Below are 60,948 nucleotides of genomic sequence, written 5' to 3' on the forward strand. Positions count from 1 at the left end.
CCTGGCCACACCCTTTATGACCTCATGAATTGCCATACCACCTTGGAATGACAACTCATGCCTCCATACCATTGCAATCATTTGCCTATTTCTTTGTATCATGCCCCATGATATCATGTATTAACCTCATTCAGGACTGCAACATAGGATGGGAAGTGGGAAGATAAAATCTGTATGGCATCACAAAAGCATGAGGTTGCTCGGGAAACTTCATGATGTCATAAGAAAATGTCTACATTAAAAGGGTCATAAAAGTTAGAGAAGGATGTGTAAATACTGTGATTTAGATCTCTTTAGAGTGAGTAAAAAGTATAAACTCAGTTTTCCAAGTATTTCAGGCAAACATCTATCATAGTGAAGTTTTATAGGAGATCTCTAAAGAGATTCTGCTTTCTGGATATACTGTCTATTCCTTAGGGGGAGTGAGAGGTTATCTTTTTTTTAACTTCATAAAATGAAAATCTAGTGATTGGGAATAAGATTTATATAACTACAGTCATTGCACATTATAAGGTTTTTTGCTGAACAGAAACAAAAATTATGAATATAGCACACAATATTTATTTGATAATATTCCTTACTGCAGCATGACTGAATTTTTTTCTCACTAAATTCTTGTAATCTATGGAACAAATACTTCATTCTACTTTGTTTCTAGTTTCTTCTTCTTTTTTTTTTTTAGGATTGCTAAGTGGGAGTAAAATTATCATTCTTAGGATGCTATAAAACTTTTTGGGTAGAGATAGTCTAATTTTTAAAGTATGGGACTCTTTAAATTATTGTCATTGTAACATGGATCTAGATATTGTTTTTACTGTCTATTGATTTACTCTTATTAATATTTGTCTCCTATGCAATGATCACTAATATCAGCAGGCAGAGGACACAATTTCCATTCTCCTTCTAAAGGAAAAAAAGATAAAAACAAGATTCAAATCCCTTTGTCAAAATACTGAGAAAAAACATCCCCAACAACATGAATACCTAAGATAATTAGGTGATTGTCCTTTCATTCACTCATTCATTCAACAAATATGTATTGATTGTCTACTATATGTATCAGACACTGTGCTAGGCTCTGGGTAAATGGTGAAAAACAAATCAAATATGGTCTATACTCTCATGGATCTTCTGGTCTAGTGAAAGAGACAGACAAAAAACAATTAAGGAAAGAAGTGCATATATATGTATACCTATATATGTAAATGAATTTCACATATATGTACATGTATATATACATATTATTATGGAGAATAATGGGAAGGAGGAGAGGAAAATTACTTTAGGTTGAGTAGTCAGAGTGGGTTTTTCTGAGGCAATGGCAAGCTGAGTGCAAGTGAAGAAGGATCCAGCCATGTAAAATGTAGGGGAAATAGTGGTCTACTGAAGGGGGTATACTTGAGCAAAGGCCTTAGCTGGGAATGGTTTCTAAGAACAACAACAATAAAAAATCAACACGGCTAGAGCAGAAGCAAAAAGAACTACAAGTCTGCAACCTGTGGAACGAAAACCACATCCACAGAAAGACAGACAAAATGAAAAGGCAGAGGACTATGTACCAGATGAAGGAAAAAGATAAAACCCCAGGAAAACAATTAAATGAAGTGGAGATAGGCAACCACCCAGAAAAAGAATTCAGAATAATGATAGTGAAGATGATCCAGGTCCTTGGAAAAAGAATGGAGGCAAAGATTGAGAAAATGCAAGGAATGTTTAACAAAGACCTAGAAGAATTAAAGAACAAACACCTAGAAGAATTAAAGAACAAACAGATGAACAATACAATAACTGAAATGAAAACTACACTAGAAGGAATCAATAGTAGAATAACTGAGGCAGAAGAACGGATAAGTGACCTGGAAGACAGAATGGTGGAATTCACTGCTGCGGAACAGACTAAAGAAAAAAGAATGAAAAGAAATGAAGACAGCCTAAGAGACCTCTAGGACAACATTAAATGCAACAACATTCGCATTATAGGGGTCCCAGAAGGAGAAGAGAGAGAGAAAGGACCAGAGAAAATATTTGAAGAGATTATAGTCGAAAACTTCCCTAACATGGGAAAGGAAATAGCCACCCAAGTTCAGGAAGTGCAGAGAGTCCCAGGCAGGATAAACCCAAGGAGAAACACGCCAAGACACATAGTAATCAAATTGACAAAAATTAAGGACAAAGAAAATTATTGAAAGCAACAAGGGAAAAACGACAAATAACATACAAGGGAACTTCCATAAGGTTAACAGCTGATTTCTCAGCAGAAGCTCTACAAGCCAGAAGGGACTGGCATGAAATACTTAAAGTGATGAAAGGGAAGAACCTACAACCAAGATTACTCTACCTGACAAGGATCTAATTCAGATTTGATGGAGAAATCAAAAGCTTTACAGACAAGCAAAAGCTAAGAGAATTCAGCACCACCAAACCAGCTCTACAACAAATGCTAAAGGAACTTCTCTAAGTGGGAAACACAAGAGAAGAAAAGGACCTACAAAAACAAAAACAAAACAATTAAGAAAATGGTAATAGGAATATACATATCGATAATCAACTTAAATGTGAATGGATTAAATGCTCCAACCAAAAGACACAGGCTCACTGAATGGATACAAAAACAAGACCCATATATGTGCTGTCTACAAGAGACCCACTTCAGAACCAGGGACACATACAGACTGAAAGTGAGGGGATGGAAAATGATATTCCATGCACATGGAAATCAAAAAGAAAGCTGGAGTAGCAATACTCATATCAGATAAAATAGACTTTAAAATAAAGACTATTACAAGAGAAAAAGAAGGACACTACATAATGATCAAAGGATCAATCCAAGAAGAAGATATAACAATTATAAATATATATGCACCCAACATAGGAGCACCTCAATACATAAGGCAAATGCTAACAGTTATAAAAGAGGAAATAGACAGTAACACAATAACAGTGGGGAAGTTTAACACCTCACTTATACCAATGGACATATCATCCAGACTGAAAATTAATAAGGAAAAGCAAGCTTTAAATGACACAATAGATTTAATTGATATTTATAGGACATTCCATCCAAAAACAGCAGATTACACTTTCTTCACAAGTGCACATGGAACATTCTCCAGGATAAATCACATCTTGGGTCACAAATAAAGCCTCGGTAAATTTAAGAAAATTGAAATCATAACAAGCATCTTTTCTGACCACAGCACTATGAGATTAGAAATAAATTACAGGGAAAACAACGTAAAAAACACAAACACATGGAGGCTAAAAAATACGTTACTAAATAACCAAGAGATCACTGAAGAAATCAAAGAGGAAATCAAACAACACCTAGAGACAAATGACAGCAAAAACACGATGATCCAAAACCTATGGGATGCAGCAAAAGCAGTTCTAAGAGGGAAGTTTATAGCAATACAATCCTACTTCAAGAAATAAGAAAAATCTCAAATAAACAATCTAACCTTACACCTATAGGAACTAGAGAAAGAAGAACAAACAAAACCCCAAGTTAGTAGAAGGAAAGAAATCATAAAGATCAGAGCAGAAATAAATGAAGTAGAAACAAAGAAAACAATAGCAAAGATCAATAAAACTAAAAGCTGGTTCTTTGAGAAGATAAACAAAACCCTTTAGCCAGACTCATCAAGAAAAAGAGGGAGAGGATTCAAATTAGTAAGATTAGAAATGAAAAAGAAGTTACAATGGACACCACAGAAATACAAAGCATCCTAAGAGACTACTACAAGCAACTCTATGCCAATAAAATGGACAACCTGGAAGAAATGGACAAATTCTTAGAAATGTATAACCTTCCAAGACTGAACCAGGAAGAAATAGGAAATATGAACAGACCAATCACAAGGAATGAAATTGAAACTGTGATTAAAAATCTTCCAACAAACAAAAGTCCAGGACCAGGTGGCTTCACAGGTGAATTCTACCAAACATTTAGAGAGGAGCTAACACCCATCCTTCTCAAACTCTTCCAAAAAATTGCAGAGGAAGGAACACATCCAAACTCATTCTACGAGGCCACCATCACCCTAATACCAAAATCAGACAAAGATACTACAAAAAAAGAAAATTACAGATCAATATCGCTGATGGAATATAGATGCAAAAATCCTCAGCAAAATACTAGCAAACAGAATCCAACAACACATTAAGAGGATCATACACCATGATCAAGTGGGATTTATCCCAGGAATGCAAGGATTCTTCAATATATGCAAATCAATCAATGTGATAAACCACATTAGCATATTGAAGAATAAAAACCATATGATCATCTCAATAGATGCAGAAAAAGCTTTTGACAAAATTCAACACCCATTTATGATAAAAACTCTCCAGAAAGTGGGCATTGAAGGAACCTACCTCAACATAATAAAGGCCATATATGACAAACCCACAGCAAACATCATTCTCAATGGTGAAAATCTGAGAGCATTTCCTCTAAGATCAGGAACAAGACAAGGATGTCCACTCTCACCACTATTATTCAACATAGTTTTGGAAGTCCTAGTCACGGCAATCAGAGAAGAAAAAGAAATAAAAAGAATACAAATTGGAAAAGAAGAAGTAAAACTGTCATTGTTTGCAGATGACATGATACTATACACAGAAAATCCTAAAGATGGCACCAGAAAACTACTAGAGCTAATCAATGAACTTGGTAAAGTTGCATGATACAAAATTAATGCACAGAAATCTCTTGCATTCCTATACACTAAGAACGAAAGATCAGAAAAAGAAATTAAGGAAACAATTCCATTCACCATTGCAACAAAAAGAATAAAATACCTAGGAATAAACCTACCTAAGGAGGTAAAAGACCTGTACTCAGAAAACTATAAGACACTGATGAAAGAAATCAAAGATGACCCAAACAGATGGAGAGATATACCATGTTCTTGGATTGGAAGAATCAATATTGTGAAAATGACTATACTACCCAAAGCAATCTACAGATTCAGTGCAATCCATATCAAATTACCAATGGCAATTTTTACAGAAGTAGAACAAAAAATCTTAAAATTTGTATGGAGACACAAAAGACCCCTAATAGCCAAAGCAACCTTTAGGGAAAAAAACGGAGCTGGAGGAGTCAGGCTCCCTGACTTCAGACTATACTACAAAGTTACAGTAATCAAGACAATATGGTACTGGCACAAAGACAGAAATATAGATGAATGGAACAAGATAGAAAGCCCAGAGATAAACCCACGCACCTATGGTCAACTAATCTATGACACAGGAGGCAAGGATATACAATGGAGAAAAGTCAGTCTCTTAATAAGTGGTGCTGGGAAAACTGGATAGCTACATGTAAAAGAATGAAATTAGAACATTCCCTAACACCATACACAAAAATAAACTCAAAATGGATTAAAGACCTAAATGTAAGACCGGACACTATAAAACTCTTAAAGGAAAGCATAGGAAGAACACTCTTTGACATAAATCGCAGCAAGATCTTTTTTGACCCACCTTCTAGTAATGGAAATAAAAACAAAAATAAACAAATGGGACATAATGAAACTTAAAAGCTTTTTCACAGCAAAGGAAACTATAAACAAGACGAAAAGACAACCCTCAGAATGGGAGAAAATATTTGCAAACGAATTGACAGACAAAGGATTCATCTCCAAAATATATAAACAGCTCATTTAGCTCAATATTAAAAAAACAAACAACCCAGTCCAAAAATGGGCAGAAGACCTAAATAGACATTTCTCCAAAGAAGACATACAGATGGCCAAGAAGCACATGAAAAGCTGCTCAACATCACTAATTATTAGAGAAATGCAAATCAAAACCACAATGAGGTATCACCTCACACCAGTTAGAATGGGCATTATCAGAAAATCTACAAACAACAAATGCTGGAGAGGGTGTGGAGAAAAGGGAACCCTCTTGTACTGTTGGTGGGAATGTAAACTGATACAGCCACTATGGAGAACAGTACGGAGGTTCCTTAAAAAACTAAAAATAGAATGATGGTATGACCCAGCAATCCCACTACTGGGCATATACCCAGAGAAAACCATAACTCAAAAAGACACATGCACCACAATGTTCGCTGCAGCACTATTTACAATAGCCAGGTCATGGAAGCAACTTAAATGCCCATTGACAGACAAATGGATAAACAAGATGTAGTACATATATGCAATGGAATATTACTCAGCCATAAAAAGGAACGAAATTGGGTCATTTGTAGAGACGTGGATGGACCTAGAGACTGTCATACAGAGTGAAGTAAGTCAGAAAGAAAAACAATTATCATATATTAACGCATATATGTGGAATCTAGAAAAATGGTGCAGATGAACCAGTTTGCAAGGCAGAAATAATAGACACAGATGTAGAGAACAAACATATGGACACCAAGGAGGGAAAGTGGGGCTGGGGGGTGGTGGTGGGATTAATTGGGAGATTGGGATTGACATATATATACTAATATGTATAAAATAGATAAGTAAAAGGAACCTGCTGTATAAAAAATAAATAAAATTCAAAAAACAAAAAAATCAACATGGCTAGAGTATAGCGATTGAGAAGAATGGTAGTGAGAAATAAGGTTGAATGGAGAGCTAGGAGACCTCATGAAGAGGCTTGATAGGTACAGCAAGGAGTTTGGATTAGAAGCCATTGTTTTCAAGAAGAGCAGTGCTATGTTTTAAAGATCACCCCAACTGCTGTGTGGAGAATGGAATATAGGGGATCAGAGTGGGTGTAGGACACTACTTTAGAGGCTATCTGCAGTATTCCAGTGAGAAATGATGACTTGGACTGGGTTGGTAGCAGGAGAGAGAGAAGTAGATTATGTATTTCGGAGTAGAGTCAACAGAACTTGCTGATGAATTAGATATGTAATGTGAAGGAACATTAAGACTCAGGAATGACTCATAGGGTTTGGCTTGAACAACAGGTGCATTCCATTTACTGAAATGAAAAAGAGAGAGAGTGCTAATAGGTTCTCTGGGAAGCAGATGCTGACACAGAGTTAGGTGTGCAAAGTTTCTCAGCGAATAACACTTGTAAAAGGAAAAGAGGCAGAAGCATAGTTGTATACAGAGAGGTTGCAAGCATGATGCAAACCTGACAAAGTCTCTGCCAGCCCAGTGGGGAGTACCAGAGCAAAGACTGCTAGTTAGTAGAGTTCTGTGTTGGACTAGGTCCTTGTACTACCACCTTGCTCATTCATTGGCTGGGAGCCTCCCCAAGAACAGTATGCCATTAGTTATACCCCAAGAAGAGTGTAACTTTGGCTCTAACGGTGAGGTGGACCCTGAAACAGGTAAGAGCTGGAAGCTGTCAGTTAACCACATTCCTCACAGCTGGGCAGGGAGTCCTTCCTTGAAGGGGGATGTAAGTAAGCACATCTCCATGTCCACCACAGGGAACAACAGGTAGGAAATGATCAAGAATTTAGTTTTCGATAGGAGCGGGGCTAAGACAGTTAATTAGATCATTCATTCATCAAATATTTATTGACCTTCTATAATAGACCATTCAAATGGAAATGTCAGGCACATAGTTGGAGGTAGTAGCGAGTTCACAAGAGATGTTTGGGCCAGAGATATTTGAGAATTAGCATATATATGATATTTAAGGTCACAGATTGGTTGGCATCACCTACTAAGAGACAAAATGGTTTTTACCCTGAGAAATATCACTTCTCTAGGGACTGTTTGGAGGCAATTTGGGTCGTCACACTGACTAAGGGGACAAGGGGGACACTACTGGCATTTAGTGGGTAGGGTCTAGGAGTGTAAAACATCCTGAAATACATGGGAAATTCTACTCAATGAAGAAGTGTCCAACATAAAATGCCAATAGTGCCTGTGTGGAAAAATTGGCTGTAGACAGAGAAATGGTCCCAGAACCAACCCTTGGGACATTCCAACCCTTAGAAGTTGGGTAATGGAGAAGAAGCTGGCAAAGGAGACCAAAAAAGGAGTACCTAGAAAGGTAGAAAGAAAACTAGAAGTGAGTGGTGTCAGATGCCAAGAGTGCAGAGTGTTTCAAGGAGAGAGGCAGGTCAGCAGCAAAGAATGTTGCTGAGCAGTTGAATATGATGAGGACAGAAAAGTGTCCACTCAAAGGAGAGCTTAATACTGTAAGAGCCATCTCAGAGGAGTGGTGGAGATGGAAGCCAGATGGGCACAAGCTGAGAGTAAAGGGAGGGGAGCAAGTAGAGAAAGGAACTTTTTAAAGGAATTTGAATAAACAATAAGCAGAGAAACAAGTTGGAGGATGATTTGGGGTCAAGGGAAGGATTTTATTTCAAATATTTTATTATCAAAGTTTTAAACATGCAGGAAGTTGAAAGAATATTGCAGTAAATCTCACTAAGTTCTATCATTAACATTTTACTATGCTTGCTTTATCATATCTTTTTTTTTTTATGTGGACTATTTTTAAAGTCTTTATTGAATGTGTTGCAATATTGCTTCTGTTTTATGTTTTGGTGTTTTGGCCATGAGGCATACGGGATCTTAGCTCCCTGACCAGGGATCGAACCCACATTGCCTGCGTTGGAAGGCGAGGTCTTAACCACTGGACTGCCAGGGACGTCCCTATCATATCTTTTTACTATTCATAAGGAAGGAATTTCTAAAGATGAAAAACACTCCTAGAGCATGTTTGTATGCCTACAGTGTGATTCAACAGGTAGGGAAGATTAATGAAAAAAGAAAGAAAGGGGATAACCAAGTGAGAAATGAAGCCCTTGAGAACTGAGGGAGGGGAACAGGATTCAGAGTACAGGTAAAGGAATTGCCTTTTGTTGTTACAGAGGGAAAAAAGAGCAAATGGTTACAGAATCATGTAGGTTTGTGGATTTAACTCAAAATGGATTAAAGACATGAACATAAGACCTGAAACCATAAAACTCCTAGAAGAACTTCAACATAGGTGGTAAGTTCCTGAACATCAATCTTGTTGATGATTTTTTGGATTTGACACCAAAAGCAAAGGTAATAAAAGCAAAAATAAACAAGTGGAACTATATCAAATTAAAAAGCTTTTGCACTGCAAAGGAAAACATCAACAAAATGAAAAGGCAACCTATGGAATGGGAGAAAACATTTGCCAATCCTATATCTGATAAGGGGTTAATATCCAAATATATAAAGAACTCATACAACCCAATAACAAAAAACCAAATAATCCAGTTTAAAAATGGGCAAAGGACCAGAATAAACATTTTTCCAAAGAAGATATTCAAATGGCCAACAGGTACATGAAAAGGTGCCCAACATCACTAATCTTCAGGGAAATGCAAATCAAAACCATAATGAGATATCACCTCACACCTGTTAGAATGGCTGTTATCAAAAAGACAAGAAATAAGTGTTGGTTCAGTATCCTATGATAAACCATAATGGAAAAGGATATATATATACATAAAAGAATGTATATGTATGGGTAACTGAATCACTTTGCTGTACAGCAGAAATTAATGCAATATTGTAAATCAACTGTACTTCAATAAAAAATAAAAAAGAAATGTGTTGATATGGATGTGGAAAAAATGGAACCCTAGTGCACTGTTGGTGGGAATGTAAGTTCATACAGCCACTATGGAAAACGGTATGGAGTTTCCTCAAAAAATTAAAAATAGAATTACCATATGATCCAGCAATTCCACTTCTGGATATTTATCCAAAGGAAATGAAAATCCTAACTTGAAAAGATACCTGCATCCCTGTGTTCACTGCAGCATTATTTACAATAACCATGACATAGAAGCAACCTAAGTGTCCATCAGTGAATGAATGGATAATGAAAATGTGATATATATCTATATATCTATGAATCTATATCACATTTTCATAATATATATATAATTATGATATATATAATATATATGATATATTATATCATATATGTTATATCACATTTGCATTATATATGTGTGTGTGTGTGTATATATATATATATGCAAGATGGAAGCTATCTGGCTTCCGTCTCCACCACTCCTCTGAGATGGCTCTTACGGTATTAAGCTCTCCTTTGAGTGGACACTTTTCTGTCCTCATCTTATTCAACTGCTCAGCAGCATTCTTTGCTGCTGACCTGTCTCTCTCCTTGAAAGACTTTGCACTCTTGGCATATATATATATATGAATATTACTTAGCCATTAGAAAAAGAAGAAAATCCTGCCATTTGTGACAACATGGATGAACGCTGATGGCATTATGCTAAGTGAAATAAGTCAGAGAAAGACAAATACCATGTGATCTCACTATATATGGAATCTAAAAAACAAAAATAAAAACATGAACTCATAGATACAGAGAACAGATTGGTGGTTGCCAGAGGCAGTGGGTGGACAGTGGGTGAAATGGGTGAAGGTGGTCAAAAGGTACAAACTTCCAATTATAAAATAAATAAGTCCTAGGGATGTAAAGTACAGTATGGTGACTATATGGTCTATTATATTTTAATTTAATTAAAAAATTTTTTAAATTGTGGTATAGTTGATTTACAATGTTGTGTTAGTTTCAGGTGTACAGCAAAGTAAATCTGTTATACATATACATATATCCAGTCTTTTTTAGATTTTTTCCCATGTAGGCCATTACAGAGTATTGAGTAAAGTTCCCTGTGCTATACAGTAGGTTCTTATTAGTTATCTATTTTATATATAGTAGTGTGTATATGTCAATCCCACTCTTCCAATTTATCCCTTCCCCCCCTTACCCCCTGGTAACCGTAAGTTTATTTTCTACATCTGTAACTCTATTTCTGTTTTGTAGATAAGTGCATTTTTCCCCTTTCTTAGATTCCACATATAAGTGATATCATATGATGTTTGTCTTTCTCCATCTGACTTACTTCACTTAGTATGACAATCTCTAGGTCCATCCATGTTGCTGCAAGTGGCATTATTTCGTTCTTTTTTATGGCTGAGTAATATTCCATTGTATATATGTACCACATCTTCTTTATCCATTTCTCTGTTGATGGACATTTAGGTTGCTTCCATGTCCTGGCTATTGTAAATAGTGCTGCAGTGAACACTGGGGTGCATGTATCTTTTCGAATTATGGTTTTCTCTGGATCTATGCCCAGGAGTGGGATTGCTGGATCATATGGTAGCTCTACTTTTAGTTTTTTAAGGAACCTCCATACTATTCTCCATAGTGGCTGTACTGGTTTACATTCCCACCAGCACTGTAGGAGGGTTCCCTTTTCTCCACACCCTCTCCAGCATTTATCGTTTGTAGATTTTTTTGATGGTGGCCATTCTGACCGGTGTGAGTGATACCTCATTGTAGTTCTGATTTGCATTTCTCTAATAACTTGTGATGTTGAAGCATCTTTTCATGTGCTTTTTAACCATTTGCATGTTTTCTTTGGAGAAACGTCTATTTAGATCTTTTGCCCATTTTTTTGATTGGGTTGTTTGATTTTTTGATATTGAGCTGCATGTGATGTTTGTATATTTTGTAGATTCATCCCTTGTCGGTTGTTTTGTTTGCAAATATTTTCTCCTATTCTAATGGTTGTCTTCTCGTTTTGTTTATGGTTTCCTTTGCTGTGCAAAAGCTTTTAAGTTTAATTAGGTTTTTTTTAAAAAATTTTTATTGGAGTATAGTTGATTTACAACGTTGTGTTAGTTTTAGGTGTACAGCAAAGTGAATCAGTTATACATATATCCATTTTTTTTAGATTCTTTTCCCATATAGGTCATTACAGAGTATTGAGTAGAGTTTCCTTTGCTATACAGTTGGTCCTTTATGTAGTTTGAAATACTGTATTTCACATTTGAAAGTTGCTAAAGAGAGTAAATCTTAAGTCTCAGCACAAGAAAAAAAAATTGTATCTATGTGTGGTGATGGACATTAACTAGACATATTGTGTTGATCATTTTGCAATATATACATATTGAATATGTAATATTGAGACATTATGTTGTATACTTGAAACTAATATAATGATATGTCAATTATATCTCAATAAAATAAATTTAAAGAAAAGGCTGATGGGATGAAGTTTGATCTAGGGACTAGCAATACTGGTATCACCCTAGTGTTTGTTAGAAATGCAGAACCTCAGGCCTCATTGTAGATCTACTGAATCAGAATCTGCATTTTAATAAGACCCCCAGGTAATTTGTATGCACATTAAAGTTTGAGAAGCAATGGATTAGGGGATTTGACGAAGGTGAACATTTTTGCAGTGGGGATATTGACAAAAGATTCTGGGTGAATTATCAAGATCAAAGGTTAGCAATTTTTTTTCTGTAAAGAGTCAGGTAGTAAATATATTTGGCTTTGAGGGCCATAGATTCTCCATTACAACCACTCAACCTTGCCCTTGTAATTCAAAAGCAATCAGAGACAATACATAGGCAAATGAGTGTGGCTGTTGAGAATGGCTGTGTTCCAATAAAACTATTTACAAAAACAGGCAGTTGGGTGATTTGGCCCAAGGGCCTGGTTTGCTGACCACTGACCTAGATCGTAATAAAACTGTTAAGTCTTGGTGCCCATGTACAGTGTACTGTTGTTTTCCTCTTTCTGATTACTTACTGTCTCTTGTAAAGTGCTCCTGCCTCCCTCTCCCCCATTCTGAACACAATGAAGAACTTGGCCAGGTGATGTCCTGTGGGATCCTAGAAGTGAGAAGGGGAAAATTGAAGTGTTAAAAAGCTAGAATCTCCCTGACACCTTTTTTTTTTTTTTTCCTGGAAGACCAAGGTATGGGGCAGGCATCACATCAGCTGGTTCTCTGGAGTTGTTTCCCTTTTATTTTCTCCTGGCCTCCAGTAAACTCATTTTGAGCTTTTCATCTGAACCAAGAAAAATCAAGCAAAGATATTTTATCCTTGCTTAGACCAGGTTGAGCAATAGCCCCTTGATGGCAGTGGCAGTGTTAATCAGAAAGGAGTTCAGAGGTAACAGGCTGGGGGCTTGCAGGGGTGGAGGGAGCAGAGAAATAATATTTATTGAGCATCTCTTCTCTAACAGTTTACATACATCCTTTGAACCCTTACAGTAAGTTCAATATTATGCTCCCAGGTTACAGATGGAGAAACTGAGACCAATATTGTATCAGACATTAATATAGCACTTACTATGTGCCAGGCACTGCTCTGCTTTACAAATATAAACACATTTAATCCTCACAAGTCTATGAGGTGGGAACTATTATTGCCTCCATGCTATAGGTGAGGAAGCTATGCTATGGAGAGAGGTTAAGTAACTTGCCAGAAGACACTCTACTAATAAAGATAGAACTGAGTTTTTAATCCAGGCAGGGCTGGGACCCAGGTCTGACTCCAAAGTCTTGTTTTTTCCCTCTCCAAGTTTGGGGTTTTACCTATTAAGTAATAACATTTCCTTATAAGTCCCTCACATGAGCTCATAGTTCCAGGGCTCACTGTCAACATTCCTATTTTTCTCTACCACAAAATAGTCTTTACTAGTATAAGAGATGCTGTTGCCTGCTTTACAGGCACACGACATTCTTAAATACTTTCCTCAGTGATCTCTCCTAATCCTGAGTCTTGCTGTTTCATCTTTGTTTTCCTGTCTTTCTTGTTTTCTTCTTCTTTCACCCCAGAATATTGCTGAGAATATTGCCAGCATCTCAGTCACCAAGCTAGTGTTATCTTTTTCTTTTCATTTTGTTGTTGGACTAATCCAATTTCTCATTTTCCATTCTTATTCTCCATTGGATTACTAGATAATAGTAATAAATAATATTTATCTAGATAAATAATCTAGATAGATTATTACAAGATCTTTCAGGGTCTTCCCTTAAAGGGTTTATCCCAATTTTTAGGGCCTAGATCAGGCACAGTGTGCTTGGCCCTTTGGTAGATAATGGGTAATAAAAATGTGGAAGATAGCTTCTGCCTTTGATGTATTTACAGTTTAGTGTTTTCCACAGTGATGGGATGTGGTATTGTCTCCTGACCTAACACTAACATTGCTTAATAATGGTACATAACCAATACCCCCGTATTAGTATTTCTCATGTTTTTCAAATAGAAATTTAGTCCTCCTATACCATAACCTCTTGAATATCCTTTCTTTCTCTAGTGTTTTCACTTTTCAATCTCTCCATCAGAACCGAATATGATTACTTTCCTCACATTTGTCTCTGCTATGAAACCCTCAGTGAAGGCAGAGTCATAACATTCTAGGACTTTCACGATGATAAGAGAGATAGTTTGAGATTTTAAGAAAATGGACAAGTGTTTCCTCCTGAACCTTCAAAAAAGCTTAACCTCCAGGCACTGTTGTAAGTATACAGATGAGAGGTGTCTAAGAGTAAAGATTGCTGGTCTTGGAATCTAGAGACCTGAATTATAGTCGTAGCTCAGCCACTAAAGTGAGAAGGGCTAACATTTACTGAGCACTTACTATGTGCCTGTCACTTTTCTATTAACTTATGCTGTAAGGAGGAGGGTACTATTATTCTCATTTTACAGACAAGGAAAGTGAGGCACAGAGCACTTAAGTAACTTGCTGCGAGTCAAGGAATTGGTTTGACATAGGCAGTCTGGCTCCAAATTTGTGACTTAGCTACTATTCTCTATTACTTCCTGATAAAAAGAAGCTACCATTACTAACATATATGCAACAGGTTCTATACTGGTTTTCGGGAATCTTATCTAATCGTCACTAACAACTCTGAGGTATATACTATTTTTCACAAGGGAGAAAACTAAGGCTCGGAGAAAGATGCCATTATTTGGCAGACTTAAGTTTCGAAACCAAAAGCTTCTCTAACCCTCGCCACTAATATCTTTGAAGCTGAGTTTTCCTATCTTTAAAATGAGGGTTGTGGAGTAGATGTCTCAGTTCTATGAGAAGGGTGTGAAGAAAAGACAGATGTCCGCAGATGGGTGTGAGACAAGGTGAAATAAAAGCAATGAAGCCATAGTGGCCCAGGGCCCAGCAAAACGGGGGTGGGTGAGGTTACAAATATGAGTAAGATTCCCGCCATGGAGGAGGCCCGGGGTGTTAGACCCAAGCGAGGCCTGTGGGTGAAAACGAGCCTAACAGCCTGTCTCTGACCAGTCCGAGAGCTGCCGGCGCGGACCACGGACCGAAGGGGAGGAGATACCTGGGTTTTTGTCCGCGTCCCGGGTAAGAACCTCACCCACCCAAATCCTGCTCCACAAGACTCTCCATGAAAGCCAGAGAAGGAAGGGGCGCGGCTTCTCAGCCCGCGCCGCAGAGCGCCACGTCCCTCTTGGCTCACCCTCCCCGGGGCTCCTACGCTTTAGCTCTCCACACCGCCCGCCTCCAAGCCCTCCGGCGCGGCCTGGTCTCCGCCCTTGCCAATCGGCGCCTTCCACTCTCCGGGTAGGACCAATTAGCGGCTGCTGGGGCCCGGGGCGGTCGCCATGGCAGCAAGGAGGCGGGAGCGCGCGGTGGGTAGAAGTACAGAGCAGAGCCGCCGGCTAGGGGCTGGAGAGGCAGGTCTGTGCGCTGCAAGCGTTCAGCAGGCGGAGCTTCGCGTGTGGAGACGCGGCTTCGTAAGGCCGGCGATCTCGAGGTGGGTGAGGCTCTGCACCGCGGGAGGCTGGGGTGGGTCCTGAGATAAAGCTTAGGTCTTCGCCTACCCTGCCCCGGCAGTAAGGATGGTGGGAGCTCCACGGTTGGGCGGGCACGGTGGAGAGTGGCTTCCAGCTCGAGCTTGAGACGCGGGGTCTCTTTCTCCGTTCCACTCGCTGCCGGGCACCCATGCTTTCTTTGCGGTCGATGAAAGTGGCAGGCTCTTGGCGAGGAGCAGGCGGGGGGTGAGTGCAGGACCAAGTCCCAGGCTGGGCTCCAGCCCGGCCTTGGCAGGTTGATGGGCGAGGGAGGTGCCCCGTGGTGAGACTGATGCTCACCACCGGCTGAGGCGCAGAGCTAAGATAGGCCGGTGAATCCTGCTCTTCTGCCGGTTCTGTTCAGCCGGCAACCGCTGACATTAGGGGAGGAGAAAGTTCGTGCCAGGTGTGGTATTGTTTTCCCTAAGTGACAAATCATTAGGTGTGAGATGATGGTACAGGGTTTGAGAAAGATGGTACTTCCTTGTTGCACCTGCTAAATAGTGACTGAGTGAGTAAATGTGGTTATTGTTGTGGTTGGTGCTGGCAGTGGTCTTGGAAGGCAATTATTTTATAATGTCAAGAAAGAAAATATGAACATAAACCATTGAACCATTACTCTCATTTCTGGGAGACAGAACCTCTTGAAAGTCTCAAAGTGTCCACTAAACTCCTAAATTGGATAATGTCCATTTACACAATTAAATAAGTAAGTGCTGCCGTCTAAGCCTTTTATTAAGGCTATTAAATTCATGAGTGAATATGAACACCAAACTATATATTACCTGGGTTAAAAAAGGGGGGAGGAGGGAGAAGGGAGGTTAAATGCAATTATATCTGATAGTCAATTTGTCTGAAGGAGATTGTGGACTTTCCTTATAAGAACTGAAAGAATTGATGAGGTATTTGCTTTAAGGAATTCATTAAAAGTAGTATGACTAGTGGTATAATAGATTTGGATCCGTTAACTTATAGCTTCTTTTACAGCCTACTTAAATTACTTGTTTCTTAAGAGCTTCCCTGGTAAATTCTGTTGAATAGTGTCAGCCAATATCCAGATTCTTGCATCTTGTTCCTCATAGATGTTGCCTCGGGACTCATTCTGATTTAAGCCGAGTGTTAGTTCTTGTTTTATAACACTTGAAAACCAAGTTCAACAAACATTGAACAAACAGATGTTTCAACAATTCTTCCTCAGTTAGTAGAGTCAAAATTTTAAGAAAAAACATGGAAATTAGAATTAGAAATGAAATCTCAAATAATATCCCTCTTGTTATTAGGGTAAACATAGGAACTTCTGTTTCTCGTCTTGATCTTTAAATTCTCCATGATCTGGTCCAGCTTTTCAAGATAAGTGAAAAATTCATTTGTCTCCTTGTGGTTACCTATGTTGTTCTCCTTCTATTCTAGTTTTACCCATTTTGCAAGGGTGAAGTCCATGTTGTGTTTACCTTTCTCTGATCTCCTGAGGTACTTATTGTTCATACCACACATTTTGTATATACCCTTTCAGTATACTTTTTGCCAAGCTGGTTTGTGCTCTGTAAACAGCAGTTAAAATGAAATGCACAATTAAGACAATAAGGGTACCTTTCAAAACACTAGTTATTATGGGCACTAATATAGAGTATCAGTAACATGATCAATACCAGTGTCTTTTTATTTTGGGATATGTTATGTATCTCTATAGACATACCAAACTAATTGTGTTATTTAGAATAATATTTAAATTGCTTTCCACTTTCTAAGGACCCTTTAGATGACTGAAGTGTGCAAAATACCCTTTTAAGTATTGGGTAGCTGGAGGAATCAAGTGTAGGATTTCAAAATGTACTGAAAATAATTCTTAAAGTCAATAATCTTTTAAGTATTGTAATTGACTATATTTGACATGATAGATGATTAACTTTTTCTAAATAATTGAAGGTCTAGAAAGGGGAAATTGTTATTTTTATGTTTAATACATGCAATTAGTTTGTAGACTTTAAAAAACAGGCTCAATTAGTTTATAGACTTTAAAAAACAGGCTCCTAACAATTTAAAATAATTTATTCAAGGAAAACCATTGATCACTTTAATGATTTTCAATCTAAAATTTTTAAAAACCACCACAATATGGTAAAAAGTACATTTAATTAGAATTAAATGGCCAGATTCCAATCCTGGCTCTGCCAAATGATCTTGGCCAACTCAGTTAACCTCCCTGTGCCTTATAACCTTTTATAAAAGTAGGGTCTGAACCGAACAACCTCTAAGATCATTTCTGGTCCCAGCATTCTCTGATTTTAAAAATTTAGGGCTTCCCTCGTGGCACAGTGGTTGAGAGTCTGCCTGCCAATGCAGGGGACACGGGTTCGAGCCCTGGTCTGGGAAGATCCCACATGCCGCGGAGCAACTAGGCCCGTGAGCCACAATTACTGAGCCTGCGCGTCTGGAGCCTGTGCTCCGCAACAAGAGAGGCCGCGATAGGGAGAGGCCCGCGCACCGCGATGAAGAGTGGTCCCCACTTGCCGCAATTAGAGAAAGAAAGCCCTCGCACAGAAACGAAGACCCAACACAGCCATAAATAAATAAGTAAATAAATAAAAAAAAAATAAAAATTAAAAAAAAAAAAAAATTTAAAGCAGCCTAATGGAAAATGAGATAGCAGTTGCATGCTTTTATTTTTGGCAGAGTTTTTTGTTTGTTTGTTTTTTCTTTGTTTTTTTTGGCAGAACTTCTTGACATACTGTATTTTAGTTATTGAAGTACAGTATGTGTAAATAATGAACACATTGTAATTTTAATAAATTTAAAATTTTTACTGCTGCTCATATGTTTATTGAGTATACATATGAGCAACAGTATCTGCTTTTCAGAAGCTTATCATCAAGAATACTGTAGGGGAGAGGGAGAGATAAATTAGGAGTTTGAGATTAACATTTACACACTACTATATATAAAATAAACAACAAGGACCTACTGTATAGCATAGGAAACTATATTCAATATCTTGTAATAACCTATAATGGAAAAGAATCTGAAAAAGAATAAATATAAATATATATATAACCGAATCATTTTGCTGTACACCTGCAAGTAACACAACATTGTAAATTAACTATACTTCAATTAAAAGAATGGTTAATTAAAAAAAAAGAATACTGTAACTGTCTTTTAAGGTTAGGAAAAAAAGGCAATATACTGCCTTCTTGATTGGTGTCCTTTTCTACAGATATGAGCAGCAGAGACACTAAGATCTATGCTGATATCTTGATACAGGGAAGGGTTGGAGTCCAGCTCAGCTGGTCATACATCTGATGTTTTATTTTTTTAAATTTTTTAATTTTAGAAAGTTTCTTTTTTTCATATATATATTTTATTTTTAATTTTATTTATTTAGTTATTTATTTTGGCTGCGTTGGGTCTTCGCTGCTGCTTGCGGGCTTTTCTCTAGTGATGAGCGGGGGCTACTGTTCATTGAGGTGCACGGGCTTCTCATTGCGGTGGCTTCTCTTGTTGTGGAGCACGGGCTCTAGAAGCGCGGGCTTCAGTAGTTGAGGCATGCTGCGCTCAGTAGTTGTGGCTCGTGGGCTCTAGAGCGTAGTCTTAGTAGTTGTGGCGCATGGGCTTAGTTGCTGCATGGCATGTGGGATCTTCCCAGACTAGGGCTTGATCCTATGTCCCCTGCACTGGCAGGCGGATTCTTAACCACAGCGCCACCAGGGAATCCCAGAAGCTCTGTTTTAATTCCAGGGAGGAAGAGATTGTGTTCTTCTTTTGTTGGATGTATTCTTTTCATTGGCCTACAGCTGCATCAGGACTTTGGCTATGGCAATCCTCAGAGGAGAGCTCTAACATGGCCTTTCAAAAAATGACATTTAAGGTTGTATGTCAAACTGGTTTATTGCTTTTTAAGTTCAATGACTTTGGGTGTTTACAGCACAGATTTAAATTATTTAAATATATAGATATTAAATTTTCAAGACAGGAAGGGCATTACTGTTTATGGAGCATTTACTATTGCCAGTACTGGGCTAGTTACATTGTATTCATTCTTACTTTCATCCAGTCAAAAACTTATGGAGAAGTATTAGTTCAATTTTATAGATAGGAAAATCGAGACTCAGAGAGTCAAATAGCTTGCCAATAAATGGGAGTATTTAGGATTAAATCTGCTGTTTATTTTTGACCATGCTGTGTTAATAAAAGTCATGTGCCTTTCCGACATATTACATGCATATGATTACTCTCCTGCTTAGATAATTTTATGTTAAATATAGTACCATGAAAAGAAATAAATATGTGTTCTTAAAACTTGAAGATATTTTATTTCCTTATTTTCTTTACATACTGCTTAGAAATAATTATGTTCACTGGTGAGTTTGCACATGAGCTAACTGCCTTGTATTTTACAGTTAGGTAGTGGATTTCAAAAAAGACTTTGAGATGTTTTGCTTTATTACTGATCACTATGTCTGAGGCTGGGGCCAAGGTTAATTTTTAAAAGTGGTGGTAAGAGTAAAAAAAGATTCCAGATTAAGATTTTAAGAAAAATTCCAGTTAAGGATTTAATGGGGAAACTTACCCTATATATTGAAGTCTCATTGCAAAGGAAAATAAGCTTTTCATTTGAACTTTTCTTAGTGATTTAAAAGAGGAGCAATATGGTAAAACCTGGGTACAATAAATGAGTATCTTTGCTTATTCTGGTCTTTGATTCTGTTTAGTTAATATATTTCTTTCCCTTCCCGCACTGGAATATGATACAGTCTCATTCCACTTTATAGAAATTTGGCACCTTTTCTTATCACAGGATTTGACAAATGTTTACACTGTCATGTGCCATTACCACTGTAATAAGGCTAAATTTATGTTTATTTTTAATTTTTTTTTTTTTTTTTAACATATATTTAGAACCTGTTAAGAGTCAGTTCTTAGCGAAAAAGCATTGAGCCAGGAGCCAGACCCACCTCTTCACTAACTGATCTTGCGCAAGTCATCTTACCTCTCTGGATCTCAGTTGCCTGATCTGTAAAAAGGAGATAAAAATTCTTTACCTGTTTGAAGGTAAGTGATCAGTTAAGAAAGCAAAAATGAAAACAGACTTAGTGGTGGCTTCAACATAAAATGTTTATTTTCTCATGTAAAGTAATTTTTGAGGTAAGCAGCCTAGGATAGGTATAGTAGCTTCATAAAGTCACCAGGGACCTAAACTTTTTCCAGTTCTTTGATCTGCTATTCCTAAGATGTGGCCCTGGTCCTCATAGTCCAAAATAGCTGCCAGAGCTCTAACTGTCAAAGCAAAGTTCCAGGCAGCAAGGCAAAGACAAAGAAGGATGCATCCTCTCCCTTTAAGGAGATTATCCTGAACCAAAGCTCAGGCTACCAGGGAAGCAGGGAAATGTAGCTGGACACATGGCTGCCCTGAATAAAATTGGGCTTTTGTTATTGAAGAGGAAGGGAAGATTTGGATATTGGCTGGGAAATAGATGTATTTGCCACAATATGGATCTTTTTCTCTTTCATCTCTGATATCTGTAAGCTGTGATAACCACTCAAAGAAGCTTCAGTAATTTGCCATGGCAGAGCTTTAAGTCTGACCATTGTCTCTAGAAGGAAATAACTTTCATCTAATACATTGTTTTTCTTTTGTTATGTTTATCCCATGATTCATTATAGAAGGCTTTCTGTCTTGATTGGGTATTTGTTCTGGTTATTTAAAAAAAATTACCCATAAATGTTCAATAGTAGATGTTGGTTGTGTAGCTAACATTTATTGAGCCGCTTGCTTTATGCAAAGTACTAAAAAGACAGAGATAAGTTATCCTAAGAGTATCACATAATAAGTCATCAGGAAGTAAATTTATGTTGAAAAGTGTAATCCACCTTAAGATACATTTAAATTCAATGTTGTCACGCAAGGAACATTTTTAACTTTCTTCTTGGTTAAAAGTTGTGGTTTTTTTTAAAACAACTTAACTGTTAACCGTCCTGAAATTTCCTCTTACTTAACTACTAGCCCTTGCTTAACTTACTTAGGTAAACCAATATTTTATTTCCTTCCAGACTTTTTTGGGTAAATATTATGTAAATATACCCTATACTTGTCACATGAAATGGTTCAATTGCCATTATATCTGTAAAGAAAGTGAATTGAAATAAAGTTTTGAGAAAAGGAAACTGAAATTTAGGAAATGGAAATTGGATGGGGGAAGAACCTAAAGATTCAGTCAATCTTTTAGGGATATTAGAAGGAATATAAGGAGCAAATTAAGACATTTAGCATTGTAAGTCACCTGACTGAAAATGTCTAATTTGCTGAATACTATTTTAATGCCTTAAAATATTTTCAGTTAACAGAAAGGATCATGCTGTATGTTGTTTTGTAAGCAGCTTTTTTCAAATTGCAATTGTTTACTTAATAGGCTGCCTTCCACACTAGATTGAAAACTCTGTGATGGTAGGGACCATGTCTATCTCACTTACCTTTGTATCCAGCATAATGGCTGGAATATAGTGAGTACTTAGTAAATATTTGTTAAATTAATAAATAGCATACAACAGATTAAAGAAAACATACTTCAATTCAGTCTTAAAAGGAATAGGAGTAAAAGAGGAGGGTTGAGGGAGGGAGAAAGAGATGGATGAGGGAGGAAGAAGAGAAACAAAAGGAAAGAGAGACAAACTAGTTTCAGTTTTTTGTACTCTTCACACTTCTCACCCGTGACCATGCTTTTTAACCACTTCCAGGGTTTTTCTCCCTACAAACAAGCAAAACAGGAAACTCTTGAGAAACACACACACACATACACACCCCAAGTAAACTTAATCTGGATAATTACTGGTACAAATCAGTAGTTGAGAAATGTGCCTCTGTTTATGAATGGGAATTTTGATTTGGTGGAGACAGGGAAGGAGGGTTAAACTTACTTTTAGGACTTAGACATTTAGGGAAATTATTTTGTATCTACTGCATGTTAGGAGAGGCTTAAGAACTCTGCTTTTTTTTTTTTTTAATTTTGGCTGTGCTGGGTCTTCATTGTGGTGCACGGGCTTCTCTCTCGTTGCTGCGCACAGGGTTAGTTGCCCTGCGGCATGTGGGATCTTAGCTCCCCAACCAGGGATTGAATCTGTGTCCCCTGCATAAGAAGGCGGATTCTTAACCACTGGACCACCAGGGAAGTCCCAAGAACTCTGCTTATTTTGTAATTTTTCTTGAGGCTCTAATGCCTTTGGGATCAGTGCTTTCCATGCTTTTTTTTTTTTTTTTTTGGCTGTGTTGTGTCTTTGCTGCGCGCGTGCTTTCTCTAGTTGTGGTGAGTGGGGGCTACTCTTCCTTGTGTTGCGTAGGCTTCTCATTGCGGTGGCTTTTCTTGTGGAGCACGGGCTATAGGCATGCGGGCTTCAGTAGTTGTGGTGCATGGGCTCAGTAGTTGTGGCTCGCAGGCTCTAGAGCGCAGGCTCAGTAGTCATGCGGCAGGGGCTTAGTTGCTCTGCGGCATGTGGGATCTTCCCGGACCAGGGATCGAACCCATGTCCCCTGCATTGGCAGGCGGATTCTTAACCACTGTGCCACCAGGGAAATCCGTCCATGCTGTCTTGAGATCACTGCCTGATTTAGAATTTCACATTATCCTACTTCAGAGCGTTAATTTTCAGTCTATCCTGGTTTGGATCAGTCTGCTGTGTCAGCCAGCTAGTTTGGCTCAGTATTTCCTCTTTATGACTCTGTTCTTATGGAAGAAGAGAGTGATAAAAGAAAGGAGAAGGCCATTCTTACTAACCTGATAATGGAAGAGATGTAAATTAGTCTCCCTTTCTTTCCATTGCCTCTCCTTATCGTTCATCTCTCCTTCTTTTGTATGGACATTTGTATATTATTGGGTTAATGAAAATCTGTAAACCTATCTCTGACACATTTGACATTATCTTGGTATTTAAAGACGTCTTTGTATCGTTACTTTTCTACCTAATGAGCTAGAAAAATTTTCATTTCTTTTGTTGTAACAGTTAACATTTATTGAGGGCTTATTAAGGAGTAAATGTTTTAATTAGCTTTAGACTTCAGTAAGTTAATTGTCCTAATTATTTCTAGAATAAGCAGTAAAAGATTAGAAACTAATAGAAGGGAAAAATGTATTTTAAAAATTCCTCATCAATCAAAAACAAAATTTAAAAAAACAGGCAAGAAAGGAGAGGAGATAAATATTAAAGAGGCAGGATAAATAGAAAGCCCAAAAGAAGATGGTGTTTCATCAACTCTAAGACTCCATTGATATTAAGACACCAGTTTATACTATATAGAACACATATTGCCAGTTAAACTATTACACTGTGCTTTATCACTTATAATTTCATTTTGTGTTTACCGAAAGTGCTTTTTAAGATTCATTTAAACATATAGATTTTTCTCACATCACTTTTGCAGATACATAAAGAAATTACAAGTTGAATAAATTGGTTAAGGTATTCCTAAGACTTTTTCACATTCATAATCTGAGTCTTTTGAAATGCTTTCTTGATTCAGAATTGTGAATGTTTGTGTTTTCCCGCACGACATTGTTCTCTCTACTATGAAGGGTGAGGGTAATTTTATTCTGGGAATTTCTTTAAGACCATTTGCCTGGAATTTTCTTCCAAGCCTCTGATATTCATTTTGCAAGCTTTGATGCCAGTGCTTTCCTAAAGATGATACTCATTTTGCAAGCTTTGGTGCTAGTGCCTTTCAAAAGATGACAATGGAAAGTTGTCAGATTCATCTTCTTTCCTCAACCTCTCCTTCAGTGGTTTATTGACTAAAATGTTGAGGGGTTATAGTTTGTTTAGACATGGCATCAGGAATAACATCAAGTTGTGATACCTTTCCAGCAAACTATTCTTTAAATATGCAGGTACACAGCCTCAGAATGCATCAAGAACTAAACTCATACACTTGGCAGACCACGAAAGGCTCTTGGACATTCAAACCAGATTTAGCTAGCCTTCCTTTAACTCAGCCATAATCCGTCTTTTACATATACAGTAACGTTTTTGGGAAATGCTTTTGTAGTTTAAAATTTAATATGGCAGCAACTTTTGGCCATAGGTGCTTATGCTAGTGTTTCAGTGATATGCTATTCCCTATGTAACCCATTCTCAGGATATCAATCTCTTTAGTACCTTTAACATTAGTATATCATTTTGAGGCCTGTATAGAACATCAGGATTTTTTCAGCATTTCCTATTGACTAAATTCAGCTTTGTTTCTTCGTCAGATTACATGGAAATTATGCAGCTTCTGTTCAGTCTTGGTAGGAAGTCTCTGACAAATTAACATTTGCCTTAACGATTCATGAATCCATCAAATCAGCCTCATGTTCTATAATTTTTTTTTTTTTTTATTGGAGGCATTGTCAGTTTCTACTGCCTTCATTTGCGTTGTTTGGCTGCTCATAGATAATCTTGTTGCATCTCAAAATGTAAGGCAGCTTTGTCTATTTGTTGGTATCTTCCTGTCTAAAGTCAGGTGAAGCACTTAAATGTTCCTTTACAAGAAAATGTAAAGTTGCTGTTATTCCTTTAACATCAAATATTTGCTTCACTAATTTCAGCTGCTTCATTTCTATGTTTACAAAATATTTTTTTTTTGGCCGCGAGGCTTGCAGTATCTCATTCCCCGACAAGGGATTGAACCTGGGCCACGGCATTGAAAGCCCAGAATCCTAACCACTAGGCCACCAGGGAATTCCCCAGAATAGCTTTTCATTTCAATGCCAAATCATAATTTAATCCTTTTGAAGATATTTTAAATGGCAATTAAATTCAATTTGTGAAGTACCCAAAATGCAAAAACTCAGTCTGAAGTGATGGCAGTAGGAATAGCTATAATAAAGTTCATGCATGTGCAGGCAGTAAAGATTATGTTGCTATTGCCACTTAGTCAACCACATTTTAATATTCCATTAGCTGAAAAACACTCTGATTTCTGAGATGCTAAACTGAGGAATTAAGTACAATGTCAGTAATTTGATTAAATATAAACAGAGAAAATACTCTAGTTGGAAAGATTATTAGGCTGAATTTAAAAAAAAGTGTGAACTGCTATGTTTAAAATGGATAACCAACAAGGAACTACTGTATAGCACAGGGAACTCTGCTCAATGTTATGTGGCAGCCTGGATGGGAGGGGAGTTTGGGGGAGAATGGATATACATGCATATGTATGGCTGAGTCCCTTTGCTGTGCACCTGAAACTATCACAACATTGTTAATCGGCTATACTCCAATATAAAATAAAAAGTTAAAAAAATAAAAAATAAAAATATGAGCTAGGAAGATTTCATCCTTACCAAGTATACTTCAAAATAACCAAAAAACCCCAAAATATGACACTTAGTTTTTATATATAACTGGTCTTTATCATACAAATAAAAGAAAATTTATTAGAGAATGTAAAAAATAAATAAAATAAAGTAAGTGTGTGAGAATGTGTGTGTGTGTGTGTGTGTGTATCTACACACTAATCAAAAGAGAACTGGTTTACCTATATTACTGTCAGAATAGACCTTAAGGCAAATTGGGGTATAAAGGTCACTCAAATGTGAAAAAGATTAAATCCACCAGGAACCTAGAAAATCTTAAATTTGTGTACATTTTATAACATAGCCTCAAAATATTTAAATGAAAATGGACAGAATTATAAAGAAAAACAGATAAATCCAAAATTAAAGTGCAAGATTTTCACTTTTCTAGTATGATAGGACAAGCAGACAAAAATCATTAAGAATGTAAAAATTGGATAATTATGAAAAGTTATAGAGCATGGCTAGTTCTAAAACCTCTATACTTTTGTAGGTAAATGATATTTGTAAATTGTATTTGTTCCTTTTTTAATGTTCGCATTTTATTTTATAAGCTCAGATTTTTTGTTCTATTTTTCATTACTTTAAAAAAAGTTGAAATATGATTCACATATCATAAAATTCACTCTTTTTAAAGTGTACAGTGTCTCACACTCTGTATCGAAAGTGTGAAACATTCCTGGCTTTACTTCATTCTTATTTTATCTAGATAGGAACTTTCTTTGGTAGTTGATTTTTGTATCCTTTGTATCCCAGCACCCAGATCTTCTATTTGATCTACCAAGGTAATTTTCAGCTGGCTGAATAAGCAATGTTTGGTTTAAAGACATTTATAAATCATATAATTTAATTTCTTATAATTGGTGTGAGTACAAACAATTTTAGTAGTATTTCTGATAATGTAACAGAAAAGATCTACACATTATTCAAAAGAATAAACTGATAGTAGAATCTAAGAGCTTAAAGAATACTGAGGTCTAGTTAAAGTCTCTTTAAAAAAATTCATTATTTTAAAAAATGAGGAAACAAGCAGGGAAAGTTAATTGACTGACCTATGATCACATAGCAAGTGAATGGTACATCTGGAATTAGAATATAGACCTAAATTTAGTTTTGCCTTACCCTTCTTAGATGTAACACCTGATTTGCGTTTCCTTGAGGATCCAAATTTACTTTTCAGATACGCATCCTCTTTGTCTCTCATAGTATAAGAGGTTTGTGAATAGCAGAGCTAAGGAGAGGCAGTATGTCCTCAAATGTTAGCATGCCTCAGATCACCCATAGGGCTTGTTAAAACAGATTTTGCCACCCCTCTTCTCTTCCTCACCCCCCTCAAAGATTCTTTGATTTAGAAGATCTGGAGTAAGCCCTGATAATTTGCATTTCTAACAAATTCCCAGGTGGTGTTGATGCTGCTCATTCAGGGACCACACTTTGAGAACCAGTGCTTAAAAGCAGACATACTCTTTGAAGTCAGTCACTCCCAGGTCCAAACTCTGGATCTACGATTTACTGCTGTGTGACCCAGATCAAGTGTTTTAACTGATATGTTTCAGATTCCTGTACTATAAAACGGGAATAATAATATTTATTTCACAGGGCCATTATAAGAAATAGATTAGTTAATACAATAAAAAAGTTTGGCATACTGCTTGCTACATAGTAGACACTCAATAGATGGTTTCTATTGTTACTTATAATAAGCCTGGGACCCAGTGAAATGTTTATGACCCATAAATTCAGTCAGTGTTTTAGAGTAGATGCCCAGAGACTTGCTGTCACTTTGAGATGCTGTCAGGACACAGACATATAGACACATTCATATATACAAACACATTCTTGCTTGACTCTCTTCGTATTTATGGTAGACTTGAAAGAAGAGTGAGAGAGCAGAAGTGACAAATTGGTAAAGAGATTCCACTTCCAAGATTGGATTTATCTATAGTTTATTTTTATTACTCTCAGCTTCTATTGTGTATTGAAGTAAAGGTGGACACTATAAAAAAAAAGAGCATATTTCAAGGTATGTGACATAGCCGCCAATTGCTAAGACAGAACTGCTTATTAATGTGTACGTGTGTTGTATGGTGGGAAAAGGAGAGCCTAAGGGACATTGGAGATGTCACAGGTGGAGGGGAGAAGTCTGTGTGAAAGATTCTTTTAATGTATTTTTTTAAAATTTTATTTTATTTTTGGCTGTGTTGTGTCTTCATTGCTGCACGAGGGCTTTCTCTAGTGGCGGCGAGCAGGGGCTACTCTTCAAAGCGGTGCGCAGCCTTCTCATTGTGGTGGCTTCTCTTGTTGCTCTAGGCATGCCGGCTTCAGTAGTTGCGGCACACAGGCTCAGTAGTTGTGTCCCGCGGGCTCTAGAGCACAGGCTCAGTAGTTGTGGTGCACGGGCTCAGCTGCTCCGCGGCATGTGGGTCTTCCCAGATCAGGGCTCGAACCTGTGTCCCCTGCATTGGCAGGCGGATTCTTAACCACTGCGCCACCAGGGAAGTCCTGAAAGATTCTTTTGAACTCTGGATTGACCACATCAAGGGATAGTCACAGTTCCTGATAGTGTCTGCAAAATGAAGTTATAGAGGTATATCCCTGAGCTGACTTTCTCTGTGTACGTTATAGAGAGACTATTCAAACCATTTTAGCAATTATTCATTTTCTAACTGTACAGGTACCATGTTAGGGGCTGCGGAGACTTAATTAAGCTCCAGAAGTGTGTGTAGAAGACATCAAAATTGACTTGAGCAGTTAAGTCATAACTTGGGCCTTTCAACCATGATTACACTTAAAACTTTTACGTTGTTTAATGGTCATTTGGTCAGCCTGTTTACAGTGGCATATGGGACTTGCAAAGGTAAACAAAATTTTCAATTCAGAGTTTTTAAAAAAACAACTAACTTAATATTTTAAAATTATTATTATTATTTTTTTTTTTAAGATTTATTGATTGATTGATTGCTATGTTGGGTCTTCGTTTCTGTGCTAGGGCTTTCTCTAGTTGTGGCAAGCGGGGGCCACTCTTCATCGCGGTGCGCAGGCCTCTCACTATCGTGGCCTCTCTTGTTGCGGAGCCCAGGCTCCAGACGCGCAGGCTCAGTAGTTGTGGCTCACGGGCCTAGTTGCTCCGCGGCATGTGGGATCTTCCCAGACCAGGGCTCGAACCCGTGTCCCTTGCATTAGCAGGCAGACTCTCAACCACTGCGCCACCAGGGAAGCCCTAAATTAATTTTTTAAAAGGTAAAAGGTATAGCTAATAAATACTTGAAAAGATGCTCAACATCATTAGCCAGTGAAATGCAAATCAAAATCACAGTGAGATACCGCTTCACACCCAGTAGGGTGGCTATAATAAAAAAGATAGACAGTAGCACGTGTTGGTTAGGATGTGGAAAAATTAGAATCCTCATATATTGTTGGTGGTAGTGGAAAAAGGTGCAGCTGCTATGGAAAACAGTTTGGCAGTTCCTCAGAAAATTAAACATGGAGTTATGGAATTGACCTAGCAATTCTACTCCTAGGTATACAACCTAAAGAATTCAAAATATGCTAACACAATAACCTGAACACAAATGTTCATAGTAGCGTTTTTCATACTAGCCCAAAAAGTAGAAATAACCCAAATGTCCATCAAGTGATGAATTGATAAACAAAATGTGGAATATCCATACAATGGCAAATCTATTCAGCTGTAAAAAAGAATGAAGTGCTGGCACTTCCCTGGTGGCGCAGTGATTAAGAATCTGCCTGCCAATGCAGGGACATGGGTTCAATCCCTGGTCCAGGAAGGTCCCACATGCCTCAGAGCAACTAAGCCCGTGTGCCACAACTACTGAGCCCGCGCTCTAGAGCCCGCGAGCCACAACTACTGAGCTCACACGCCACAACTACTGAATCTTGCACACCCTAGGGCCCGTATGCCACAACTACTGAGCCCGCATGCTACAATTACTGAAGCCCGCGCGCCTAGAGCCTGTGCTCCGCAACAAGAGAAGCCACTGCAATGAAAAGCCTGCACACCCCAATGAAGAGTAGCCCTTGCTCCCCGCAACTAGAGAAAGCCTGCGCGCAGCAACGAGACCCAATGCAGCCAAAAAAAAAGAATGAAGTGCTGATTCGTGTTACAACATGGTTATACCTTGAAAACAATGCTAAATGAAAAAAGCCAGATACAAAAGGCCACATGTTATATGATTTCATTTATATGAAATGTCCAGAATAGGCAAATCTATATAGACTGAAAGTAGATTAATGGTTGCCAGAGACCGAAGAGAACAGGGGGAGTGGGGAGTGACTACTAATGGGTATGGGGGTTCTTTTTAGAGTGATGAAAATGTTCTAAAATTGGATAATGGTGATAATTGCACAGCCTTGTGAATATACTAAAAACCACTGAATTGTACAATTGAAAAGGGTAAGTTTTATAGCATGTAAATTGTATCTCAAAAGAGCAAAAACAAAACATGTACCTACAGTGGGCATGAAGCATGAATGAGAAGTAAACTTTGTTGTCATAAAAAATAATTGTGGGAAGAGGAGGTAATTCATGGTTAGGAAAAGATTCTGTGGAGAAACAAACCATCCTTCTATTAGAGATTCATAATGCAGAGTAGCCGATCTGAAGTTCTGAAAGTCTTACGAATATGGAAACTTATTTAGCTTCATTGAGCCAGTATCTCCCAAACATTTCATTATAAAAAACATTTATTCACGACAATCATGTTGAACTAGTGTCCTAGAGAAGAGTGAATCTTGGTCTTGAGCATACGTATGTAGGGCGATCACCTGGATTGTTTGTTAAAACAGATTCTGGGTCCCCACCCCAGAGATTCTGATTTCAGAGGTCTTGGGTGCAGGCTGAGAATTTGCATTTCTGACAAGCTCCCAGATGATTTTATCCTTCAGGTTTGAGAACTAAACTTTGAGTAGCATCTTTATAGAATAGTCAAATCCTGTACCTTAAATGGGTGAATTTTATGGCATGTGAATTATATCTCAATAAAGGTGCTAAAAAATTTGATATACTAGAAATAGCACTAAAATGTGGATTCTAGTGATTTTGTTAATGCAAGACAATGCTCTATGAGTGACTTGTTTCCATTAAAAATTTCTTCATCTATAAAATGAGTCACTGTTCTATGTACTGCGTAGGGTTGTGGTGAAAATGAGGCAATGTACTCTTCCAAATTGTGTTCTGTAGATAAAAACATGTTACTTTAAAAAAAAAGTCTATGGCCAGCTAAGTTTGGGAGTCTCTAAATTAATAATGCATATGCCAGATTGATGGTCAGACCATTATTTTTGACTTGGTTCCTAATATCACTCTCTCTATATAAAATCAATTAAGTATGAGCTTTTTATTCATTCTAATTCTTGTAGTAGATCCTCTGGAGCTACAAAGATCCTTATGAAGTAGAAACTGAATAAGCAAGGTTTGAATAATATTGCGGGACCAGCAATAGTTGTTCCTCTTTTGCTTCAACGCTGTTACATCCTGCTTGATATTTTATTGACCTATTTATCTGAAAAGTTATTGACCAAACAGAATTTTAACATTAGACTATTGGCTATGATAAAATAATGTCTAGGAAGGTTAAGAGACTACTTGTAGCCAGTTATTTGTCTCTTTTAATCAATTTATGTTCATAGAGCAACTTATTTTCAAAATTCGATTGAAGCTAATTTAAATATTATATCCAGAAATAATTTTGGCTCTTTAGTATTTCAATAGAGAAAAAAATAAATAGTTTTCCCTTCTCCCTTTTTTTAAAAAAAAATATTTATTTATTTATTTGGTTATGCCGGGTCTTAGTTGCGGCAGGCGGGCTCCTTAGTTGCAGCTCGCCAGCTCCTTAGTTGCGGCATGTGGACTCCTTAGTTGCAGCATGTGAACTTTTAGTTGCGGCATGCATGTGGGATCTAGTTCCTTAACCAGGGATCAAACCCGGGCCCCCTGTGTTGGGAGCGTGGTGTCTTAACCACTGTGCCACCAGGGAAGTCCCCCTTCTCCCTTTCTTAAACTTGGACTATTTATTTAAAAAAAAATTGAGTCCCTCATTACTGTCTTTATTTGAAGCTTTTATAATTAACCAAATGTTTTCTTATACTATATAAGCAGTTTAAACTTTAAAATTTTGTTTACTTGTCATTTTAATTTTAGCTGAAAAGCATTTCTTTCCTGATTTTCTTTAGTGATCTATTTTAAGCATTATTTTTGATGTTATAATCTATTTTTAACCCCTTTCCTAGAATTCTTTTGTTGAATTAAACTTCCTGAAATTAAATATATTATTAATGTGGCATTGGGAATGCATGTATATATAGTTTGAAAACATCTTTTCAGGACCTTAATATAATTGTACCTTTATTTCAGATGAAGTGGAGGACTGTCCTACTGCAATATTGTTTTCTCTTGGTTACATGTATACTTACTGCTCTTGAAGCTGTGCCTATAGACATAGACAAGACAAAAGTAGAAAATGCTCGACCTGTGGACAGTGCAAAGATAGAACCACCAGTAAGTGAATGCTAAAGATAACCTTGTGGGAAGAATTTTAACTAAAATATTGCTAAGAATTTATTACCTATAAAACTGGACATTTAGGAACTATTTCTGAAATAGCAGTAAAAAGAGTATTGGATAAGCATATGTTCTTTAATATCAGACAAAGTTTTTTAATGTAGTTATATTAGATATATATATCTAATTAGTATATTAGATAGTGTATAGAAGAATTAATCATAATACATTTCCAATGTAGAGATAACCAACCAAGAAAACGTATTATATTCAGAGAAGAGACAGATAACAATGAGGAGAGACAGGTGACAAGGGGGTAAAACCAATTAGTATATTGGTTAAGTATTTATTGTCTAAGCCATATAGAAAATCTACCTTTATGTAAGAGTAAAACATGACATTGGTTCTGCTACAACTCTCTTCATTTGAGAAATACAGCTTTTAACTTTGACTGCCCAAACTATCAAAGTAGGTGTGTCTCAATGCCATTTTGCTAGACGGTTTTTTTGTTTGTTTGTTTTTTTTAGGATTGAAATCTTTAGATACAGGAAAGGAAAAACTTTCAGAAGAGTTATTGTTTGTTTCTTAATTTGAAGGATACTGGACTTTATTATGATGAATACCTCAAGCAAGTGATTGATGTGCTGGAAACAGATAATCATTTCAGAGAAAAGCTCCAGAAAGCAGACATAGAGGAAATAAAGGTAAATGTAATTAAATAATTATTTAACAAACACTTGAGCATGCCAGACACTGAGCTAAGTATTGGGATTACAAAGATAAGACTCGGGACTTCCCTGGTGGCACAGTGGTTAAGAATCCACCTGCCAGTGCAGGGGACACGGGTTCGAGCCCTGGTCTGGGAAGACCCACATGCCACGGAGCAACTAAGCCCGTTTGCCACAACTACTGAGCCTGTGCTCTAGAGCCTGTGAGCCACAACTACTGAGCCCGCATGCCACAACTACTGAAGCCCACGCACCTAGAGCCCGTCCTCCGCAGCAAGAGAAGCCACTGCAATGAGAAGCCCGCGCACCGCAAGGAAGAGTAGCCCCCGCTTGCTGCAACTAGAGAAAGCCCGCGCGTAGCAATGAAGACCCAACGCAACCAAAAATAAAAAATAAATAATTAAAACAAACAAACAAACAAAAAACAAAGACTCATTCTTAGCCCTTAAAGAACCCTCAAGGGAGACTAATATCCAGAAAAAGATTACTAAGATAAATATACGCTGAGTGTATAATACATTTTGGAGATACAGAGGATGGACACCTAATTCAGTAGGAAGCAGTGGGGGAAAGTGGGAAGTCTTTCTTCCTGGTAGAGATTATGCCTGTGCTTAAATATGTGGCTGAGAAAAGGAGAAAGACTGGGAGACATGCTAGGCCAAGGTGCAAGGGAACAGAGACAGGAATATATAGGAACCTGGAAGGAGTAACTGTTGCTGGAACCTGGCCTGGGAAGTGGAGGCCATGACTGGCCAAAAGATGAGGTTGGAAAGAGTCATGGGCTAGATGACAGAGGGCCTTGTACATCATGGTAAGGGGCTTGAATTATGATGTGAGGACAGCAGGAAGCTATTCAAAGGTTTAGCACAGGTTTAGTTCTGGTGTTTTAATCAGGTCCAGATTAATAGAAGACGTAACAGGCCATATCTTATCTCAATAGGGGAGGTTTAACTATTTGCCTCTGTCCTAGGAACCCTATTTATTTGACATTATCCTAGCCCTAGACATCTCCTTAGTACTCACAATAAAGAAAGAAGGTTGTAAAAACCAAGATCTGACGTGAGAGATTCTTTTAAAGCCCACCCTTGAAGGGTAATGAATCCACTTAGTTGGGTTTATCTTAGAGTCAGCAGTAAAAAAAATTTCCAATGATTTAATTTTAAACTTTCAGTTATATCTCTCAAGATAGTTTTATTGGTTTGCTTATGTTATTTTTGTTTATCTGTTTTTAACTTTCCTAAAAAGTTATCTTACCTGGAACTTTGTTTGAAGGAAACTTTCTGAATCAAACATCCTTATTTTAGTCTCTGTCCCTGGTCTGGGCCCCTGTGAAAGTCTGACCCGCATTAGGTTGTGGCCACTATCAGAACCTGTGTGTGGCTTTTATTTATTTTATTTTATTATTTTTTTTAAAAATAAAATTTTAAATTTATTATTTATTTTTGGCTGTGTTGGGTCTTTGTTGCTGCACGTGGGCTTTCTCTAGTTGCCGTGAGCGGGGGCTACTCTTCGTTGCAATGTGTGGGCTTTACATTGTGATGGCTTCTCTTGCTGCAGAGCACGGGCTCTAGGCACTCGGGCTTCAGTAGTTGTGGCACTCAGGCTCAGTAGTTGTGGCTCACGGGCTCTAGAGCGCAGGCTCAGTAGCTGTGGCGCACGGCCTTAGTTGCTCCACGGCATGTGGGATCTTCCCGGACCAGGGCTCAAACCCGTGTCCCCTGCACTGGCAGGTGGATTCTTAACCACTGCGCCACCAGGGAAATCCCTGTGTGGCTTTTAGTTCAGAGCTGTCCTCTTGGAGGCTGTGAATTTTTCTGGGAGAATGGTAACAGCCTTATGCCAATAATTCCCTTGAATTATCTTTATTTTATTTTATTTTATTTTTTTGAATTATCTTTTTTTAATTGAAGTATATTTGACATACAGTATTATATTAGTTTCATATGTACAACATAGTGATTTGACGTTTGTATACACTGTGAAATGATCACCACAATAAGTCTAGTAACCATCTGTCACCATACAAATTTAATACAATATTATTGACTTCATTCCTCATGCTGTACATTACATCCCCATGACTTACTTTTTTTATACCTGGAAGTTTGTACCTCTTGATCCCCTTCACCCATTTCACTCCTCCCCCAACCTCCCTCCACTCTGGCAATCACCAATTTGTTCTCTGTATCTATGAATCTGTTTTTTGTTTGGTTTAGTTCGTTTGTTTGTTCTGTTTTTTTAGATTCCACATATGTCATGCGGTATTTGTCTTTCTCTGTCTGACTTATTTCACTTAGCATAATATCTACAGTCCCCTGAATTGTTTTGAGAATAATCTCGTGTTTCCTTGAAAAATTCATTTGAGCTGTGGAACTAATTTCCTGGGATGAATGATATTTAATGTAGAACTTTCAATGTCTCTTATTTACTTCAGTTAGGACTAAGAGTGTTATTTGGGGGCTAACAGACAATGTGGGTAATGGGAGTTACTATATAGAGATAATCAGGCAAAAGAAAACAACAAGCTTGCCTTCTTCGGCATAGGAGAATACTTTTATAACTGTCTTCCTTTCACAGTCAATTCCTATTTCCTATGGGGTTGCGTGGGGGAAGACAAAATGAAGTAAGTTAAACAGTTGTTTAATGAAAAAGAAATTGAGTAAAAATAGACAATAAAAATCAAGCCGACAGAATCATTACAAACAGCTGACTCCTGTCTCAGGAAAAACTGGAAAAAAAAAGGTTAGAAGTTGTCCTTTGTTGTCAGCTAAGCATTTTGAAAGGAGAATCATACTATGTTTCTTCACTTACCAAACATTGCTAACTGGGAAGATTATGGCTTCGCCCACACCACTTCCCTGAATGTACTTTTGTGAAGGATGTCAGTTGACTTCCTTATTTTTTTTTTTAATTTAAAAAAATATATATTTATTTATTTATTTGACTGCACCGGGTCTTAGTTGCGGCAAGTGGGATCTTTAATTGCGGCATGTGGGATCTTTAGTTGCAGCATGCAGGACCTAGTTCCCTGACCAGGGATCGAACCCGGGTCCCATGCACTGGGAGCATGGAGTCTTAACCACTGGACCACTAGGGAAGTACCTGTCAGTGATTTCTTAATTGCCAGATCTAGTCAGCACCTTTTATTCCTCTTGTTACTGGACTCCTTTATTTTATCTCAGTGGTTCTCAGATTTTAAATTGTTAAAACAGATTTCTGGGCCCCACCTCCTGACTTTCTGATTCAGTAAGTCTAGGGCCTCCATATCTAAAGTTCCCAGGTGACGCTGATGCTTCCACTTTGGGACCACACTTGAGAACTATTGTTTTATCTGATAATAATGACCATTCTCTCCTTGAAATGTACTGCTCTTTTTGCTTCTGTAACAGCATATTCTCTTAGCTCTCCTTCTCCCTCTCTGAACATTCTTTCTTGGTCTTGCTTGAGGCGTTTCTTTTCCTTCCCTTCCTCCCCCTTGACTCAGTCCTGAAGGGTCTGTGTGCCTGATTGCTAGTTAGACTTGCAGTTTCTGATTGAAAATGCATTTTTAAACAAGAGAAGGTAAACCACTAGCTATTTTGTCTCTTAAATTTTGGAACATGAATAGAATTACTCATCTATGAAAAAAAGTAATCAAAGGAGACAACCTAAAAAAGATGAATTTTGAAAAGTTATTTATATATGGAATGACTAAAGCTTAAGGAGGCCACATTACTTTAAAAAAAACTTTATTGAAATATAATTCACATACCATAAAATTTGCCCCTTTAATGTATACAATTCAGTGGTTTTATTATATGTACAGAGTCACGTAACCATCGCCACTATCTAATTTTAGAACAATTTTATTTCCCCCCCAGAAGGAACCCTGTACCCATTAAGCAATCACTCCCCCTTTCCTTTCTCTCCTCAGCCCCTGGCAACCATTAATCCACTTTCTATATCTGTGGATTTGCCTATTCTGGACATTTCATATAAATGGAATCATACAAAATTTGGCCTTTTGTGCCCGGCTTCTTTGACTTAGCATAATGTTTTCAGTGTTCATCACGTTGTAGCATGTATCGGTGTATTCATTCCTTTTAATGGCTGAATAATATTCCACTGTATGGATATTCCATATTTTATCAGTTCATCAGTTGATGGACATTTGGGTTATCTCTATTTTTTTGGCTCGTATGAATAATGCTGCTATGAACATTCATATTTAAGACTTTACGTGAGGACTTCCCTGGTGGCGCAGTGGTTAAGAATTCTCCTGCTAATGCAGGGGATGTGGGTTCGAGCCCTGGTCTGGGAAGATCCCACATGTTGCGGAGCACCTAAGCCCGTGTGCCACAACTACTGAGCCTGTGCTCTGGAGCCAGTGAGCCACAACTACTGAGCCTGGGTGCCACAACTACTGAAACCCACGCTCCTAGAGCCCGTGCTCCACAACAAGAGAAGCCACCACAATGAGAAGCTTGTGCACTGCAACAAAGAGTAGCCCCCGTTCACCGCAACTAGAGAAAGCCCGAGTGCAGCGACAAAGACCCAATGCAGCCAAAAATAAAATATAAATAAATAAATTTATTTTTAAAAAAAGACTTTATGTGATATGTTTCAACTCTTTAGGTATATACCTAGGAATGGAATTGCGGGGTCATATGGTAACTGTGGGTTTAACTTTTTGAGGAACTGTCAAAATTGTTTTCCAAAGTGGCTGCACCATTTTACAATTTAAGTTACTTTTTGAGTTTCTTCTTTGTGCTTTAATTATGCTTTTCTAAATTATATGGTTTTTAGACATCTTGATTTTAGAGTCACAAACTGAATATCTTCTGAAAGAAATGCTGTTTGTAATATCAAATTTATCTAAAATAGTCAAAAGTATCACTACTTTATTATAACTCTATTTTTAATATATTGTGTCTTATCTAAAAATGCAATGGAATAGATAAAATTAATTTATTATTTTTGTTAACAGAGTGGGAGACTAAGCAAAGAACTGGATTTAGTAAGTCACCATGTGAGGACAAAACTTGATGAACTGAAAAGGCAAGAAGTGGCAAGGTTAAGAATGCTGATTAAAGCTAAATTGGATTCCGTTCAAGGTAAGTGCTAAAGAAAAGGCAGGAAAATTCCAATATTTGGTTGTTAAGGTCAGTTTACAGACCATGTTCCTATAGTCAAAATTTAATGTTAGTATTGATTTGGCTTCTCTTATTTTTTTAAAAAATTTATTTATTTATTATTTATTTATTTATTTAGGCTGCGCCGGGTCTTAGTTGCGGCACTCAGGATCTTCATTGCGGCATGCGGACTTCTTAGTTGCGGCATGTATGTGGGATCTAGTTCCCTGACCAGGGATCAACCCCAGGCCCCCTGCATTGGGAGCATGGAGTCTTACCCATTGGACCACCAGGGAAGTCCCACCTTCTCTTAATTTTTAAAATTTAATTTTTTGAATAGGTTATATATTCACGTCATTCAAAAATCAAAATGATTAGCCTTAAACAATTATATCAATAAAAAGGAAGAATGAAAAATAATGAATTAAGCCACTGATTTAAAAGAGGAAAAATAACGTCAAAGCAAACCAAAAGGAAGTAGAGAGAGAAAATCTAATTAGAACAATTTCCATAGATGAAATAGAACAATTGTCAGAGCTAGCTCCACAGAAACACCAGGTTCAGATAGTGCCAAAGGGAATTCCACCAAACCATTAAAGATCAGATTGTCAGTGCTATTTAAAGTATTCCAGAGCATAGATTAAGAAGGAAAGTTCCACACTCTTATTATGTGTTGATGCCAAAACCAAAATTATTGGACGTTAAAAGAATATTCTATCATAACAAGTGGATTTATTTCAGGAATGCGAGATTAACTTAATTTTAGGAAATCTAATACTGTAAATTATCATATGAATAGATATAAGAAGAAAGAAATTTTTGGTGTGACAAAAGAAATTGTAAAGTCAAAGGACAAATAATGAATCGGAATAAATCTTTGAAATTTGTATTTTTTTAAATTAAGACAATTTTTTTAGTGCAATATAAGGTTCACAGCAAGATTGAGGGTAAGGTACAGAGATTTCCCATACACCCCTGTCCCCAGACGTTCATAGCCTCACCCAATACCAACATCTCCCAACAGTGTGGTACATTTGTTACTATTGATGAACCTACACTGACACATCATAATTACCCCAAATCCATAGTTTATATTAGAGTTCACTCTTGGTGTTGTACATTCTATGGGTTTAGGCAAATTTATAATGACATGTATCAACTGTTATAGTATCATACAGAGTAGCTTCACTGCCCTAAAAATCCTCTGTGCTCTGCCTATTCATCTTTCTATATTCTTTTAATTTTAGACTATGAGAAGATTAAATAGCTATGAAACAGAGTTTTTGAAATGTGAAGATATCTTAAAGAAAGTAATCTCATTGTTCATATGATCATCTCCATATATTCAGAAAAGGCATTTGACAAAAATTAACACCCCTTCTTAATTTTAAAAAAGTAATAAAATAGTAATCAATAGATACTCATGTAACATGATCAGATATGTCCAACTCAGCTACACATTGGGGAAACACAAATATATTTTCTCACTAAAATCAGAAACAAAACAATGATGCTCACTGTCACCACTACTAATTAATATTGTTTTGGAGGTACTAGCCAAAGCAATTATACAAATGAAAAAATTGGAGGTAAAATAATTGGAAAGTAGGGGATAAAACCATCTCTATTTGCAGGTAATATAATTATTCACTTGGAAAACCCAAAGAACTTGTCTGAAAAACTTAGTATATACAAAAGGAAAATTCAGCAAGGTAAACAATATACAGAAATCAGTGTTTTTCATATGTACAAACAACAGCCAGTTAGGAGATATAATGGAAGAAAAGACTCCATTTATGATACCAACAAAGATAAAACACCCAGAATAAACCTATTAAGAAATGTGCAAAACTTACAAATAAAAACTTTAAAATGCTCCTGAAGGACACGAAAGTAGACTTGAAAAAAGGGGAAGACATAACATCTTTTTGATACAAAGACTCAACATTATGAACATGTCAGTTCTTCTTAGGTTAATTTACAAATTTAACATGATCCAAATAAAAAGATGTACTTTTTTCCCCTGGTACTAGCCAAGTTAATTTTAAAGTTCATATGAGAAGGGAAATGAGCAAGAAAAGCGATGTGCCTCTGAAGAAGAACAAAGAAGAAGGACTAGATATATTAGATTTTAAAATATATCAATAAGCCTCAGACATTAGAACTCTATGGTGTTGTCATGTAAGTAGAAAGACCAGTGGAACAAAATAGAAATTCCAGAAATAAAATTAAATGCATATGGAATTTAGTTTGAATTAAAGGTGGTATCTCATTATTAGTGAGATAAAGATTTAAAAAAAAATAAGTAGTCTTAATAGAGTTGGATAGCCATTTGGAAAAAGGTACAGTTAGATTTATATCTCATACACATCAGAATAAGTGCTTATATAAATCAAAGATTTAAGTGTAGAAAATAAAACCATACAAGCAACAGTTGACAACATAAGTGAATTCCTTTATTGTCTTGGAATGGCCTTTCTAATTATGAAGCAAAATTCAAGGGCCAGCTTTGGCAAGTGGGAGACCCTTCAAGCTGGCTCCTGTGTCCTTGTAACATGCCCCCATAGGTTGGTTATCTGGGTGGTTCATTGTCATCAATAAATATCTGAATACTTACTAAGGGTGGAATAGCAGTTCTTAAACTTCAGATTGCATAAAAATCACCTTAGGGAGCTAGTTAAAAATGCAGATTACTGGATCTCACCTCCAGATACTCTGATTCTAGGGATGAGTAATCTGCATTTTATCTTTTTATTTTTTATTTTTTTATTTTTTTAAAATTTATTTTATTTATTTATTTTTGGCTGCGTTGGGTCTTCGTTGCTGTGCGTGGGCTTTCTCTAGTTGTGGTGAGTGGGGGCTACTCTTCGTTGTGGTGTGCAGGCTTCTCATTGCGGTGGCTTCTCTTGTTGTGGAGCACCGGCTCTAGGCGCACGGGCTCAGTAGTTGTGGCACGTGGGCTTCAGTAGTTGTGGCTCGCGGGCTCTAGAGCGCAGGCTCAGTAGTTGTGGCTCACGGGCTTAGTTGCCCCGCGGCATGTGGGATCTTCCCGGACCAGGGCTCGAACCCGTGTCCCCTGCCTTGGCAGGCGGATTCTTAACCACTGCGCCAGCAGGGAAGCCTATCTTTTTATTTTTTAAAAATAGTTTTTTATTATTTATTTATTTATTTTTATTTTGGCTGTGCCGGGTCTTAGTTGCAGCATGCGGGCTTCTTAGTTGCTGCATGCGAACTCTTAGTTGTAGCATGCATGCAGGATCTAGTTCCCCGACCAGGGATCGAACCTGGGCCCCCGCATTGGGAGCATGGAGTCTTACCCACTGGACCACAAGGGAAGTTCCTGCATTTTAAACATGTATGATCAATGGATCATATTGGAGAAATTGTGTAGAGCAGTAAACTCTCTGCTGGTGAATAGACTTAGAAAACAAGTACCAAATACTCTTTATCCTGAAACTAAGGATATCAATGAGAGGTGAATTAACTCATACCATCCTACTTCAGCTGGTCAGACACACAAGGTAATTCCATCCTTGAAGCCAGGCCTAAGGTGGTTTGAGATTTCTTTGCCCTTAGACAACTTCCATCCCCTTAATCTTGGCAATATTTTCTTTATTCCAAGACAGGGGCTGAATTTCATTATCTAAAGTAAACTGTTTTATATGCTTAGAAAAGTTATGAGTATTTTCTCATTGATTCAAAATTTATGAATTAAAATTTCTGATAATTTGAAGAAGGGCTTAAAGTGTCTTAATTTTGCGGGGTTGTGTGTGTAATTTTTAAGTAGGCAATACATTCACATGGTTTAAAAAAAAAAGTGTAAGAAAGTATATAGCAAAAAGTTCCCTGATATTTTTGTACTTTATCAGTTCCCACTGCCCCCTGATACCATCCTTCCTGAGTTTCTTTACTCATATATAAACAAATACAAATAAAAGTTCTTATTTTTCCTCTCTTTTATATAAAAGATACATGCAATACACGTTTGTAGCTTGTATTTTTCCTTTACTAATATATTTTGGAGATCTTTCTGTATTAGTACATAGAGACCATCATTTTTTTTTCAGCAACTGCATAGATTTCCGTTATATAGGTATACCATAATTTATTTACCAGACCCCTGTTGATGGATATTTGGGTTATTTCTAGTGAACACTCTTGTACACATACCACTATGTATCCATGTAAGATTATCTGTAGGATAAGTTCCCCACAATGAACCTGTTAAACCAAAGGATATATGTATTTGTAATTTTGGTAGATACTGCCACCTCCACAGAGGGTGATCAATACCCATTCCCACCAGCAGTAATTTCTCACAGCCTTGCTAATTATAAGTATCATCAAACTTTAGGAGTTTTGCCACTCTGTTAGATGGTATAATTGTGCAGGTTTAGTATGTATTTCTCTTATTTTGAGTGAGGCTAAGTGTCTTTTCATGTATTTCAGTGACGGGTCGTATCCTTTAGGGCTAGGTTTTGTAACAGATCTTTTCTTCATAAGTAAAACTTCTAGTACAGGGCCATACTGAGAATTCAGTGAAAGCTTAGTTGAACTAAATTTAGCTGTTTCTTACTTTCTGGCATAACAATATGTTCCAGGCTCATCTTGTACTTTATACCCTGCCCTAGCCCTGGAATTAGCCATTTCTCTGAGGATTCCTGGTTCTTAATTTTAGTGCGAAATGATGTTACAGACCAAGAGATGGCACTAGGTGTGCTCAATACTCCTGGGATATATTTTCTTCTTGACACTTCCATAGGACAGAGATAGGAAATACATGCATGTCTATACACATATGCATGCACACACATATATATAAATATATATTCATACACATGCATATATGTGTGAAACATACATGCATATATGTGTACACATTATATATGTATGTTTTAGAAATAATAAGTTCACACAGTTAGCACTAATTCCCATCCCTTTCCCCAAGTTTCTTCCTTACCTTCCATCATTTTCATGTTTGTATGTTCTTTTTTCCTAAGTGAGAACCCTGACTTCTAACAAATCAACACATGTACATATTTTGCTCAGTTCTATAATACAACTGAAATCGTCCAGAATCGCTTCGCTCATTCAACTACAATACACTGTAGCTTGTTTTTTTTTTTTTAAGTTCTTTACAAAGAAAACAATTGATGTTTCTTTCAAAATCAGTCATAATCAGGGACTTCCCTGGCGATCCAGTGGTTAAGACTCTGTGCTTCCAGTGTAGGGGGCGAGGGTTCGATCCCTGGTGGGGGAACTAAGATCCCACATGCTGTGCTGTGCAGCCAAAAAAAAAAGTATAATCAAGTGAATTTACTGAATTAGATTTTTATTGTTCCATAAAGGATTAATTGGAACAGCATACTAATAGTTCCTTCATATAAATTTTAGAGCAATTCTTTTTAGAAATTCTTCTTAGGACTTCCCTGGTGGTCCAGTGGGTAAGACTCTGTGCTCCCAATGCAGGGGGCCCGGGTTCGATCCCTGGTCGGGAAACTAGATCCTGCATGCATGCCGCAGCTAAGAAGTCCGCACGCCTCAACTAAGTAGTCCGCATGCCACAACTAAGAAGCCCACATGCTGCAAGTAAGCATCCGCATGCCGCAACTAAGAAGCCCACATGCTGCAAATAAAAGATCCCACATGCTGCAATTAAGACCCGGTGCAGCCAAAACAAAAAAAATTCTTATAAAAAAAAAAAGAAATTCTTCTTAGACCTTTGGTGAGGGTAGTATATTAGAGTTTATCTAACTAAAAGTAGGAAATTTGGTACTTTTACAATAATGAAAAAGTTTTTACTGTAAATTATACTGATAGCTAACTAGTCTTTCTTGAAATAACATTAAAATGTACACATTAAATTGTATTCCATTCTAGATTCAAGGGCATTACCTTTGCCTAGAATAACAATATGTACAATATTCTAAAAGAAAATATGAACTTTTAAATCTAAAACTTAGAATTTTCTTATAAAATCCTAGAGGAATTAATATGAATGCTTATTCTTATGTATTATTTATATTAATGTTTCTAGCTTCTAATAATTTATTGTTTACAGTTTTCTCATTTTCTTTCAGATACAGGCATGGACCACCATGCTCTTTTAAAACAATTTGATCATCTAAATCACCTGAATCCTGAGAAGTTTGAATCTACAGATTTAGATATGCTAATCAAAGCGGTGAGACTCATTTCAAAATGTGTTGTCTTTGTTGTGCCTTTGAGGTTTTGTAATTTGACAAGTAAATTCCATGAAGTGGTAGTATAACTTTTACATACTCTCTAGAATATCTTTAAAGGGAGATAGCTTAACCCTTATTAGTATAGATAATAATGTGGACATACAGGTCTGTAATCCCTTGCCAACAATTCCAAAATCCAAAATACTATAAAAATGGAAACCTGGCTTGAATTATAGTAAGGCTATTTATAGGTTTTATTTAGCTTACTTAGTGTGAGTATTTATAGATTTTGATAAGCAAGTACTAATCTGTTTGGTTACAAACTCTTCAGGGGTGTTATATGATATGGCATATATGCCATATGTCTTTTCTAAAATCTAGAAAATTCTTAGACACATCCTGCCTCAGGGATTTTAGATTATAATTTGTAGACCTCTCATGTTGTACTGTATGAAGTTAGCAAATTAGATGTTCTAGCCTGGGTGTTATTAGATTTAGTTAAGTCGTTAGGAACTGTTCTAGTTCTCTATACTGTACAGATTTGATACAGTCCCTTCCTTTTTCTTCTTTTTAAAATAAATTTATATATTACTTGCTTATAGGAACTTCCTAAAGTTGAAGCTAGCTTTGAACTTTTAGTTTCTTTGAATGCCTACATCTCTGAGAATAATAATGACTAAAATAGAAGGGTAAAACTTAAAACAGAAGTCAAATATGTTTTGGCCCTCCCATGCTACCTTCTGTTAGAGAGTATGCTATATGCAAGAAAGCCTTTATTTATATTTTTCAAGCACATCTTCTTATTTAATTTAAATATTGCATTATAGGCCACAAGTGATCTGGAACACTATGATAAGGCTCGACATGATGAATTTAAAAAATATGAAATGATGAAGGAACATGAAAGGAGAGAATATTTAAAAACACTGAATGAAGAAAAGAGAAAAGAAGAAGAATCTAAATTTGAAGAAATGAAGAGAAAGCATGAAAATCATCCCAAAGTTAATCATCCAGTAAGGATTATGACTTTGTAAAACCATAGTTAGATGAAGATACTTCTTTGTGCCAGATAGTAGAATTTTATAAGTTATTAGTACTTAAAATCTTGATTCTTAATTCTGCAAAGTTTTTCAATTTTGTATTTTATTTTGAGCCTATATACATAGATTATAGTTTGTTTTGAGTGGTTTTTTAAAAATTGATTCACAGGGAAGCAAAGATCAACTAAAAGAAGTGTGGGAAGAGACTGATGGATTGGATCCTAATGACTTTGACCCCAAGACATTTTTCAAATTACATGGTAACAGATTTGATACAATATTAATATTTATATCTTTTGTTTGAAAAATTATAGATGCTTTACTCAATTGATTTCTGCCAAGGTTTGCTAATCGAGTCCTATTGATAGTAAACATTTAGAGTTTTCCTCTACGGTAGTATAGTAGTCTTTATTGCTGGTCTGCAGTATAAAATATTTTAGGTCAGTAGCTATGTCTTTATGCTTGCTTTTACTTTTGAGTCATTATATGACTTATTACAAGTTTCTCTGTAAAATGAAGGCATTTCTGTGTCTAGCTAGGTTATATCTAATGGACTTTATGCTGTAATATTAAAATGTACCTTTAGTCTTATAGCATATTGCTTCACTTTATATTTTTGGAAAAAATGGTTAATATATATATTTTTCTAAATAACTATGATGAATTATGAATAAGTGGTGAACTGTTATCAGTTGGACTGATCTGAGGCTTCATAAAAAAGAAAGACACCCTTTTCTGTAGCATGTTGATGCTTCATGTTAAGTAATACTTTTGCAAACCATTTGTAATTAGTTATATTTTAACTATCAATTTTCTAAGGCATTAAAATCAGTTTTTGCATTTGTAACTTTTAAACTTTAGATGTCAATAGTGATGGCTTCCTAGATGAACAAGAATTAGAAGCCCTATTTACTAAAGAGGTAAATGAGTTCATTAAGTATTCAGTGGTTTTGCTCTGTCTTTTTTCCTTCTATTATCTTCCTTTCTTTTATGTTGGTTTTAAATTTTTCTTTTTAGTTGGAGAAAGTATATGACCCCAAAAATGAAGAGGATGATATGGTAGAAATGGAGGAAGAAAGGCTTAGAATGAGGGAACATGTAATGAATGAGGTATGTTTGAAAAGTTTATCTGTTACTTCTGTGGATTTTTCCAGTTCTTGCAATAAATCTTATTGTAAAATGGAAAATAAATATGCATAATAGATATTTAATTGGATTTTGCATTTTTAAAATAATTAATTAATTAATTAATTTTTGGCTGTGTTGGGTCTTCGTTTCTGTGCGAGGGCTTTCTCTATTTGCGGCAAGCAGGGGCCACTCTTCATCGCGGTGCGCAGGCCTCTCACTATCGCGGCCTCTCTTGTTGCGGAGCACAGGCTCCAGACGCGCAGGCTCAGTAGCTGTGGCTCACGGGCCCAGTTGCTCCGCGGCATGCGGGATCTTCCCAGACCAGGGCTCGAACCCGTGTCCCCTGCGTTGGCAGGCGGATTCTCAACCACTGTGCCACCAGGGAAGCCCAAGGATTTTGCATTTTTTGATCCAGAACAGTCAGTAGGTTCCCTTAGTGTAAATAAAATTATTTTGTAACTGCTTTAAAATATTTTAAAATATTGAGATGCTGCTGCATATAAAAGAATGCTGTAAAACATTCTTTTAGAAGTAAAAAATAATGTAGTCCATTATTTGATATTTTAAATGCTGTATTAGTTTTTGCTAAGAAATTTAAAAACTCAATACCTTAATGGTTTATAACAACAAGTATTTATTTCTTGTTCACATTATTAAGCTGAAAACTCTGAAATAGCTATCATAGGCAGGGTAACTTAAGCCCACTTTTTTGTTGTTTTGTTTTGTTTTGTTTTGTTTTTTTGGCTGCACCGCGTGGCTTGTGGGATCAGCTTGTGGGATCTTAGTTCCCTGACCAGGGATCGAACCAGGGCCCTTGGCAGTGAAAGCATAGAGTCCTAACCACTGGACTACCAGGGAATTCCCCAAGCCCACTGTTTTGCTTCAGTGATTTTCACCTGATATTTGAGCTATTCATGGTAAATTGGGATTTTTGTTGAGTGCTGGCTTCCAAGTAACAAATAAATTTCTTTGGCCATCACAGAGTTCACTTTTGTAACTGAATTTGCCATAGTCTATAAGAGCCATTAAACAGGGTTTGGAAAGGTTGTCAACTTTAGCTTTGATTTAGTTAGTTGTTTGTTTTTAGGAAAAAATGTTGAGAGCATTTTAACTTAAACTCCTTTACTCTTGGCTAAAACAGTTTTCTTTCTGGAAAGATTGTTTTTCTTGCCCAAGCACTTGGCTTTGAAAGGAGGTGTGGTGAGTAAGGAAAACAATACTAGTCTACCCAGTCATATCAGCAGACTCAAACTTGGTGATCTTTGGGGGTATCAGTTATTTTCAAATTTGAATTATATAGAAGAGAAAGTTATCTATTTTCTGATTCTAGGATAATGTTGAGTGTCCTGTTTTGATTTTTTTCCCTCAGTTTCTATGGATGTTAGGCTAGCCCTAATTGCTGTATGTTTATGTAGTAACATCTATGAGAAGAATTTCTAGTATCTAAATAATGTGAAAGAATTATTTTACATGTACATTTTCCTTTAATCAGGTTGATACCAACAAAGACCGATTGGTGACTCTAGAAGAGTTTTTGAAAGCTACAGAAAAAAAGGAATTTTTGGAGCCAGATAGCTGGGAGGTAATAGAACCTACGTGAAATGGGATGTATGGTTCAAGAAATTCTACATCAGTCTATTCTGCTTTTAACTTTTATTCGCCATTATGTTTGCATGTATAGTTTTACCATCTTGGCTTTTCATATAAAATGTCACTATAAAATAATGAACTTGATTTCTTGCAAAGCTGGGACAATTGATCTCTATTGGTAATCACATTGCATGTAATTATATCTTTCTAAAATCGTACTTTTTTAATGTGTAAAATAATGTTCATTCTTGAAAATTAAAAGTATGGATACAGTTAAAGTATGAATTAGAGGTTACATGTAATTCTACCATCCGGAGGTAGACACTTAAATTATGCATTGTGTTATGCCAGTTTGGAAATCGTTTGTATATTTAGTATATGCATATATAGCATACAGTGAATAAATAGTGTACTGTCCCATTTTTAGCTTACATATACACATAAATTCATATCTATATATTTTTTTAAATGGCTTCATATATTCACTATATAAATGACTTTGTATGTTTGTGAAATTCTGTTTTTTTAAAATATAACAATATTTCATGAACATTTTCCAGTGCCATGTCTCAAAATCTCAATTTAAAAAATGACCACTTAGCATGCAGTTGTGTGGTTGTAGCATAATTTATACAGCCATTCTTCCAGATTCAGACATTATGGGTCAATTCTAATTTTTGTTTACTGTGATAAATAACATTATGATGACTATCCATTTGTTCATGCATTTGGGGGCATCTGTGATGATTTCCCTGGAATTAATTCCTAGGAATAGAACTATTCTCAAGTTTTATGAACATTTTTTAGTTTCTAAATGTATCTGTCAAATTGCTCCTGAAAAGTATTTGAATTTATACCATGGTTTACTGTGTATAAGTGAGTGCATACACATCTTGAACAGAATGGTTGAGAGGTACCAAACAAAGTAGATTGAAAAAAGAACATTGTCGATGGGCACGAGCCGCGGCTATCAGCGCGGACACCAGCGACAGGCATGAAACGCTAAGGCTGCTACTGCAGCCACCAAGAAGCCTGTGTGCAAGCACAGGTCACTATCCACACCACCCCGGGAGCCTGTGCAGCCTGCCACTGCCAGGGTCCGGTGATCCAGAGACAACTTCCCCAGGAGAACACACAGCATGCCTCAGGCTATTGCAACGTCATGTCAGCTTCTGCCGCTGCAGGCTCGCCCCGCATTCCGTACCCCTCCCTCCCCACTGGCCTGAGTGATCCAGAGCCCCCTAATCAGCTGCTACTTTAACCCCATCCTGACTGGGCGAAGAACAGACACCCTCAGGCGACCTACATGCAGAGGCGAGGCCAAATCCAAAACCGAACCCCAGGAGCTGTGCGAACAAAGAAGAGAAAGGGAAATTTCTCCCAGCAGCCTCAGGAGCAGCGGATTAAATCTCCACAATCAACTTGATGTACCCTGCATCTGTGGAATACCTGAATAGACAACGAATCATCCCAAAATTGAGCTGGTGGACTTTGGGAGCAACTGTAGACTTGGGGTTTGCTTTCTGCATCTGATTTATTTCTGGTTTTATGTTTATCTTAGTTTAGTAATTAGAGTTTATTATCATTGGTAGATTTGTTTATTGATTTGGTTGCTCTCTTCCTTTTTTTTTTACATAGATATATTTTGTTTTTCCTTTTTCTCTTTTGTGAGTGTGTATATGTATGCTTCTTTGTGTGATTTTGTCTGTATAGCTTTGCTTTTACCATTTGTCCTAGGGATCTGTCTGTCCGGTTTTTTTTTTTGTTTTTTTTTGTTTTTTTAGTATAGTTTTTAGTGCTTGTTATCATTGGTGGATTTGTTTTTTGGTTTGGTTGCTCTCTTCTTTGTTTCTTTCTTTTTTTTATTACTTTTTAATTTATTTTATTTTTAACAATTTTTTAAATTTTTTTATTTTAATTATTTCCTTCCTTCCTTCCTACCTCCCTCCCTTCCTTCCTTCCTACAGGTGTCAGGCCTCTGCCTCTGAGATGGGAGAGCTGAGTTCAGGACAATTGGTCCACCAGAGACCTCCCGGCTTCACGTAATATCAAACGGTGAAAGCTCTCCCAGAGATCTCCATCTCAACGCTAAGAGCCAGCTGCACTCAACGACCAGCAAGCTACAGTGCTGGACACCCTATGCCAAACAACTAGCAAGACAGGAACACAACCCCACCCATTAGCAGAGAGGCTGCCTAAAATCATAATAAGGTCACAGACACCCCAAAACACACCACCGGACGTGGTCCTGCCCACCAGAAAGACAAGATCCAGCCTCATGCACCAGAACACAGGCACCAGTCCCCTCGACCAGGAAGGCTACACAACCCACTGAACCAACCTTAGCCACTGGGGGCAGACACCAAAAACAACAGGAACTACGAACCTGCAGTCTGCAAAAAGAAGACCCCAAACACAGTAAGTTCAGCAAAAATGAGAAGACAGAGAAACACACAGCAGATGAAGGAGCAAGGTAAAAACCCACCAGACCAAACAAATGAAGAGGAAATAGGCAGTCTACCTGAAAAAGAATTCAGAGTAATGATAGTAAAGATGATCCAAAATCTTGGAAATAGAATGGAGAAAGTACAAGAAACGTTTAACAAGGACCTAGAAGAACTAAAGAGCAAACAAACAATGATGAATAACAAAATAAATTAAATTAAAAATTCTCTAGAAGGAATCAATAGCAGAATAACTGAGGCAGAAGAACGGATAAGTGACCTGGAAGATAAAATACTGGAAATAATTACCGCAGAGCAGAATAAAGAAAAAAGACTGAAAAGAATTGAGGACAGTCTCAGAGACCTCTGGGACGACATTAAATGCACTAACATTCAAATTATAGGGGTCCCAGAAGAAGAAGAGAAAAAGAAAGGGACTGAGAAAATATTTGAAGAGATTAGAGTTGAAAACTTCCCTAATATGGGAAAGGAAATAGTCAATCAAGCCCAGGAAGCACAGAGAGTCCAATACAGGATAAATCCAAGGAGAAACATGCCAACACATATATTAATCAAACGATCAAAATTTAAATACAAAGAAAAAATATTAAAAACAGTAAGGGAAAGCAACAAGTAACTTACAAGGGAATCCCCATAAGGTTAACAGCTGATCTTTCAGGAGGAACTCTGCAAGCCAGAAGGGAGTGGCAGGACATATTTAAAGTGATGAAAGGGAAAAACCTACAACCAAGATTACTCTACCCAGCAAGGAACTCATTCAGATTCGACGGAGAAATTAAAACCTTTACAGACAAGGAAAAGCTAAGAGAATTCAGCACCACCAAACCAGCTTTACAGCAAATGCTAAAGGAACTTCGCTAGGCAGGAAACACAAGAGAAGGAAAAGACCTACAATAACAAACCCAAAACAATTAAGAAAATGGTAATAAGAACATACATATTGAAAACTACCGTAAATGTAAATGGATTAAATGCTCCAACCAAAAGACATAGACTGGCTGAACGGATACAAAAACGAGACCTGTATATATGCTGTCTACAAGAGACCCACTTCAGAACTAGGGACACATACAGACTGAAAGTGAAGGGATGGAAAAAGATATTCCATGCAAATGGAAATCAAAAGAAAGCTGGAGCAGCAATTCTTATATCATAAAACAGACTTTAAAATAAAGACTATTACAAGAGACAAAGAGGGACAGTACATAATGATCAAGGGATCGATCCAAGAAGAAGATATAACAATTGTAAATATTTATGCACCCAACATAGGAGCACCTCAATACATAAACCAAATGCTAACAGCCATAAAAGGGGAAATCAACAGTAACACAATCATAGTAGGGAGCTTTAACACCCCACTTTCACCAATGGACAGATCATCCAAAATGAAAATAAATAAGGAAACACAAGCTTGAAATGATACATTAAACAAGATGGACTTAATCGATATTTATAGGACATTCCATCCCAAAACAACAGAATACACTTTCTTCTCCAGTGCTCATAGAACATTCTCCAGAATAGATCATACCTTGGGTCACAAATCAAGCCTTGGTAAATTTAAGAACATTGAAATCGTATCAAATATGTTTTCCGACCACAATGCTATGAGACTAGATATCAATTACAGGAAAAAATCTGTAAAAAATACAAACACATGGAGGCTAAACAGTACACTACTAAAGAACCAAGGTATCACTGAAGAAATCAAAGAGGAAATCAAAGAATACCTAGAAACAAATGACAATGAAAAGACGATGACCCAAAACCTATGGGATGCAGCAAAAGCAGTTCTAAGAGGGAAGTTTATAGCAATACAATCCTACCACAAGAAACAAGAAACATCTCAAATAAAGCAACCTAACCTTACACCTAAAGCAGTTAGAGAAAGAATAACAAAAAAACCCAAAGTTAGCAGAAGGAAATAAATCATAAACTTCAGATCAGAAATAAATGAAAAAGAAATCAAGGAAACAGTAGCAAAGATCAAGAAAACTAGAAGCTGGTTCTTTGAGAAGATAAACAAAATTGATGAACCATTAGCCAGACTCATCAAGAAAAAAAGGGAGAAGACTCAAATCAATAGAATTAGAAATGAAAAAGGAGAAGTAACAACTGACACTGCAGAAATACAAAGGATCATGAGAGATTACTACAAGCAACTATATGCCAGTAAAATGGACAACCTGGAAGAAATGGACAAATTCTTAGAACAGCACAACCTTCCAAGACTGAACCAGGAAGATAGAAAATATAAACAGACCAATCACAAGCACTGAAATTGAGGCTGTGATTAAAAATCTTCCAACAAACAAAAGCCCAAGACCAGATGCCTTCACAGGCGAATTCTATCAAACATTTAGAGAAGAGCTAACACCTATCCTTCTCAAACTCTTCCAAAATATAGCAGAGGGAGGAACACTCCCAAACTCATTCTACAAGGCCACCATCACCCTGATACCAAAACCAGACAAAGATGTCACAAAGAAAGAAAACTACAGGCCAATATCACTGATGAACATAGATGCAAAAATCCTCAACAAAATACTAGCAAACAGAATGCAACAGCACATTAAAAGGATCATACACCATGATCAAGTGGGTTTTATCCCAGGAATATAAGGATTCTTCAGTATATGCAAATCAATCAATGTGATAAAACATATTAACAACTTGAAGGAGATAAACCATATGATCATCTCAATAGATGCAGAAAAAACTTTTGACAAAATTCAACACCCATTTATGATAAAAACCCTCCAGAAAGTAAGCACAGGGGGAACTTACCTCAACATAATAATGGCCATATATTACAAACCCACAACCAACATCGTTCTCAATGGTGAAAAACTGAAACCATTTCCTCTAAGATCAGGAACAAGACAAGGTTGTCCACTCTCACCACTATTATTCAACATAGTTTTGGAAGTTTTAGCCACAGCAATCAGAGAAGAAAAAGAAATAAAAGGAATCCAAATTGGAAAAGAAGTAAAGCTGTCACTGTTTGCAGATGACATGATACTATACACAGAAAATCCTAAAGATGCTACCAGAAAACTACTAGAGCTAATCAATGAATTTGGTAAAGTATCAGGATACAAAATTAATGCACAGAAATCTCTTGCACTCATATACACTAATGATGAAAAATCTGAAAGAGAAATTAAGGAAACACTCCCATTTACCACTGCAACAAAAGAATGAAATACCTGGGAATAAACCTACCTAAGCAGACAAAAGACCTGTATGCAGGAAACTATAAGACACTGATGAAAAAAATTAAAGATGATAGAAACAGATGGAGAGATATACCATGTCCTTGGATTGGAAGAATCAACATTGTGAAAATGACCATACTACCCAAAGCAATCTATGGATTCAGTGCAATCCCTATCAAACTACCAATGGCATTTTTCACAGAACTAGTACAAAAAATTTCACAATTTGTATGGAAACACAAAAGACCCCGAATAGCCAAAGCAATCTTGAGAAAGAAAAACAGAGCTGGAGGAATCAGGCTCCTGGACTTCAGACTATACTACAAAGCTACAGTAATCAAGACAGTATGGTACTGGCACAGAAACAGAAATATAGATCAATGGAACAGGACAGAAAGCTCAGAGATAAACCCACGCACATATGGTCACCTTATTTTTGATAAAGGAGGCAAGAATATACAATGGAGAAAAGACAGCCTCTTCAATAAGTGGTCTGGGGAAACTGGACAACTACATGTAAAAGAATGAAATTAGAATACTCCCTAACACCGTACACAAAAATAAACTCAAAATGGATTAAAGACCTAAATGTAAGGCCAGACACTATAAAACTCTTAGAGGAAAACACAGGCAGAACACTCTATGACATAAATCACAGCAAGATCCTTTTTGACCCACCTCCTAGAGAAATGGAAATAAAAACAAAAATGGGACCTAATGAAAATTAAAAGCTTTTGCACAGCAAAGGAAACCATAAACAAGACGAAAGACAGCCCTCAGAATGGCAGAAAATATTTGCAAATGAAGCAACTGACAAAGGATTAATCTCCAAAATTTACAAGCAGCTCATGCAGCTCAATATCAAAAAAACAAACAACCCAATCCAAACATGGACGGAAGACCTAAATAGACATTTCTCCAAAGAAGATATACAGATTGCCAACAAATACATGAAAGGATACTCAACATCACTAATCATTAGAGAAATGCAAATCAAAACTACAATGAGGTATCACCTCACACCAGTCAGAATGGCCATCATCAAAAAATTTACAAACAGTAAATGCTGGAGAGGGTGTGGAGAAAAGGGAACCTTCTTGCACTGTTGGTGGGAATGTAAATTGATACAGCCACTTTGGAGAACAGTATGGAGGTTCCTTAAAAAACTAAAAATAGAAATACCATAAGACCCAGCAATCCCACTACTGTGCATATACCCTGAGAAAACCATAATTCAAAAAGAGTCATGTACCCCAATATCCACTGCAGCTCTATTTACAACAGCCAGGACATGGAAGCAACCTAAGTGTCCATTGACAGATGAATGGATAAATAAGATGTGGCACATATATACAATGGAATATTACTCAGCCATAAAAGTAAACGAAATTGAGTTATTTGTAGTGAGGTGGATGGACCTAGAGTCTGTCATACAGAGTGAACTAAGAAAGAGAAAAACATATACCGTATGCTAACACACATATATGGAATCTAAAAAAAAATATATGGTTCTGAAGAACCTAGGGGCAGGACAGGAATAAAGACACAGACATAGAGAATGGACTTGGGGACACGGGGGTGGGGGAGGGGTAAGCTGGGACGAAGTGAGAGAGTGACGTGGACATATATACAGTACCAAATGTAAAATAGATAGCTAGTGGGAAGCAGCTGCATAGCACAGGGAGATCAGCTCTGTGCTTTGTGACCACCTAGAGGACTGGGATAGGGAGGATGGGAGGGAGACGTAAGAGGGAGGAGATATGGGGATATATGTATATGTATAGCTGATTCACTTTGTGATACAGCAGAAACTAACACACCATTGTAAAGCAATTATACTCCAATAAAGATGTTTAAAAAAAAAAGAACATTGTCTTTTCCTATATAAAATAAAAAGATTACCTTTTTAATTAGTTTGAGATAGGGTGGCCAACTGTCCTGGTTTACCCGGACTGTGGAGTTTCCCAGGATGCGGAACTTTTCAGTGTTACAACCTGGACAATCCTGGACAAATTGGGACAGTTGGTCATCTTAGTTTGTGGTTAAAGAAATCAGCTTCTTTTTTGTTGTAAGTTTTTGTCTAACATTTGAACTATTTCTGGACATTGGTGAAGAAGAAGAATGCTAAGATTATTTGAACATTAATTCCCTTGAGTGCTTCTGGTGAACTGGATCAATAGATAATTATATACCTTTTTCACTTTGGCATAATTTCAGATTTACAAAAAAGTTGCAAGAATAAACAAGGAATTCCTGAATACCTTTCACCCAGATTTCCCATTTTACTACATTTGCTTTCTCCCTCTCCTTTTCTCTCTTTCTCTATTTTTAATCTGTGTGTGTGTGTATTTATATATAACATATATAATTATTTTTGAGAGTAAGTTGTACACGATGCTGCTTTAACCTTAAATACTTGAGTGTGTATTTTTTGCAAACAAAGATTTATCTTACATAATCACAGTAAGATTATCAATGCTACACACACAATACTATTCTCTAATCTCTAGATTTTATTGAGATTTTTGTCAGTTTTTCCTGTATTGGTCTTTATAGCAAAAGAAACTCCAAGATCATGCATTGGATTTAGTTGTAATGTCTTTCTAGTCTACTTTAATCTGAAACAGTTCCTGAGTCTTTGTATGAGAATAGCATTGATATTTCTAAAAACTACAGACCAGTTATTTTGTAGAATGTCCCTCATTTTGAGTTTGTCTGCTGTTTCCTTATGATTCCTACTTTTGATAGGAATATCACTGAAGTGATGCGAAGTGCATCATATCAAGAATCATATGCTGCTGATTATTTCCATAACTGGCAATGTTAACTTTGATTATTTGGTTAAGGTGGTGTCTACCAGGTTTTCCCACTGTAAAATTACTATTTTACCTTTTGTAATTTGAAAAGTATCTTGTCTATCCCACCATACTGCCAGAATCAGAAGTCAGCTTAAAAAAAAAAAATCACTCAACATCATATCAAAAGTATTTCCAAATACTATTTGTAAGCATTGTTTTAATAACTATGGAGGTGCTTAACTGTTTTCTGAGGGTTAGACATTTAGGTTATTTCCAGTCTTTTATTGTTATTTAAAAAGATAGTGCTGCTATAAACACATTTTTATATAAAGTTTTTAATGTGTTCAGGGTTATTTTCTAAGATAAATTCTCAATGTAGCATTACCAGGACCAAGGGAATATTTTTAAGGTTGTTGATATACTTTGTAAAAGTGCTTTTCAAAAGAATTGTACCAATTTACATTTCCACCAATAAAAAATGAGATTGCTCTACTTTTTAAAAAGGTATTGTCTTTGGGGATATACTTTGAGACTCATTATCTACAGGGTTTAGCATGCATTGATGAATCTAGCCAGAATAAATTGTTACTGTGACTGTTGACAAATGGTGATTTTCTAATCATCATTCCTTAGTTGGCTTTCTACTGTAGGTGGAAAAAGCCAATATTCCCTTGGCTTTCCACTGTAGCTATTCCTTCCCCCTTCTCTAGTTGTTTATATCAATGTAGACTCCTGGCTTCTTATTTTATTCAGTAAACTTGAATTCTTACTATGATTTGTTTTTGATGCTCAAATTGTCCCTGATATGGCTAGTAGGAGTTTCCTCAGACTGGCTTTTGTGTCCTTCAGGCATGTCCCTATCATGCTTTGAGGACTTCCTTACTTTTTAGTGTAATAAGGTGTCCAAGGCTCATCTTGTTCTTTCTCTGCCCTACCTCTGGAATCAGACATTTTTCTGAAGAGCACTGGTTCCTTTTAGTGGAGATCGATATTACAGTCCAGGATCTGGACACTGGATTTGCTCCTTGCTACTGGAGTGCCATTGCTTCTGGGCCTTATCAAGTAACAGAGTTGAGGAATTTAAAAAAAAAAAAAAAAAAAAAAAAATATATATATATATATATATAGTATGTGTATGTGTGTATATATATATACACGCATGCATGCACATATGTATATAGACACATCTACACATTTATATTCATTTTCATATATTTAGCTATCAAGATGTATTAAAACTCATGAGTTCACACTGATATCTCCTTAAATTTCAATCTAACGCTTCTACTTCCAATACAACATTCTTTTTCTCTTTCCATATTTCATACAAAGCCTGGCTCCCATTTTCCACAATAATATTGTGTTTATTTGTTCAATACTACGATGTACAAAGAGTTTCAGAATTGCTAATTGATGCCTCTGCAAAGCCAGACTTTAATATTTGTTTACAGTTTTTGTTGTTTTAGCCTAAGGGCATATAGTCCAAATGCTGTGATCACAAGTTTCTTGGGTTAGTTCTTTTTTCCTTCCCCCTTCTGTGGATTATTTTATTCACTTAAAATAAAAGTATTATTTGTTTCTATTTGTATTCAATTTGGAGAGGTTTTCTGTCCTTGTGGATTGTTATTTATTTTCTTTTTTTTTTGAGTATGTGAAACATTGATATGTTTCCAACAATCAAATCTGTGCAAAAAAGGCATATTCAAAGGAGTGTGATTTTCTTTCCCACATTGTCTTTGTCCTTTCCACCCAGTTCTCCCCTTATTCTGTAGGTAACCAATCTCATTAGTTTCTGGATTTTCCTTCCTGTTATATCTTTTGCTCAAGTAAGTACAAGTGTATATATTCTTATTTCCCCTTCTTTCTTACCCAAAACATGTAATACTATAGATATTCTTTTGTACTTTGCTAAGCATAGAATTTTAAAGCTGAATCAGACCTTTTTGTTTTCTTTCTAAGGTTATTCTTTTCTCATTTTTTTGTCTTTTAGACATTGGATCAACAACAGTTCTTCACAGAGGAAGAACTGAAGGAATATGAAAATATTATCTCCATACAAGAAACTGAACTTAAGAAAAAGGCAAATGAGCTTCAGAAACAAAAAGAAGAGCTACAACGTCAGCATGACCAACTTGAGGCTCAGAAGCTGGAATACCGTCAGGTGATATTTAGTAAAAAGGCTTGTGGCATTAAAAAGGATTTTAGGGACTTTGCTACAAGCCTGTGTTTTTGTAATATATTTCAATTAGCTGTCGTATTTTAAATTTTAGTATTTTTTAAACTGCATTTTTTTAAAACTTCCTTGTTGAATATTAATCTAAATTATAGAACGTGAATATCCCATTTTGGAAAACAATTTTCGGTTAGTTTGTTGTGCATTGTCAAAGGTCATACATATCAGAGAAAATCAAATAACGCTTACTTTTAAGGCATTCTTTTTCCATTCACTAGGTTTTACAGCAGATGGAACAAAAAAAATTACAACAAGAAATTTCCCCATCAGTGCCTGGTGGAGAATCAAAGATCCAGCCACGTATGTAATTTTATTTGTTTGTTTGTTTGAGGAAATTAAAAAATTGAATAAATAGAAATTCACATTTATTACAAATATAATTTCAAATCATTAATATCTGTGCTATTTTCTGTTTATTTGTGGAAATAGAGCAATTTGTGTTACAGAAAAATGAAAAAGCCTCTAAAATTTTTATACATCAGTACATTTCAAAAGCTATATAATTTGATAGCCATATGCATGGTGAAATGATTTTTTTCAGTATTATTCATAATTCTTCCTAATCAATTATTGATATTATCAGAGAACATGTTTTTTAATTGTAATCGGTGATTAACTAAACATAGTTAAAAAGCAAATACTCAATATATCTATGTATAAAAGAATATTCAGAATAAAGGAAGATACCTTTAAAATGAGGGCATATTTTTTTTTTTTTTGGACAGGCATTTAAAGTCCGAAGTCCATCAGAACTTAGAATAAAATTGTTACATCATCATGTGTGTCATCTTTTTACCTCCCTTCCTTTTCCTCTGCTCAATAAATATTTTAAAGCATATGTGGAATAAAGGAAGATACTTTTTAAATGAGAACGTATTTTTTTTTTTTTTTGGACACAGATGTTTAAGGATTGAAGTCTACCAGAACCAGGAAGGAAACAAACTCAATACCTGCTCTCATTTTCATACCTCTTTTCTTTTTCCTTTGTTCTCCTTTAGTGATTTAATTAAGTGGCTTTATGCCATAATTTAATGAAACTATTAGTAACTATTTAAGTGAGAAAGCACCACCCACTGCTTTTAAAATAAATTGTTTTCTCTTATTCATAAAGGTAAATACTCTTTTATGGGTGCTTATCATCCCCTCTCTCAATAAAAGCTCTTTGATATTAATAATTCTTCTCCTGAGAAGACCATAGTATTCCCCAGTGTGTGTTGGTAACTTTTTCCTACTTTCAGCAATCTTAACTACTAGAAATTCTTCTACCAAACAGCTCTTGCTACCACTTAAGGTCATTTTTCATTTACATTTTTGCTTTATACTCTATCATTCAATATCAGGTTTTGCTACATATAACAGAAAACCCAAAGATAATGGTGGTTTAAACTGAATAAGAATTTTTGCCTTTTACATAGAAGAAATCTGGAAGTAGGTGGTGTACAGGTTCCTATCTTTCTGCTCTGCTCTCCCCAGTGCATAGTTTTTATTCTCAAGTTATTTCATTCTCAGAGTCCAAGATGGCTCTTGGAGGCAGTGGGGAAGGGCAACAAAAGGAACGTCCCCCAGTTGAATCAGCTTCCTTGATGCAATTTTCACAGAGAACCACATAGCATTTGAATTTACATCTCATTGGCCAGAGCTGTGTCACATGGCCATCTAGCTGCTAGGGAAGCTGAGAAATCCATGTGGCAATGGGACCAGCTAAAAGTTAGGATTCTTTTAGGAAGGATTCCCTTTAAGAAGGGAAGAGGGAATGTTTGGTAGGCAACTTACAGCTTTAATTTAAACAGCCTTTTGGTTACCTAAATATCTATGTACATTCTTCCGAAACAGAAAACTCTCACTTCCCCCACCTCAAAAGGAAACCACCAAAACCCAATCTATTATTGCATGTAGTTCAAAGCCCATGACATCTGAGTATAGTCCCCTCCATCAGGTTAGGATGTGGTTTTTTTATGTTCTGGTCATATGCAAACTAAAAAGCAACATGTCTGCCCCCTGAGCACCATATGCATAATGGGATAGGTACAGGATAACTGCAATA

General features: G+C 36.7%; 1 protein-coding gene and 1 non-coding gene across 7 annotated transcripts; one reads left to right on the forward strand and one right to left on the reverse strand.

Annotated features, from left to right (window-relative positions):
• Positions 1 to 15,388: 15,388 nt before the first annotated feature.
• Positions 15,389 to 59,971, forward strand: NUCB2 (nucleobindin 2). 6 transcript variants are annotated; one of them, XM_061203087.1, is made up of 14 exons: positions 15,389 to 15,526; positions 20,460 to 20,612; positions 32,259 to 32,402; positions 33,002 to 33,109; positions 38,100 to 38,226; positions 44,325 to 44,428; positions 45,257 to 45,442; positions 45,639 to 45,729; positions 46,331 to 46,389; positions 46,487 to 46,579; positions 48,090 to 48,179; positions 58,662 to 58,832; positions 59,123 to 59,204; positions 59,804 to 59,971. In XM_061203087.1, exons 3-14 carry the CDS (start codon positions 32,259 to 32,261, stop codon positions 59,809 to 59,811), a joined length of 1,263 nt encoding a protein of 420 aa, XP_061059070.1. In that variant the 5' UTR covers positions 15,389 to 15,526; positions 20,460 to 20,612; the 3' UTR covers positions 59,812 to 59,971. The 6 variants fall into 6 exon arrangements, with proteins under 6 accessions (XP_061059070.1, XP_061059069.1, XP_061059073.1 ...); XM_061203086.1 differs by lacking the exon at positions 59,804 to 59,971 and adding an exon at positions 59,630 to 59,716; XM_061203089.1 differs by lacking the exons at positions 15,389 to 15,526; positions 59,804 to 59,971 and adding exons at positions 16,981 to 17,033; positions 59,630 to 59,716.
• Positions 47,383 to 47,455, reverse strand: TRNAS-CGA (transfer RNA serine (anticodon CGA)). The gene has a single exon. It is a non-coding gene; the product is annotated as a tRNA-Ser (tRNA).
• Positions 59,972 to 60,948: the final 977 nt, after the last annotated feature.

Source organism: Eubalaena glacialis, chromosome 10, assembly GCF_028564815.1.
Source record: "Eubalaena glacialis isolate mEubGla1 chromosome 10, mEubGla1.1.hap2.+ XY, whole genome shotgun sequence".
Classification (NCBI taxonomy): domain Eukaryota; kingdom Metazoa; phylum Chordata; class Mammalia; order Artiodactyla; family Balaenidae; genus Eubalaena; species Eubalaena glacialis.

Coding starts and splice junctions, on each gene's coding strand:
- NUCB2 (XM_061203087.1), top strand. CDS start 32,259: ATGAAGTGGAGGACTGTCCTACTGCAATATTGTTTTCTCTTGGTTACA. Junction 44,429..45,256: donor TAGATATGCTAATCAAAGCG/GTGAGACTCATT, acceptor ATTGCATTATAG/GCCACAAGTGATCTGGAACA. Junction 48,180..58,661: donor TGGAGCCAGATAGCTGGGAG/GTAATAGAACCT, acceptor TTTGTCTTTTAG/ACATTGGATCAACAACAGTT.